The sequence below is a fragment of the Pituophis catenifer genome, unplaced genomic scaffold (genome assembly GCF_029215685.1).
Source record: "Pituophis catenifer annectens isolate HBS135680 unplaced genomic scaffold, rPitCat1.0.hap2 SCAF_2, whole genome shotgun sequence".
NCBI classification, from domain to species: Eukaryota; Metazoa; Chordata; class Lepidosauria; order Squamata; family Colubridae; genus Pituophis; species Pituophis catenifer.
Genome location: NW_027256882.1, coordinates 279,025,802 through 279,097,890, shown reverse-complemented (window position 1 = coordinate 279,097,890; position 72,089 = coordinate 279,025,802). Strand labels below are relative to the sequence as shown.

General features: G+C 41.0%; 1 protein-coding gene across 1 annotated transcript; it reads right to left on the bottom strand.

The window, feature by feature from the left end:
- Window positions 1–29,861: 29,861 nt before the first annotated feature.
- ALPK2 (alpha kinase 2) lies at window positions 29,862–69,531 on the bottom strand. The gene is made up of 9 exons (XM_070935972.1): window positions 67,846–69,531; window positions 66,175–66,322; window positions 64,605–64,732; window positions 64,472–64,507; window positions 57,894–58,168; window positions 54,906–54,994; window positions 50,711–50,928; window positions 43,810–43,858; window positions 29,862–31,037 (listed from the first exon to the last, which is right to left on the bottom strand). Exons 1-9 carry the CDS (start codon window positions 69,509–69,511, stop codon window positions 30,821–30,823), a joined length of 2,826 nt encoding a protein of 941 aa, XP_070792073.1. The 5' UTR covers window positions 69,512–69,531; the 3' UTR covers window positions 29,862–30,820.
- Between the last annotated feature and the right edge of the window lie 2,558 nt (window positions 69,532–72,089).

Here is a 72,089-nt window from a genome sequence, read left to right as displayed (position 1 = left end):
CGGGGCAAACCAGTTGAAACCCACCACTGGCATCGGTACTGGCCCGCCACTTGCAGAAGGACTGTCCCTCGCACAGACCAGTTCTCCTTTCTCCCCTGCCAGGCCACCAAGCCATAAAGGTTGGAGACGGCTGATTTAGGAATGGCACAGAATAGCAGCAAGACTACTGTGTGCATTTTAACAAGTCAACTATTAAGACTGCTGTTCCTTGTTGTTTGCCTTGTGTTCTGTAAGAGTTGTATGGGATATGTTAGCAATCTTGTTGACCTTTATGGTGATCTGTGGGTCTATGTACAGGCAGTCCTTGACCTATTCATTTAGTGACTGTTCGAAGTTGCAAGGACATTAAAAAATGGGACTTATGACCATTTTCCCCCCTTACGACCATTGCCGCATCCCCATGGTCCTGTGATCAAAATTCGGGACATGGAAACTGGAGTGAATTTATGACAGTTGCATTGTCCCGGAGTCATGTGATTTCTAACTATCCCATCTGGTTTCCAATAAAGCAAAGTCAAAGGGGGAAGCCACATTTGCTTAACAACTGCATGATTCACTTAATAACTGTCACAAAAATGTCGTAAAATACTAGAATTTAAACTATGGGAAATCATTCTAAGAAGAAGACTAGACCTGGCAATGACTTACATCTTCTGAAAATCATCGGGTGATGTTTTTTTTAAAAAAATGCTTTATGTATATTCTATATTTTTTTTCAGCAAAGGAATAAGAATAATAGGGCTCTTTTCTACTGTTGGGGAAAAGGTTGCCAGGATGGCTAGAAGTAAGATTTTTGCTCTAATATAGGGGTCTCCAACCTTGGCAACTTCCCAGAGTTGAAGTCCACAAGTCTTAAAGTTGCCAAGGTTAGAGACCCCTGCTCTAATACACCTGAAGGATACCACTAATCTTCTCATCTTCCATATCAGAACATAAAACACCTGCAATTGTTACCTTTTACAGGGTTTTATGTACAGGTATTTGAAGACTCAGGTTACCTTGCTTGGAAGTACTTATGTATTGCCTCGCTTTATCTTTTATTTTTTATTTCTTCCCTCAAGTTATTCCCTCAAGACATAAACTGTTTCAACTCCTATCCTCAAAACGACACTATAGAGCACTGCACACCAGAACAACTAGACACAAGAACAGTTTTTTCCCCAAACGCCATCACTCTGCTAAACAAATAATTCCCTCAACACTGTCAAACTAGTTACTAAATCTGCATTACTATTAATCTTCTCATCGTTCCTATCACCCATCTCCTCCCACTTATGACTGTATGACTGTAACCTTGTTGCTGATATCCTTAAGATTTATATTGAATGTTTCCCTATGACTATCATTAAGTATTGTACTTTATGATTCTTTATGAATGTATATTTTCTTTTATGTACACTGAGAGCATATGCACCAAGACAAATTCCTTGTGTGTCCAATCACACTTGGCTAATAAAGAATTCTATTCTAAATCTGTCCTAAGTAAAGAGAGGGAATATTATTGTTACTGTTGTTCTCATTGCTTGTGTCTAACTAGCAGTCCTCATTTATGTAGAGAACCGAGAACCATCCCACAAGGATCAATATTTTAATGTGACTTATCAGAGTGGTTTGTTTATTTAAAAGCCCAGGATCCCATAAAGGCCAGGCAGAGTGAGTTTTTAGAAACAGACACTCTGAACTCCTACCCTAATACTGTAAATGTACAGCCACGTACATGAGATACAGACGCTCACTGGGTTTTGGAGAGAACCTTTAACAATGGATGAAAATCATAAGATCGTACAGCGTTGTGGGGAATGGTGAGTGATTTCTATGAGTATGTTTCCTTAAAAATGACTTGTAGGCAAAACAACTTGCTCTTCAAGAAAACTTCTGTTAGTGAAGAGTAGCAAAATAATATTGAGATATTTATCGAATTGTCCTATATGGTTTTATAAGGTTGTTTATTGTCCTGACACCAATTGCTTTAGAGGTTACACAAACAAGTAGTAGAGGAAGGAAGGAAGGAAGGAAGGAAGGAAGGAAGGAAGGAAGGAAGGAAGGAAGGAAGGAAGGAAGGAAGGAAGGAAGGAAGGAAGGAAGGAAATATTCTCAGCCCAATTTTTCAATGGACCTTTTGTCAAAGAATGGGTGATTAAAGAGAGAAACAAAATTAATTCCTTAGACCAGATATCAGGGATGTGAACCCTTGCGAGATAACAGATCTCAAGTTGGAATTTTCCGTGTATGAACGAAAAAGGAGAATTTTGTATGAAGTCCCAGCAACTGTTCCCTCTCTTCCTGCTGGCTGCCGGTGTTATGGTAGAACTAAACCCTGAATGCCTCATTTCTTGCTATAGGGAAAAAAAAACAATAGTGCTATTAACAAGCAATTCAACTGATTGGTCATTGTCAGAATTAAAGGGATGATTATAATAGGCATATTTTCATTGCGGTCTACAGTATAAATGACAACAAGAAGCTTTTTGAAATATTTTCTTCTGTGCAGTCCAATCAATTTTGTCTCCAATGGATTGAGCAGAAAATTCCATTCTGCATTCACATCATTCTTTCAAGCAAAATTCCACCAGAGGGAAATAAAGAACTTGATGAAAAGATTCCTTTGATGTCCACAAATGACCAGCAATAATTTGCAGACTTCTACTTTATACTTATATATATAGTCCTTTCTCCAGCCACACATCTTGAAACCACACAATTCTGAAATAACGATAAATCATGTTTTATCCTTCATTTAATAACTGATGCACAACAATGGGGCCGTGATTTCCACAGCAGCGGGAAAGAATTGAGAAATTCTCAATTTTTAAAGCTTAGTTTCATTGCTGGTTCAGCCTTCTACCCCCGCCATCCCCATACTAAAATACTAAAAAAGTTTAGTATTTTCATTGAGATACTTTGCTATGATATACTAGCAACAAGGTGTAGTTCAGTTTAGTTCATTTTATTAATTTAACAGGGGAATGAACAATGTATTTTCTCACTGCACTATCGCTGATTAATGTATATTCTTCCTATTTTCCTTAATCCAAAATACCTGAGGACAGCAGGCTTCAGCAAATGGATCTAATCCCTGAAGTGGATTCTGTATTTCTTGATCTTAATTTGTACATTTCTTTAGACCTCTATTAAATCCACGTTGTTGCTTATTGAAGAAATATTTTCTGATAGCCATTTAATTGGTTCTTTTTTTAGTCTCAAAAAAGAACCAATTAAATGGCTATCAGAAAATATTTCTTCAATAAGCGACAAAGTGGATGCACACCGATATTAAATAGAGCTGATACATTTCACTTTAGCTATCCTCTATCTAAATTATCTAAACGGGACACGGTGGCTCAGTGGCTAAGATACTGAGCTTGTCGATCGAAAGGTCGGCAGTTCAGTGGTTTGAATTCCTAGTGCTGTGTAATGGGATGAGCTCCCGTTACTTATCCCAGCTTCTGCCAACCTAGCAGTTCGAAAGCACGTAAAAAATGCAAGTAGAAAAATAGGGACCACCTTTGGTGGGAAGATAACAGCGTTCCATGAGCCTTTGGCGTTTAGTCATGCCAGCCACATGACCACGGAGACGTCTTCGGACAGTGCTGGCTCTTCGGCTTTGAAACAGCGATGAGCACCACCCCCTAGAGTTGGGAACGGCTAGCACATATGTGTGAGGGGAACCTTTACCTTATCTAAACTTGCTAGTCCATCCCTTTCTATAATTTCACATTTTGCAGGTTCTGTTTATGTATTTTTGAGAACACAATGGCTTCTGGGATGGCATCACACTATGAATAACAACATCTTCCGCTCTTGGAGAATCTGCAGGATAGATTATTAGCTATTATTCAACTCGACTCCCCACATACATTTTCTAGTGAAGCATTTTTGAGGGACCATCTTTAATCTTCTGTCTTAAGACCTCTGGGAAACTTGATTCCCAGATTTCATTAAAGGGTACCCAATTTGGAGAATAGTTCTTTGTGAACCTAAAAGGAGTAATTCTGTTTATCTCTTGCGTTCATCTCATAAGAACATAAGGAAAGTGCTGTGAGATCAGGCAAATGGCCAGTCCACAGTGCCAGACTATGGCTAACCAGAGATATATTGTGGATGTTTAAAAACCCAGTGATAGCCATCCTCCAATGAAATGTCCAGCAACTGCCAGTGATTACAGGGGTAGTAAGTAGAAATCAAAGATAGTAGTCATTGGTAGCCAAATCTCCCACTAATTTTTCCAGCCATATTTTGAAAATGGCATAAATAAATAGCATCACCTCCTCTGGTGGCAGCAAATTCTACAGGTTATGTCTGTGCCATTTTTTTCCCGTTACTCCTGTACTTTGTCTTATTCAGACTACCAAGCTAGAACCTCTGCATGCGCTCAGACACAAGCACACGCATACATGATTCCAGTGCATAAATCCTTGTGTTTCGCTACTCTTTGATTCCAAAAGGACTACACAGATACTGTGCCAGCTCAGAGAGACGTGGCAAATGACCCATGGAGAAAAAATTCATATAGTGCTGCAGAATCTGGATTTGATCTTTGCCTAGATAAAAGTCAACTTAACATCCATGCTTGGCAGAAACATTCCTCTCAAAAGCAAAAACTATGCTTGCTATGACCTTCTACCAGCTCACATGCTCCTTTTTATGGTCCAGGATTCTATAGGAGAAAAAGAAGACTCAATGTAGCCTCCTTTTTTAATTTCTTTCTAAACAATTATTGAAACTTGAGCCATTTGCAGCAATAACTACCTAATTCTAGCTTATCTGTTCCAAAAAGAACTTCCTTTCTCAAACCTACTTATCTACCTCTTTTTATGTGAAGAAATTAGACATGTGCATTGGGCAACATATCTAAAAACCAGCCAGGCATTGATCACATGGTTGTAGCTGCTGTTATGTACGTATGTACGTAGGAATTTGCATGACCGCCACGGATTGGATGAGATTCGTGGCGGGGAAAATAAATTGCTGTCAGTGGTCAGCTGGTGAGCCGAACGGCTTTAAAAAACGAGCCGCGGCTGCCGTGCCAGCAGTTCTTATTCTGCAATGATCTGAATAAACTGAGGAAAAAGTTCTGGAGACCCGTCTCTTCCTTTCCCGCGCTTCGAACCTAACACTGGCGACGAGGGTGGGATTTTAGAAAGAAGGAGGACAAAGAACTGACCCTCACCACGTGGCACCGTGGCCATCACACAGCAGGACGCGCTGCCATCTTGGCTTTTTTTGACCCTGAGGCTCCATGGACACTCCTGCTTGTGTGCACAGTGTGCCCTACTTTTCCACAGGTGGAGTATAAAAGATCTGTTGCCTAGCTCAGCACTACTCATATCTTACAAGGATAGTGATTTACTGCTTATCCTCCTTGCTGACTAGACTGCCTGGTAAAATAGATTATCTTTCTTGTACAGGAGATGAGTGGATGGTTTTCCTGCCTGAGCAGAGGGTTGGACTAGAAAATCTCCAAGGTCCCTTCCAAGTCTGTTATTCTATTCTTTAAGAACAAAATTGGATAAGGCCAGTGTTGTGTGATTTGGGGGGGCTCTAGTAATGCTGTAAATTGCAAGTGAGAAAAGAGCCTAATTTCTTACTTATGTAAATACATTTTGTCCATTGAGAATAAGTAAAAGAGAGGCTCCAAAGGCACTGTACAGGTTTTCCATCAGATCCTCCTTAAAAGATTCTTACTAGAAAGAAAAATGCTGAGAAAAAGAAATGGGAGAAAAATTTGAAAGCCAACAGATGGAGAACTTCAAATTTTGATCCTCTGATTAAAAAAAGGAAACCCTGAATATGGCTGGAGTATTGCACTATAACCTTCTTATCTGGAAGCTGATTCTGACAGAAAACAGATTCCACCCCCCCTGTTATTTAATTACGGTAGTACAGCCTTCTTGGATGCTATATTCTCCAATTGCTTTGGGTATAAATTCCAGGAACCAAGAATCTTGTTGATCGGGAATTATGGAGATTGACAGAACTCAACTGAAGGAACTAAGTAGGGGAGATGGAGAAGGCTGGATTGATACACTCTCTTTGCCATTTTTGACCTTCAGGGGTTTAAAAAAGGACAGGAACATGGACTAGTTCTTCACCAAAATTATCAATGTAGGAGGAATCCAGATTACACAAAAAAATCTGGCTGAACATTACATCAGATTTTTCACTGACTTTAACAAGTTAGTTAAAATTAGTTAATGTTAGTTGGCTAATAGAGAAGGATCTTTCTGTTATTTGAACCCATTTCTTTTTACCTGGATATCCTGGGAATTGAATCTGGTGCCTTCGGCATTCAGAGTAAATGCTCTTCCTTTTATTGAGTTTTGTGAATAATTTTATTACAAGCCATTGCTAAGTTTGCAAGCAAAGGACTTGTATGCATGCATGCAACCCAGTGATTGTTTTGGATGAAACATTATCAGGGCATTCTCCTCCGAGTCAGATGAATGTCTTTATTATTTCAGTCTTTGATTCTCAACCAAACTATCTTCAATTACCTTGATTTTTTTCTTTCAGAAGCATTCAATCAAATGTGGCAGGCAGGGAGAAGAAAGGTTTTCCACCTTATTGAAAGCCAAGCTTTCAACAATAGCGAGATAACATTACCTTTCAGTTCCCCGATAAATTCTCTATTTTATTTCTCAAAAGGTTGACAAAACATCCCCTTTCACTGCGTTTTCTTCGTGAAAAGGATAAAAAGTGGACCTTTACTAAAAAGGAAATGCCGATTCCTAGTGAAAACTAATTATTTTCGAAATAGCCTCTTCTCACAATAGCACTTTAATCAGCCTGGTTAAAGACTGTTCTTTATTATTATTATTATTTTTCCCAAAGGACTATTGAAATTCGAATGAAAAGCAAAATAAGTGCTGCAGATGGAAAAAGCAAAAAGAAAACTGCTCGGTCTTTCAAGTGGGATTTTTTTTTAAAGAAAGTAAAAGTAAAAAGGATACTGAAGATTTTATCTTCAGTTTTTAAAACCCTTTTTTCTTTTTCTGTTTGCAGAGCATGTGGGTCAAGAGAATTGAGGATTACCCATTCAAAGCAAAAATCACAGAAGTTTCCTTAAATGCATCTTCGCTTTTATTGATTATATATGCATATATTGTGTTGGTATTAAAGTCAGAGACTAAAGAAAACTCCAAACCAATAAAGAAAGAGAGAAAGAAGGTAATGATAATTAATTAAGTTTTCTGTGTGTGTTTTTGAGTTTAGTGTTTTCACAAGTGGCTTTCCATTTCCTGCTTCCTAGGGCTGAGAGAGAACCTGGCCCAAGAACACCCACCTGACTTCCTACCCAAAGTGGGACTAGAACTCACACTCTCCCAGTTTCTAGTCCAATGCCATAGCCATTGCACCAAACTCATTCTCTAGGTAGTAAATATATACTTTATAAACTGTAATTCTGTTTCCAAAAGCTAAGCTGCCTGGTATTATACATCTCTTCAAACCCAGAAATAGTAGTTAGAGTGGACATTGTTACCCCTGTTTCTTAACCTTGACAACATTAAGAGGTGTGGACTTCAACCCCCAGAATTCCCCAGCCAGCTACGCACATTTTAAAGTTCCGAAGATTGAGAAACACTGTTCGAACATCAGACAATCATCATTAGGTTGATATATAATCACTAAGTAATGGCTAACAATTGGGGAAGGAAAAATAACTATTTTTATAAAAGACTGAAAAGTCTTTATGGACTTTTTTTTTCTGAAAATGGACAAAAATGAATTGGTGCTTTCAGAACTTACTGATTAAAAGAAGTTGTTTGTGGGAAGAAGAAAAGAAGATATATAATTTGGGAGAGTGGAAAGGCTAATAACCATTTTTTGTAACTGCTGCAAAGATCAGAAGCCACTTCTTTAAATATTTCTCTTTTTCTTTCCTTTTCTTTGACTTTGACTTTTTCATTTTTTTTCTTTTTCATACCTTTTCTTACTTCCAATTATCTCTTTATGTTACTATAGCTTTAGTATAAAAATCTTTATCAATAAAAATCGTATGACCCAAGAAGATCCAGTGTTAATAACAGCCAAGATTTTACTTCTCTGACTTGTTAAGTGTAGCTGATTATAAGCACTCCTGCTGAAACACTATTAAGCCACCTCTATTTAATAAGATTTTCCTTTTTTTCTATAGAAGAGCCATTTCTGCACCAGGAATTTACAGATTTTTTTTTTAGTGCTATTGTTATAACAAAACAATCCTTGGCTGATAGTAGGAACATATTACAGGTAGTCCTCAATTTACAACCACAGTTCAACCCCAAATTTCCATTGCTAAGCAAGATAATTGTTAAAATGAATTGCACCCCATTTTACGAGCCTGCAATATAATCTATGTGACTCTGGAGGGTTGAATTAATTTAAATTAATTTAATTTAAATTAGCTGAGTTCACTCTTACCCTGTCCTTGTCTATTCTAATTGCATTTCCCCTGCCAATGGGATAACCATGGCCAACTCCATTTTTCTTCCAACAAATAAAAGTCTCAAAACAGGATTGCCAGTTTCTCCTTCCAGGGCATCTGCAATCATGTTGGTTCCCCTTTTGTTTCTAACATAGCCAAAGAACTCAGTTGGAGTTTTTCTTGGTACCTCTTGCAAGCTTCAAATCATTCTGAATGCTTAGCCTTCTGGCATTGTCCTTACTGTTTCTGGAGTCTCCCTCATATTCTTCTTTGGTTATGTTTTTGTCCTTCCATTTCTTACGTGTCCCTTTTCCACAACAAGATTTAGGGAGTTCTTTATGTATCAAGAAATTTCTTCCATTTTTTCCCTTCTTGTTGGAATTATTTATAATAGCCTCCTCAGTATCGCATTTCATGAGATCTCTGATTCGACTTGGATAGATTTCTCCTTCAAGATTTAAAAACCTTGCATAGACCTCCTTTCCATCAGGGTTCTTCAAAATATCTTGTCTGGCATGTAGCTCCTAATCCTCTTAGAATATAGTGAGTTTTAAGTTGCTATGTTCTAGTAATTTAATAAGTTGAAAAGTGCAATAGAAAAGTTGAAAAAATAGTTGACTAAAGCAGAAATGTTGACAACCATACCATAATTTTCTTCTTCAACAGCTATAAAGTGACTTTGATCAGAATAGTCGCAGAAGCCCGTTCAGTCCCAAGCAAATCTTAAGTCATTGAAGAATTCGTTTGTTTATTTATTTGTTAAATTTATTTGCTGCCTATCTTGCTGTGGGTCTATTCTAGGTGGCTTACAACAATAAAAAAGGAAGAAATGAAAAGAATGTAAACAAAACAGAAGGAAAATAATTTACCAACTTTGCCACTAATGTTAAGTTTAGAATTTATTCTAAACTGCTCCACAGCGATTTCTCTTTTAAAAATCGGTGTCATTTCTGTTGATATTTTTTTCCATTTGTCTTTATTACATTTGTGATAGTTAACCCTTTTTCTCTTTATTGCAGGTCCTTTTGGCTGTTTTCCATAAATCTAGCTAGCATTATGAATATTTCATCCCTCCGAGATTTCTCTCCTGCTGGAGCTTTGGAGTGTGACAATGGTGTTTGTATCCAATCTGTCAAACGCCATTATCACACTAAATAGCTACTGTTAGATAAACCATCAGGTGCAGGAAAAGGAGGAGGAGGAGGAGGTGTTGATGCTAACAGAGGAAGATAAGAATATTTGAGAAATGCATTATCTGGCAGCTATGAGAGAATACCACAATAACATGTCATGACAACTCCGCTTTTCATTGCCAAAATGTCAAACAATAAATAATATATTCTGTTTCTTAAGAATGTATGTGGTGATCCAGCTAGTTTTGCTGAGATGGCATGACTCAAATGTATGTTCATCAATGGTAGGACTGCTCAGGAGCAAATGGTTATGTAAAATAATGAAAACAAACAGCCTACCTACCACTGTCTCTCTTTTTCTTCCCTCCCTCTCCAATCCAAATGACATTATTAAGTATTCATTCCATTTATTAATAAGTTAAGTTATGGCTATTTTAGCCTGAAGCAGAGCTGTATTGTTGCATTGATCTTAGATAAATAAGCTGGATCATGGAAGCATAATTATTTTTGGGACTCAGCTGCAAGCCGCTCGGCTGTGAATACGTTAATCATTTAGCCAAATGTTAAAGAAAATAGCAGCCAAGTTGAGCCAACTTCTCACAGTCTCTGAAATTTGGCAGAAAAGTAGCCAAGATCCATTCCCATAACTGCAAAATAAACATTCCATTATCGGGTGGCCTATTACTTTGAAATAAAATTTGGGCTGCAAGTACAATTAACTGGGCATGTTAATATTCAATCTCTAATTTCCACTGTGGCCTGTACTATTCCAATCTGATTTGGAAATTTCATCAAAAACATCACCATCTCATATACAGGCAAAATGTCTACTAAATATCAAACAATAACTCACTGTACTTTTTATCAATTGGTTGCACTGTAAAGTTTACTCTATCTAATCAAATTTATGTATGTACTTTCTAGGCTTTTATGCTGGTGTAATAATAGCTGTCTCTGAACAATGTTATCAAAATCAGTTTTTTTGTTAATTTATTTTTCTGCTCAAGGCAGGGGGAGTCCAATTCTGGCTAACCAATTTATTTAATTTATAATAAAAGTGTTTATAAATGTGTGTGTACCATATTTGCAGCTTCTACTTTTAAAGGAATTCTACAAACGTCTTAAGCTTGCATTTAAAAATCTATTGTGCAACCTGGACTTCAGATATATATCCATTCATTCATTCATTCATCCATCCAAAATACCTCTCAAGTCTTTGATTTACCCTGCTTACAAACATCATCCTGTACTTTATAGCAAGAAGAACCATTTGGTACCCACAGGGTATATGAGTGAAATCATTTTAATGCAAAGGATCATGATATAGCCAACTTACAAGCATCTTCTAGACAATGATATGCAAGTTCTCTGTTGGAAGAAGAATCTTTCATTTCCGTCTGAGCAAATAATTAAAACATCCCTGTGAATCAACAAAGTTTTTTTTTTTGTCTCTTCCTGCCTCTCTGATCTAGATTAAACCTCTGGATTTCTAAAAAGAATCACATTAGGAGATAACTTATTTCCTAGTTCCGTTCCATAGGACCAGAAAATATCTTCTCAAACTTCTTAATGAGCTAGTTACAGATGGGTCAATGGCTTTCTAGTTTGCTCATAAACAACAATGAAAACAGTAAAAAAAAATGCAGAAATTCCTGGTGCTCCTCAACATAACACTACATATCCACCACCAACTATATTGGGTTCAGCCACACATTACCCAACGCATGGAGGAAAAGCTAAGTCTTCAAGACTTTTTGGAAGGCTAGAAGGATAGGAACCAGCTGGATCTCAGGGAAGAGCAGGGCCAGTTACTGAGAAGATTCTGAGTCATCCCAAAAGTGCTTTTTTCCAAAACTTTCTGGTTTTTCTTTGAAGACATTTCACTTCTCATCCAAGAAGCTTCTTCAGCCTCTTGAAAAAAGCACCTTTGGGACAACCATGACCGGTATGACTGAGAATCTCCATGGACAATCATTCTGAGTTCAATGCATTTTTGGGCTATTCCACAAAATGGCTGCTTTGACAGCTCATCCATCCATTCATAAAATGGCTGCCATGGATTCAGCATGCTTATGTGTTTTTTTGTCTCCAGTCTCTTTTTCTATCCTATAGGATCCTCCCTATCTAAAGGATCTAGCTAGATATCCTGTAGATAAGGGATTAATGGAAGGATAAAGAATATCTAGCCAGATTTTTTGGAAGTAAATAGACCTCCTTCTATAGAATATATTGGGTTAGAGCTGCCAATTTTAATTTTTTTAAAGAAAGCTCAGGGGGCTTATGTGGGAGGAGAGGTTGGAGATTTGAATTCAAGATAAGCCCTTCTTAGAGGATAAATATAAGCAAACTTCCCAAAGCTCTTTGAACAATTAAATAGCAGAACATCCCATTAAAAAGAAACTCTGCTTATGTTTGAGGTTTTAGGATTTGGTTAGTTATCAATGAATGAATGAATGCTAATTTTGTAATGCTAATATAATAAAAGCTTGTGAAGCTTTTGCTATAAAAGCTGAAGAGAACAAAAGAGTCTTACTTATAACTAAACTATATGGTATATTGGAGAGAGGCGGGGTGGACGGCTAGGGGTTTGCATGGGTTTGGGAGAACCTCTAGCTCAGATTCTGTGCAGTTCGGAGAACCCCCAAATCCCATTCCTGGCTGGCCCCACCCATCCTGCCCCTCCCCTCCCAGGAGTCCCCACGCGGCCAGTTTTGGATGCAGGTAAGTGCAGGGCGCATGCAGAGCAGATTTCAAAAAAAATTACTACCAGTTCTGTGGGTACAGCTTGTGGGTGTGGCATGGCATAGTAGGCGTGGCTTGGTGGGCGTGGCAGGGGAAGAATACTGTAACATCTCCATTCCCTTCCTGCTCCAGGGGAAGGTTATTGTAAAATCCCCATTTCCTCCTGAAATGGGACTTGGGAGGCAGAAAATAGATGGGGGCGGGGCCAGCCAGAGATGGTATTTACCGGTTCTCTGAACTACTCAAAATTTCTGCTACCGGTTCTCCAGAACTGATCACAACCTGCTGAAACCCACCTCTGGTTCAGAGGCTCGGGGAGGGGAAAAAACAGGCATACCAGATGTTCGGGCCTGTTTCTGGCCTCCAGAGGGCCTGCAGAGCCTGGGGAGGGCGTTTTCGCCCTCCCAGAGGCTCTAGGAAAACCTCCAGAGCCTGGGGAGGGCAAAAACACCCCCCACACACACACACCATGGTGCAGGAGGTTGACTAGGCCACGCCCACCATGGCCATACCCACCCACCAACCAGGCAGAGAACCCCTTGCTAAAATTTTTGAAGTCCACCCCTGGAGAGAGGTAAATAATAGGGAGGGAGGGAGGGAGGGAGGAAGGGAAGGAAGGAAGGAAGGGAGATTTCTTTGTCTTTTACACATATTGAGTTGTTTTGTCAATAAAAAGGCAGGAGAGGCAGACATAGGAACAACACGTGACGACCCTTCCCCTCATCTATTTTTTGCTATTTGTTTCAGTGGTTCTAGCAGCCCAGAGATGCATCAAGAAGGTGCCATCTCTGGACAGAGGAATTCTAGGAAATAAAGATAAGGCTGGTAAATGGTACTTCACTTTAGATTGCATCCATTTCCTCTTGTTTATTTACTTTTTATTTATTTATTTAAAGGACAGGCGGAGAACATGGTGGGTACTAAGATGGGAGATTTGTTTTTGTGACAAATCAGCCATCAACAGGCATACCCAGATGAATCCCATCTACAGGTAGCCTTCGACCTATAACCATTCATTTAGTGACCACTCAAAATCACAGTGGCACTGAAAAAAGTGACTTATGATCATTTTTCATACTTATGACCATTGTGGCATTCCATTGTGGTTATGTGATCCGGTGGTGGGATTCAAAATTTTTTACTACCAGTTCTGTAGGCGTGGCTTGGTGAGTGTGGCATGGCTTGGTGGGCGTGGCTTGGTGGGCATGGCAGGGGAAGGTCCCCATTTCCTCCCGATTCCCATTTCCTCTTGATCAGCTGGGACTCAGGAAGCAGAGAATAGATGGGGGCGGGACCAGCCAGAGGTGGTATTTACCGGTTCTCTGAACTACTCAAAATTTCCACTACCGGTTCTCCAGAACTGATCAGAATCTGCTGAATACCACCACTAATGTGGTCCAAATTCTGGTGCTTGGCAACTGGCATGTATTTATGATAGTTGCAGTGGCCTGAGGTCATGCGATCACCTTTTGTGACCTTTTGACAAGCAAAGTCAATGGGGAAGTCAGATTCACTTAATAACCATGGCAAGAAATATTGTAAAATGAGGTAAAACTCACTTAACAACTATCTTGCTTAGCAATGGAAATTTTGAGCTCGAGTGTTGTAAATGAAGGAGTACCATATGTCTAATTAAAAGATACAAGCAAAAGCCGAAGAAGGAAACAGAGCACAGGTGTCAAACTCGTGGTGTCACGTTGCCGTCACGTGACATTTCGTGATGTTTTTCCACTTCGCGGAGCTGGGGTGGGCATGGCCTGCATGTGATGCATCTGGCCCATGGGCCACCAATTTGATACCCCTGAAACAGACCAAAACAATCCCCTCCAGCAAACTTTGCTAAATTATAAGGCAAGTACAGCTTTATGAGCCTTCTTAGTGGTTTCTCAAATGATGCCCCATTAGATATTTGGACCATCCCTTCTCTATGATATAATGGAATGCATGGATGACCTTGGGGAATGAAGGGAGGAGATGTTGCCTAGGCAACAATCAGACGAGAAAGGGAAACCTCTCCAGCTTAATGGTCAGAGAAAGAAACTTAGGAAGGACCTGCCCTAATGAATCAAGTGGTTAAAATTGGGGGTGGAAAGTTTGTACTTTCACATTTGCAAGATTCTGTTAAAGTAACCTTACAATAAAGTAGAATTAGCTTGTGAAGTCATGTTTCCTATCTGGTTTACCTGGGACGGCTGACAATATTACGTTTCCCAAGAGAGACATTTAGAGACGCCTAAAGTTTGTGGTTACACATCAGAGTCTTCCAATGATGCTTGTGCTGTTGTGCTTTTTCTCCGGTGAGACTGGTCTATCAGGGCAATCAGGTCTACCCAATTATGGGACGGAGCATACTGCTTCCGTTTTCGCTTTTCAGCCGCAATCCAGGGGCCTTCACAGGCAGTCACTTTTGCAACGAACTATTTTTGTGTTAAATTTATGTTTTACCAACAAAGAAATGAAGGGAGACTAGTGTAGATCTATTTCAAGCTATTTCGCTCTCATCAGCTAGCCTTGCCCTTCTGGGATTCAAACCTAGGCTGCTTGCATATTAGGTAGATGTATTAACCTTAAACCATGGGTTCTCCTCACTTTGCCAGCTATACCAGAGGAGAGATTAAGTGTTTTTAAATATTTCTTTGTTGGTAAAACATAAACTTAACTTATGCTGTTGTCTTTTTATGTTTTGACATAATTATAAGCTGTTTGAAGTCTTGAGAAATGGAGTAGTATATAAACCAAAATAATAATAAAAATAAAAATACACTGACAACACCAAGTTGCATATTATCAAATCAGGTCAGACAAGAAATGCCATATAAGTCTTGAACCGAGGCCAGGAAGTTGTGAGAGACAGGATAGGGAAAAAAAAACAAGCTCAGATAGCTTCTATCAAGACAGACAGGTCTTTGGTTCCAGATAAGGTTACGCTCCTATGAAATGACAGGTTTCTGAGTTGGAAATCCTCCCAGATTTGCAATTTCTGTGGAAAATAAAGTGGGGGCTGTGATCTAGGAAGGTTATTGTTCAGCATCTGGTGGTGTGCCAAATAAGCCCTACCTGGTGTAGGAAGAATAGTGAAGCAAAGTATTTCCACACAGTTACACTACATTAGTGGGAAGATGGCTACCAGAGCAAACCTACCAGACTGGAGTAACATCAAGCACTGTATCAGGGTTCTCTGCCCGGTTGCTGGGTGGGAGTGGCCATGATACGTGTAGCCATGTCAGTCTCCTGCACCACAGCAGGGTGGGGCCGTTTTTGCCCTCCCCAGGCTCCAGAGGCTTTCCTTGAACCTCTGGGAAGGCAAAAATGGCCTCCCCAGGCTCCAGAGGCCCTTCCCGAACTACCAGTAAACCCATTTTTCGCCCTCCCTGAGCCTCCGTACATGCCCTGCACTTACCTGCATCCAAAATGGGCCATGTGGGGACTCCTGGGAGGGGTGGAGTGGATGAGGCCAGCCAGGAGTGCGATTTGGGGGTTCTCCAAACTGCACGGAATCTTAGCTAGAGGTTCTCCCAAACCCTGTGAACCCCCAGCAGCCCACCCCTAGTTCCAAGTAATGTATCTACCAAAAGCAGAACTCCTAGGCAGGCAGATTCCTCAAAGAACTTGTTTATTAGACACACCATGTCAGCACAGCTAGTGAAAACCAACTCTAAAGTTTCCACGATTTTTACCCTAATTAAAAGAGCAAATATTCCCTCCTCAGGTGTCACCAGTCACATTGTCCAATGAAGGTAGCTGGGGGGCTGCTTGGTCACTCCTCTGCCATCTGCTGGGATGACCTTGGTTCCCACAGGAAAGCTTTTTGGTTTGACCAGTAGCCGGTCTATCTGCTTCCCTCCCTCCCCCCTCCCCACTTTCAAAGTTCGTCGCAACTATGAGGCAGGAGAAAAATGGCTTCAGCCAGGCCAGCTTCAGAGTTGACACACTGATTGTCCCTAAGGTTCCAAGTTCAATTCAATGTGCTATCACGATTCTTACAAAAACATGGTACACCATTATATCAGAGATGGCCTTGTCTGATAAGATTTTGCAAGAACTCTATGAACATCTAAGAGGGTCTCCTGAAGTTCCTGCTGCCATGAAAGTGAACAGGGCCTTGTCTAGGAACAGTACTCAGTGAGGGCCCCACTTAAGGGAATAGGCATTCACCCAGAGGTGGGTTTCAGCAGATTCTGACCAGTTCTGGAGAACCGGTAGCATAAATTTTGAGTGGTTCGGAGAACCAGTAAATACCACCTTTGACTGTCCCCGCCCCCATCTATCCTCTGCCTCCCGAGTCCCAGCTGATCGGGAGGAAATGGGGATTTTGGAGTAACTTTCCCTTGGAGTGGGGAGGGAATGGAGATTTTACAGTATCCTTCCCCTGCCACGTCCACCAAACCACACCCACCAAGCCATGCCACGCCCACCAAGCCACACCCACTGAACCGGTAGTAAAAAAATTTGAAACCCACCACTGCATTCACCCCCTGTTGTTTAACCAGGATCAGATCTGGTCATCATATGGATGAAAAACCAACAGGAACTTCTAGGCCATACAATGCAATAGAAAGTTGGGGGTGGTGGTGGAATAAAGGGCTGGTATATCATTGAAGTTTCAGTTTTGGGAAGCTGATTTCAGCCATTCTTGCTCAATTTTTTTTAAAAAAACAACTGTATCCTTGACAATTTTAAAGTGAATTTTTAAATTATTTTGTGTCGTTGTTATTGCCATTCAGTTGGTTTAGTGGTTTTTTTTGTCCCAAAGGACAACATTATGCCAAGTTTACTTCCAGGAGCAAAAGACACTACTGAACACAAGCACCCTATCCAATTCTTGCTCCTCTCCTCTTCAAGCACTACAAACAAATTCCATCCAGTCATCTGTGAGTCACTGAAATTCAGGAATGCATCTCTCTGCTTTACTTCTTACTTGTTTAGAATGGCTAGATCAATGGTGGGTTGCCCCTGGTTCGCACCGATTCTATAGAACAGGTAGTAAAACTGGTGGGAAGCTCCGCCCACTGACCCCGACGTCATCAGAACGCTTCTGTGCATGTGCAGAAGAGCGCGCGCAGCCCCATTGCAAACCGGTAGTAAAGGTAAGTAGAACCCACCCCTGGGCTAGATGATTGACATTCATCCCCAGCTACAGTACTATCTACAAAGAAGTGAGTCCACAATAAATTCTTTATTCAGCAGGTAATAGGAAGATTCACTTAGGTAAAGATTTCCTCTGTCCAGTCGGGTCCAATTCTAAAGTGCAGTGGTCATCTCCATTTCCTAGCCATGAGAGCCAGCATTGTCAGAAGACAATTCCATGGTCACAGAGGTGGGCTGCACTTTCTTTAACAAAGGGTTCACTTCGGTCGCATGCGCCCCTTTGGGAGAGAAACGGAGCTTCAAACAGGCAACTAATCAGCTCAGGCAGCTCCGATGAAAACAGCAGAGGCAGCACGGAATGCAGCTGGGCCAGCCAATGAGCCAGAAAGTAAGTTATAAATGGATAGCATAGAACAGGGGCGGGTGGTCAGCCCAGCCAGTGATCAGAGCTAAGGGTTCGCCCGAACCCTTGCGACCATGCAGCAGCCCACCAGCAGTGCGTGTCATTACTATATACTGAGGTGCATGGACTATTAGCAATAGCACTTAGACTTCACTTCACTGTGCTTTATGGACCCCTCTAAGCGGTTTACAGGGTTAGCATATTGCCTCCAACAATCTGGGTCCTCATTTTACCGAGCTCCGAAAGATGGAAGGCTAAGGCAACCTTGAGCTGGTGAGAATCACAAATAGTTGATCGATTGAATAACAACAGTATGTAACCACAAATAATTGATTGAATAATAACAATATGTAACTACAAATAGTTGATTGATTGAATAACAATATGTACCTACAAATAGTTGATAAATTGAATAACAACAATATGTAACTACAAATAGTTGATTGATTTAATAACAATAATAGATAGCCTTCATCCCCATTCACAAATAGGGAAGCTCCATTCAAACTAATGGAAATTGTTTCTAGATGACGGTGGTACTTAATTTGGCCCATATAGCCTGAGTTCACGTTACATGAAGTTAAAATAGATTCGAAATACCTCATTCGGTGGCCATTTTGGATTAGGACATAATAAACCATAAACCTTAAGCAAAGAGCCACACGCAGCAGTGACTTACACAATAACTAGGCTTTTTTTTAAAACTTTGCAAGTGTACAAATCCAACCATCGGTTTCACACAAAACAGATATATTATGTATTTATATATTTATTAAATTTATATGCTGCCCCTCTCCGGAGACTCAGGGCGGCTCACAATACATTTAAAAAAAAAAAACCATTCTAAAAACATTTAAAAGATTAAAAAACATTAAAAACCTTAGAACGCATTCACACCATTCATGGCCGGATCTCGCCAGATCGCAAAGCAAGATCAACGGCCCCAGGCCTGCCGGAAAAGCCAGGTCTTCACAGCTTTTCGGAAGGCCAGTAAGGTGGGGATGGTCCAGACCTCAGGAGGTAACTGGTTCCAGAGAGCTGGGGCAGCCACCGAGAAGGCCCTCCCCCGCGGGCCCGCCAGTTGGCATTGTTTAGCTGATGGGACCCGGAGGAGACCAACTCTGTGGGATCTTACCGGTCGCTGGGAGCTATGCGGTGAGCCTAGCGTAGGTCTTAGTTACAAAAGATCAATCTCAAACAAGCTGAACTTGCTTGAAACCCAATCACATTGTGGTTTTAATGAGTTTGCAACATCAAAAACCGAATGACAAATTTTAAGCTAGCTAAATATGTAAAAGTGAGGAAGGCCCAGGGAAACGGCTGCTTCTACTTCAAAAGTCAAAGGAAGCTCTTTTGAGAAATTCTCCAGTCAGATGAAAAGAATAGTAAGTAGAGCTGGTTTGCTTTCTTTTGCTAATTGTCCCTCAAGAGGGTCCTTTGCTCTGCCAGTATTGCTCTTAAGACATTTCCATGGGGGATCAAAAGCAAAAAGAATGAAAAAAAAAACATTTTGCATGGCATCCTAAAAGGGATAATTGGTCTTTGTGAACATACACAATTTAGAATTTGAGTTTTAGCTTTGAGAAATTTTGAGGTCAATTGAGGGCGTAGGCTGGAGACTACAAAAATCCATATTAATCAATCATCACATGAAAAAAATACAGCTGAAAATATTTCACATTATATAAGTCAGAAGTAAAATGGTAGGATGTAAATGCATTTAGGATCAGGGGGTCCTGCTGGAGGGGAGGGGGTGAAAATACTAATTATTAGTATTTTCAGTTGCAAAGACTTGTAGCCATTGCAGTTTCTGCAGCAAAGGAGTGACATGACCGTAACAAGATTATCTTATAAGCATGCAGGCCTCTGAGCATTGCATAAATTGACATTTCTAGGTAGTTATCAAGGGCAGCTCCAGGAAGATAAAATTACAGTACCGTATTTTTCGGACTATAAGACGCACCAGACTATAAGACACACCTTAATTTTTGGAGCGGAAAACAAGAAAAAACAATTCTGCCTACCAGCATCAGGATCAACGGCATCCTCACTTCCACTCGGATTTTGATAACGAGTAGCACAGATCTTTTTATCCGTTTAAAACTAACCCTATCACTCTACGTGCATTTAACTGGAGTGGGTGGAGTGGGATGGGGGATGATTTTCATGGGGGCAGAAGAAAGCTTCACTGTCGAGACGCACCGAAGGCTCCACTCTTGAGATGCCCCCATCTTCCTACCTATAGCCGTAGGCGTTGAAAGCTGACTTTCTCGCAGCAAGGCATGATAGAGACGCAGCAATTCAGTCCTCCTAGATGCTGCCATCTCGTAAACACGGTGCCAGGCTTCCCGGCAAGCCCCCTGTGCCTTTGCTGCCTCAGTCGGAGCCTGATTCCGGAAGCTGCCTGGGGAAGCGCGGAGGTCAGGACTCAGTTGGCGAAGAGGGTGCTGCACAGGGGGCCTAAGGCAAGGCGCTGCCACCCGAAAACACTGTTGCCACGATTTCCGCCACCTGGAACCACCTGAAAACGTGATGCTCTTTTTTTTGCCTCCACATGCCCCATTTTTGGAATTGGGGAGGAAAGTGTTTTCAGGTGGCAGTGCCTTGTCTTATGCCCCTTGCGCTGCCGCCCAAAAACATTTTCCTCCCAGATTCCAAAAACGATGTGGAACCGCCAGAAAATGGGATGCATGGAGGCCGACAACATCCAAAGGGTGGGGGCTAGTGGGTGGGTGGGGCTACATTCGGTGTATAAGACGCACCCAAATTTTCACCCACTTTTAGTGGGGGGGAAAGTGCGCCTTATACTCTGAAAAATACAGTAATTCCTGTCGAACAGGGTTTCTCAACCTGGACAACTTTAAAATGTGTGGACTTCAACTCCCAGAATCCCCCAGCCAGCCATGGGGGATTCTGGGAGTTGAAGTCCATACATCTTAAAGTTGTCAAGGCTGAGAAACACTGACATAGAAGATGACACGAATCTGAGAGAATGAACTGAAAAAGAGATGTCATGCTTTCCAGGCTATTGATGAGTTAATACATCCAAGCACTTTGCTGAAAGCACTAAATATGTCTTAGCACTGTGATAGAAAACCATCTTAACATTTAACCATCATTTAAAAGTAAATGCTTTGTTGTTTTTTTCTGAAAGCAAAATGCTGCCTTGCCCCAGACTGTCACAGCATTCCTTCAAACAGTCATCTCAAATCTGTGTTTTTGAACTCAAATAACACCCAAAGTTGACATTTATTAAAAGTTCCTGACAGCTGCAAGGGGTTTTGGATTAAATCTGCAATTTAGACTTCTTTGTTCTTTTTAGTTGCACTTCCAATCAGCCAAGTACATATTTCAAAAGCTAAATGCATTTTTCTTATTACTGTTCTTGCACTATTGAAAATCATGCTGAAACCGCATTTCACATTATTTATGCAATAGGCATCCACATAACATTTTCTACTATGAACATGGAACATGCCAAGCTTTTAAAATGATAAAATAGACAATAATTCAAAGCAATTATTGTATAAAATATATTGAAACTAAATTAAAAATCCAGCTCCACCAAAATTAAAATTAAAAATAGTTAGACAAGGTACCTCCAGGAAAGGAAGGGAGGGACGGAGGGAGGGAGGGAGGGAGGAAGGAAAGAAGGAAGGAAGAAAAGAAAGAAAGGAAGAAAGAAAGAAAGAAAGAAAGAAAGAAAGAAAGAAAGAAAGAAAGAAAGAAAGAAAGAAAAGATTTTTTTTTTTTTTGCAGGACTGTTTGGTGCCAAGTGGATTTAAATTTAACTCTCCAGTTCATGGATCAAGAACTTACTGATTCTACCATTTTTCTTTATTATTATTTAATGGATTATTCTGTACATACACACACATGCATATTAGGACAGTGTTTCTCAAACTTGGCAGTGTTAAGATGTGTGGACTTCAACTCCCACAGTTCCCATCCAACATGCTGAAAAACTCTCCATTAGGATTAGTCTCCTCAGAATTTGAGAAAGCGTTAGCCAACCGTTCCTCTGCTGAAGCATAATAATGGCCCATTCAGAAAAATGTTTCACTAAAGAACGTTCCTAAGAAAATCTTACATCTGCAGTCTGGAGCCAAGGCTGTCTAACTGAATTTAGCTGATCTTTTTTAAAGTAGATCTGATTTTAGGCAACATTTATTTATGAATGTAAAAGTAGTCCTTGAGTTACATCCATAATGGAGTCTGTCCATTTCAGTTATAAATTGTAACGATCATAAAACTGATCAGGTATGTGCCTGATTTTACAATCAGTTTTTTTTTTTTTAGTGGTCGTTAAGTGAACCCATGGTTTGCTCTGGGTGCAATTTTGTACCGAAAACCAGAAGCAACTACCAATTTTCTGCAAAAGTTTAATAAAATGCAGTCATGTCACCATGGAATGCTGCAAATGGTTGTAAATGAAGTCCATTCAAGTGAGTCATTTGACTGCAACCCTCAGAAGTTCAGATCTACTGTAAATTTTGGGATTGATAATAAGTACAATTCAGCAACTAGTCATAAGTCCTTCCTTCCTTCCTTCCTTCCTTCCTTCCTTCCTTCCTTCCTTCCTTCCTTCCTTCCTTCCTTCTTTCCTTCCTACCTTTATGTATTTATAAATACTCCATCAGTGTTCATTTGATGTGTTCATCAGTGTTCATCAGTGTAACTCAGTATCAAAACTCTGAGCCATCAGAAGTTCAGATCTACTATAAATTTTGGGATTGGTAATAAACACAATTCAGCAATTAGTCATAATTCCTTCCTTCCTTCCTTCCTTCTTCCTTCCTTCCTTCCTTCCTTCCTTCCTTCCTTCCTACCTACCTACCTACCCACCTACCTATACCTTTATGTATTTATACCTCTTGTTTCCCTGAAAATAAGACCCTGTCTTATATTTTTTTTGAACCCTGGAATAAGGGCTTGGCCTTATTTTCAGGGAGGTCTTATTATTTTGGGGCACATGGGGCAAGATGGGGCTCCTCTTGCCATCTTACCTGATTTCTAGCTCTGCACTTAAATATTTTCGGGGAGGGCTTATTTTTGGGGGAAGGCTTATGTTAGTGCATGCGCTCAAAAGCCCAATTGGGCTTATTATCAGGGGATGTCTTATTTTCGGGGAAACAGGGTAAGTATTCCATCAGTGTTTCCATAACTCTCAGTATCAAAACTCTGAGCCATGTACTAAAACTCAAATCTCAAACTTACAGTATGAACAAGGACATCAATAAAAACAAGCAGAAGTCATAATAAAGCACAGTTCTCCTAAAGCGTAGTTTTCGTTTCTAAAAATGGTTAATGGCTGGGAGGGTGAGTGATCAAACGTATCTCCAGGGACGCCATCTTCCACAGAGTTAGAACCACAAATGAGGTGACTCATATTCGGTCCCATGTCCCTCTTGCGTTCACATAGGGATGATGACCTCTCTTGATGACCTTGTAAGATCAGCTCTCTCATCTTGGAAAAGGACATCTCTAAGGAAACCTGGCACTGTACTATGTAAAGCTTTAGAGGTAATAAACAGCACTCTGAATAGGGCCTGGAAGTCCAATGTGATTATCAAGAACAGGTGTTTTTCTGCAGGGATGGGATCCACCTATCAACCAATTTACTGTTGCATTCTGAACCAGTTGTTCCTTCTGAGTTACTTTACATATTTCAGTACAGGTTGTCCTCGACTTACAACCACAACTGAGCCCAACATTTCTATTGCTAAGTGAGACATTTGTTAAGTGGCATTTTACAACCTTTCTTGGCAAAGTTGTTAAGTGCATCACTGCAGTTGTTAAATTAGTAACACGGTGGTTAAGGGAATCTGGCTTCCCCATCATTTGTCAGCAAGTCACAAAAGAGGACCACATGACCCTGGGACACTGCAACTGTCATATATATGAATCAGTTGCCAAGCACCTGAATTTTGATCATGCGACCATGAGGATGCTGCAATGGTCGCAAGTACGAAAAACAGTCATACGTCCCTTTTTTCATTGCCGTTGTAAGTTCAGTCACTAAATGAACTGTTGTAAGTTGAGGACTACCTGTAGTCCAGCAGAGTAGTGTTAAGGATGTGACTTTTTATGGCCAACCCTTTCTGGTCCTAGAACAGCCATATTGCTCTCCATTTGCTGGAGGTCAACTTTCATAAAAATAGATGTGTTGATCCATGCATAGCACCAATTTGTGTGAAATTATGTGAATGTTATATTTAAATGCTATAGATGACTTTTCCTATAGCAGTAAGATTGCAGTTATAATTATCCTTAATTCTCAGTAAACATCCAAAGGATTGACCTACAAGAAACGTTTTGGTATGATACATAAAGGGCAGATTTTCCCAGATACTTTTCAAAGCAGCAAGAAGACCACAAAAGAATCTCTTACCGGAGTCATTTTTTTTAAAAAAAACATCTCGTCTCTTTCTGATATGTCATGGTGTTTTTATGAGACTGATGAGCTCCTGCACAGTTTTTTTCATTATTATTCCGTTTAAATAATGGATGCAATGCTACCAATCGTCATGGCAACTGATTGCAGCACTTGTTGATAATGACACTTGTTAAACAGTTGATTAATGAATCAAATGTAGCGACAGCCCATGTTCTGCAAAGAATCTTTTTCCAAAGGAAACTTTCCTTAGTTTTTGGTATCAACAAAGGATCCCAATAAATTCAGGTAGTTAACACTGCGAGGGCTGGATCCTCAACATGGTGTTTACAGGTGCTACCATGCCCAGTATTATTTTCCATGCTCTAGGAGGTTTTTAGGGATGTGGTGGCTCAGTGGCTAAGACTCTGAGCTTCTCGATCAAAAGGTCGGCAGTTCAGCGGTTCGAATCCCTAGTGACGCGTAACAGGGTGAGCTCCCATTACTTGTCCCAGCTTCTACCAACCTAGCAGTTAGAAAGCAGGTAAAAAATGCAAGTAGAAAAATAGGGACCACCTTTTATGGGAAGGTAACAGCGTTCCATGCACCTTTGGTGTTGTCATGCTGGCCACATGACCATGGAGACATCTTTGGACAGCGCTGGCTCTTCAGCTTTGAAACGGAGATGAGCACACCGCCCCCTAGAGTCGGGAATGACTAGCACATATGTGCGAGGGGAACCTTGACCTTTACCTTTAGGAAATTCTAATTAAGTTGGTTCCTTTGAGTCATGCTCAATTCTTGGCAGCTCACTGGACATATCTGTTACTTTCTTTGGCAACAATTCAGAAATAGTTAGTCACTGTCCTCTTCCAGGATTTTCCTGATCTAGTCTACAGCCCAGTTATCATCCAGGCCTGACCTGTTAGGTTCCAGCTCAAACAAGATCAACCCAATATTGCTACTTGCTGTGGGTTCTTTTAATTAAAAAAACAATTTTAATGAAAAAGCCATAAATGGAAAGTTACTGTCCTTCAAAACAAAGTGTTATTGTAATGGTACGCGGGAAAGACCTTGGGAGACAGGGTGAAGAGATGGTGTCTAGGGAACAATCAGATAAGAGACAATGTCGCCCACAGCTGGATAGTGGATAAGGCAAAAGACTGAGAAGAAGTTCTCCCTAGTTTCTTGAGCTGTAAAGGAGATGGTAGGAGAATTGCATTTTCAGACTTATAAGATTCTGTTAATATGGCTTTACATTAAAATAAAAATTAGGCCATCTGATGTTGTTTCATGTCTGGTCTATGTCAACTCGCAAAGCATTCCTGGCCTGCTCTCGAGTTGCCATAGGCCAGAGGGGATGGGAAACTGGCGAAATGCACATTCTATGCTTATCTCCCTCAAGGCTATATCCCAGGGATACCTACAGTAATCAAAGGTGAGTGACCTCTACAACCTGCAAAATTGCTCCATTGGCAAATGTGATTGATGACACACCCTGGGGGGAAGAGGGAAACAGGATCATAATTGGAGCGTAATTTACGTAGGGTCAGAGCTGGCTTCACTTGGGAATGTGCCGACATGAAACTCCTAATAAATGACTGGATTTCTTTTGAAACTTGGCTCAAGACTCATGATTTAATTAGGGCATCTGTCGGAACCCTGACAGTGTACCAGTGTACCTGGTAAGGCTGACAATTATCCTCAAGGATCATCTTTAGCTTCAAAAAGTACCTATGGGATTATTTTTCACCGAAAATTAACTGAAAATGGCTAAGAACCAATTGTAGATGTCATCTAAGGGAAAGACATATATGTCAGCTTAATACTTTATTTGGAATTGTGCCCAACTTTCCAAGAAAAAAAGACAAAACTAAGATGGTATTTTGGGATTGGGGTGGTAACTTCACGTTTTGTGAATAGATACAATCAGAAACATGGCAACGGTTTTGTAAGATGATCATGTCCACATTCTCCGGCTTCCAGTGTGCCATCTCACAAATGTTGGGAACTCTTGATAAACGCGAGACATAGAAGACTGAATGCATTTTTGTGCAAATAACAGTGAATGTAGTAAATGTCATTTAGTTAATTGGTAGGGAAGACATAGCAGCACTCTGAACTCTGCATATTTTTGAAACACAGCAATACAGAGTTGCACCAATGAGACACAATCTGGAAATCTCAGGATGGTAGTATAGATTACAAAACCAAAACCAAAATAAAAATACATCAAGAAGGGGAATATTTAATAACTTTTATATGTTAACAAGAAGAGTACACGGATACAGACATGTAGATATCAAGAGTCAAGCTCGCCTTGAGAAAATCACTATAATTTAAGGGATATTTTAGATACTATGGAGAACTCTTCTTAGTGTGGATAGCAATTATGGAGGATGTATGTGGTTCATATACCTCAATCATTCATCAAATGGAGCAACGTTTTAAATACATGGTTTAAGATTAATCATTATTGGAAATTATATAGTGAACAATATTCAAAGTATCACCATTCCAATTTTTGAAAAGGGTTTGAATTGCTTAGAGTGATTTGGATTAGAAATCTGTCTGTTTAGGTACTCTGCAAATTGCATCAGATGCAGTCAGGAATTATTGTAGATCCAGAGACAATTTCTTCACCAGTATTGTGAATTTCTCCATAACATACAATTGACAGACAGTACCTATTTTAACTGAATCATTTTACTGCAGGCACATTTTTACTCAATCATTACTAGGATCTGTGCTTCAATTGCTTTGATGAATGATTTCTTCTTATTTTCACATTTTTCTATGAATATAAGAAGAAATCATGCTTCTTAATATAAGATTTTGCAACTGAAGTACCCTCATGTGATGCATTTTGAGCACCTTGGTTTTTAATACATGCAATTTGTACATTTTTAAGACTGCCCATTGCATCACAGCATTCAAAAAATATAGAGTATATTTAAACGTCCCAACTAGCTAATTATTTCCTTGCATCTTTTAAATTACTCATAATTACTATCCTCAGACTCTTTATATATTGTGACTTACTTAGATATGCAAAAAGAAAAGGCCCACAAAAACAAACATGTGTCATATATTAATATAATCTAGTCTTACATACATATACTTTTTATAATTGTATAATGACATTATCAACATTTAAATATTTTTTTCTTAACAATAGAAAAATAAATAGATAATTAAATATATAACTTAGTAAATGCAGTGCACATTTCTAAAACTATTCCAATCCGATTGCTGGTCATACAGTATTTGTTCAGGTTTAGAAACAGAAGGGAATTTTGTTAGGTCACTGCTGGGGAGGGAACCAAAAAAATCAAGATGGCAGCTAAATCTCTCCAGTTGAAGCCCTGCCCCTTTTTTATCTGTGATGCATATAAAAAAGGAAAAGGAAAAGGTAAAGGTTCCCCTCGCACATATGTGCTAGTCGTTCCCGACTCTAGAGAGCGGTGCTTATCTCCGTTTCAAAGCTGAAGTGCCAGCACTGTCTGAAGACGTCTCCATGGTCATGTGGCTGGCATGACAACACCAAAGGCGCATGGAACGCTGTTACCTTCCCACCAAAGGTGGTCCCTATTTTTCTACTTGCATTTTTTAGGTGCTTTCGAACTGCTAGGTTGGCAGAAGCTGGGACAAGTAATGGGAGCTCACTCCGTTACGCGGCTCTAGGGATTCGAACCACTGAACTGCCGACCTTTTGATCGACAAGCTCAGAGTCTTAGCCACTGAGCCACCACATCCCTATAAAAAGGGGAAGGGGCTGTAATTACCCAGCCATGGATGCCATTTTAACTTTTTTGATTTCCATCTACAGATGCTCTGAGACATTGCGCTGCCTTTTAGCAATGTTAAGATATGGGGAGTTCAATTCCCAGAATTCCTTAACCCACAGGAAATCACACATTTTAAAGTCATTGAGACTGAGAAACATGGAGCCATTGTACAATGAAGGAGAAGGGGTATTTTTCTAACCCTCTCATATCAACCATTTTGTGTTCATCAAAGCATGCAAGTGTCCGTTATTCGCCTCTCGTTAATTGAAAAGTACATGAGCATCTACAAAAACCAATCAGCCATCCACTAGAAAATTAAAAGGTGCTTCAGATATCTTTTAGCGTGTGCTTTATAATAGCACAGATCAAATAAATCAATGTTGCTTTTAGAACACCATTATATTCAACAATTAGTTTGAACTCATCTGTTTTGTCGTGCACACAAAACTTGTTTAATGTTGAAATAACTATCATTTTAAACCTGCAAAATAGTGACATACAGACATTAAAATAGCTTTCCACTGATATCTTTTTCTCTGTACATCTTTATACTGCTGATTAGCTGATTTAGTACAGTCTAATAATAATTGCTATAGCTGTAGCTACACCTACAGTTGATAATAAGTTGAGATAGGTTTATTACCCTACCTTCATAAATTAAATATTTTACTATGTCTACACTTAAGACTTTTCTGAAACTAATCAATATGATGACTGAATTGTGGTTAATATTTCTTTTACCAGAAGCAACTGCTTTAAAGATCAAAATGACTGACTGGATTTAATAATGAATTTATTATCAAAGGCCATTAATGTATGCAGAAGAAACAGAAAATATTGGTACAGTCTTGCCTCATATAAAGTGAAATCCTAATTAATTGGAGGAAAGAATTTAATTGGGAACATAAGCATAACAGTAACAAGTTTTACTGTGCAAACCATTAAGAAACAACAAAAACAGAGATGGTTAAGATCGAAGATATATTTAACAGATGTGAAATCAATTTAGTCTCTTTTGAGATCTGTGAAGAGTCAAAATAATGCTAGATTTCTACACTATATTTATTATTTATTTATTTATTAGTCATATTTTTATGCCGCCCACTCTCCGAGGACTCTGGGCGGCTTACACCAAAGACAGTATACTAAATAACATATTGCCCCCAACAATCTGGGTCCTCATTTTATGATCATAATTTGCTTTGAACTGGGACTCTCCTTCCCATCCTGAAATATATTAATGGAAACTCCATGTTTTACAGCATGTCTAGCAAGGCAAGGAGGATGTTGATTTCATATATTGGTTGTCAACATCTTAGACATTTCTTGCTTATGGCACAAAACAGGATATCAGATTGAACGGAACTTCTGTTGAATCGAATGGGATCCCAAAGGTGTTTTTTCCCTCAAAAGGCAATTGAATTTTCTTGGTGCTTTGCTTGAAAACATTTCACTTCTCATCCAAGAAGCTTCTTCAGTTCAGATAACTGAAGTTCCAAGATTTCAAAAGAAAACATCAAGAAAGTCCAGTTGTCTTTTGGAAAAACAAACCCCTGGGACAACCATGACCTGGATGATTGAGAATCTCCATAGACAGATCTAATGAGATTTACATTATAGTTACTGCAGATCACGGGTGGGTTCTAAATTTTTTACTACCGGTTCTGTGGGCGTGGCTTAATTTGTGGGTGTGGCTTGGAGGTCATGTGACTAGGTGGGCATGGCTAGCTGATCAGAGTCATTTCTGGAAGGTCCTCGCACTTATGACCAGTCCTCACACTTACGACCCGACTCATTTGTTTGCTTTTAACACTGATCAGCTGTAGGACGGCCCTTTGAAGCCCTGCGGCAAGAGTTTAAACATTTTTTTTCCCTCTAGTCATCAGCTGGGACTCAGGAGGCAGCAATAAATTGGGGGTGGGGCCAAATAAAAGGTAAGAATAACGTGGGGGTGGGGGGGGGTGGCAGAACCGGTTCGGTGACATCATATCATCACCGCTACCGGCTCGGCCAAACCAGACCGAACTGGGAGGAACCCACCACTGCTGCAGATATACCTTCTGCTGTGCAGCTGTTCCTACAGCTGTTCTTCTTTTTCTCTTTTCTTCATTTACATACTTGCCAGCAATGAGACAGGAAGTGTCTGGACCTACTAAGTCTTACTATGCTACATTAAAGTTAGTGGCAGCATCTGCAGGCGCCAGGACTTGTATCCGGGGAAGTTAGCGATATGAGGTTACAAATGACAGATCCTGAACTCAGCAGAGGGTTACACTAGCTGCCATCTGAGGTCACTGCCAACTCTAGGACTCTATAAAATAACATGATCGTGGTCATGAGTTCCATGCAGCTCTCAGATCACCTGAAGGTTACCACTCTTGTGTTCTATAAATACAATTATTACATATTTGACACAGCTCTCAATTCCAAGTAGTGCAAAATAAAACAAAATGCATATGAACTCCAGAGTTATATTCCTCTTCTACGTAACGTTTCTGCCAATCTATTTATGTGACTCGGTGAGGCAAGCATTTAGAAAGACCTAGAAAAAGCAGGACCTGAAGATACAGCAAAACTACAAGAAGAAAAACGTGGAATATGTTTATCACAAGTGTTTTGAAAACACCCTACATGTATGTCTCTGGTTTTGTAGCAGCTGGCTTACATGGAAGGAATCCATTAAATTCAATTTTTGCCAAGAGATGCGGTGTAAATCTTCTCTGGGCTATTTATGCCATCCACCCACATGCTGCCAAGGTTGCTTGGAAGAAGGGCCATCGTTGGCACATGGCAGAAAAATAACAAAACAAAATCAATATACATTTCCAAAGATGTCCTGTGGCAAAGATCGAAGTCATCAATATTTCCTTGGGGAAAAAAACGACAATCTTATGTTTTTTTGGAAGTCTGCGCATTGACCAATCTTTTCTTTGCAACAGTTGGATTGGATGGTGCCTTGATTCTGGCGACCGCAGACTTCTTCTGTTTCAGACCACTGCTTTGAAGGGGTTTCAGTCCTAACATCTCACAGTATTTGTTGCACAGGTGAAGAACCTTAAACTGATCGATAAAAGAGATGGAGCAATTGCCTTTGAAACCTTTGTACCTGCAAAAGGAGAGACAAGAAAAAAATGGATTTAAATCCTCTAGCTTCGTGTATTTAAAAAAAAAAATAATTTCCACTAAAATGTTTAATCTTCCTAGATTGAAATGACAAAAACGTGTGTTCTCTGTATTCACCCATATAAGCCATTGCTGCAGTGGTGGAATTCAAATTTTTTTACTGTGGGCGTGGCTTTGTGGGCATGGCAGGGGAAGGATACTGCAAAATCTCCATTCCCACTCCACTCCTGGGGGAAGGATATTGCAAAATCTCCATTCCCACCCCACTCTGGGGCCAGCCAGAGGTGGTATTTGCCGGTTCTCTGAACTACTCAAAATTTTCGCTACTGGTTCTCCAGAACCTGCTGAATAGCACCCCTGCATTGCTGGTATTATCACCCTAGTGATCATCAACTTTATCCTCAGAAAATTGGGTTGTGTCATTGCAAGTACAATGAGTGTTGTCCTCTTATTGGGGCTAGAACAGGGGTGGGCAATTACTTTTCCCAAGGGGGTCATATGAGAAGCTGGGACTGTTGTGGAAGGCCAAACCAATAGGGCTGTGAAGTTGCAGAGGCCTGCATGAATGCACATACGTAAATTGGGGGAAAAAATAGCATCTGCCTTCAAAATAAAAGCAATTCACATGGACGAGACAGGGACAGTCAAAGGGCAGAATGTGGCCCAGGAGTCATAAAATGCCCAGGTCTGCGCTAGAGCAAAAGAAAAAAATCAGCAATACATTTGATAAAATACAAACTGACTAACTAAAGGCAGTGGTTTCCTATTTTATCATTGTCTACAGCAGGGGTCAGCAACCTGTGGCTCTGGAGCCGCATGTGGCTCTTTCATCCCTCTGCTGCGGCTCCCTGTTGCCGATCGGCTCCACAATTGATAGGGCTTTCAGTTAAGACAGGTAGAGGAAAAATGATGCCACACTAGGAGAAGACTCTATGGTGGGGGAACTGGACTTCCGGTCAGCAGAGGAAAAAGGACACCACGCTAGGAGGACATTCAATGGTGGGGGAACCAGACTTTCGGTTGGCTCTAGAATTGAACGGGGGGCTTCCAGTTTGGACCATTGTGGTGTTCTGTCCCCGTCCCACACGCACACACACCAACAGACGTCCAAGAGTTAAAGACCAAACCAGCCGACAAAATCCTTTTCCTTATGATAATGGAACTTGGCAACAACCTAGTGGCTGCCTGCCAAGAGTTTATTACTTACAAAGAGGAGAGATAACTTCTCCCCACTTCTGGTACATCAAAGGAAACAGCTCAATAATTACAGAGTCAATCAAGTCCAAAGATAATCCAGCAAAGTCTATAGCAAAAATCCGGCAATGCAGAAAGGCGTGGAAGCTTTCAGCTTTATTCGTCACAAGGCTTGACTGGCCACCACGCTCCCTTTTATACCCTGTGAGGTGTGGTCCAGTGACTCAGCCTAATCTCGGGCACGCCTTTTCTTCTGTTGCGCGCGCTTATCTCTGCGACACTGGTGTGGATCCAGCCAAGACTCACCTGTGGCTGCGTGGACGTGCTTGGCCCCGGCCCTATCTCTTGCCCTTTGATGGACACCGAAGGCATTGCCAAAGAGGAGGGTCCTGGAGAGGGAGGCCTTGCCAACTCCTCTCCTTCACTCTCGGAGTCCTCTCCTGCTGATGACACAGGCTCAGGTAACAGAGCCACAACATGTGGCTCTTTGAATGTTTAAGATTGCCAATCCCTGGCCTACAGTAAATGACAATGTGACTAAAATTTGGTTACAGAAAAACCAATCATCGGTAACAAGGTGGGCTTTTTTGGGTGTATGTGTGTATATGGTGTGAGTGTGAGTGTGGTTGTGTGTTATAAGGTCTGCTTTTCATTTCCTTCTTATCCTTGAGATTCCGTAAGTTTTTCCTTCCTTCTATGTATGGCTGCATATAAGCTTGTTGTTCGAAGTTGGCCTGTGATTCATAAAAATGTAAATATTGAAAATATACCAGTCTTTAAAAACTGCAACATCAACCTTTTGGAAGTATTGTTTTCCTTTACAAGTAGTTCTCAACTTACAACAGTTCATTTAGTGACCATTCGAAGTTACAACGGCACTGACAAAAATGACTTATGATCGTTTTTTCACATTATGACCATTGCAGCATTCCCAAGATCATGCGATCAAAATTCAGATGCTTGGCAACTGATTGATATTTATGATGATTGCAGTATTCTAGGGGTTGTGTGATCAGCCTTTTGCGACCTTCCGACAAATAAAGTCAATGGGGAAGCCAGATTCAATTAATATATTATTAATTTAAGAACTTCAGTGATTCACTTAAAAATTGGGGGTGGGGGAGTCGTAAAATGGGACAAAACTCATTTAACAAACGTCTCACTTAGCAACAGAAATTTGGGGCTCAATTTGGTCGTACCTGTATTGCAGGGGTGGATTCTAATTTTTTTTACTACCGGTTCTGTGGGTGTGGCTTATTTTGTGGGCGTGGCTTGATGGTCATGTGACAAGTATTTAGGATTTAGCAGAGGTACTGGTCTACCAGGCTTTTAACTGCTTGCAGAGCTGTACCGGTCTACCCATTTATTTTTGCAGGCACCGGTCTACTCATTTGTTTTCTTTTAACACTGATCAGCTGTAGGGCGGCCCTTTGAAGCCCCGCGGCAAGAGTTTAAATGGTTTTTTTTCCCTCTAGCCATCAGCTGGGACTCAGGAGGCAGCAATAGATTGGGGGTGGAGCCAAATAAAAGGTAAGAATAATGCTGAGGGTGGGTGTGGGGTGTGGGGGGGGGGCGGGGGGCAGAACCGGTTTGGTGACATCATATCGTCACCACTACCAGCTCGGCGGAACCAGGCCGAACTGGGAGGAACCCACCACTGCTGTATTGGTGTAAAATTCCAGAGTTCAGCATTGTTCTTCCAAGCCATACCAACCAGCTTACTTATATAACTAAAGGCCGCGTTTCGTTTTAATCTAGGTTAATTTTTCATTCAACCATTTCCCTTTTCCAAAAGAAGTCTTTATTCAAGCATTGTGGTGACTGTTGCAAACAAACAAACAAACAAAAAAAAAAACCCACCATCCTGGATTTGTAAAGAGGAAATATGGCAGCTCACATTTTTTCTAGCTGAAGCTAAATCATGCTGAAAGTGGAAAATCTTTTTTTTGTTTCCTCTTCCCCCCCCCTTTTTTTTTTTCACACACACTCCAGGAATGGGTGGTGGGTGGTGGAATAACAATTGTTTTGGAAAGGCGACAATAGTAGGAAACCACTTCTTGAAATGTCGTAATTGCATTTACTTTTGAATGAGCTCTGGAACCCTCACTGCATATCGGACATTAATACAATTGAACATGTCCAGAAATATTTCACATGAAGAGTCCTCCACTCCTCCGCTCGCAACAAAATACCTTATGCCACCAGACTTGATATTTTGGGCTTAGAAAACTTAGAACTATGCCGCCTTTGGTATGACCTAAGCGTAGCTCATAAAATCATCTGCTACAATGTCCTACCTGTCAATGACTACTTCAGCTTCAACTACAACAATACACGAGCATGCAATAGATACAAACTTAAAGTGAACCGCTCCAAACTCGATTGCAGAAAATACGACTTCAGCAACAGAGTGGTCAATGCCTGGAATGCACTACCTGACTCTTTGGTTTCATCCCAAAACCCCCAAAATTTTATTTATTTATTTATTTGTTCAACTTGTATGCCGCCTTTCTCCGAAGACTTTTAACCTTAGACTGGCTACTTTTGACCTCACCCCATTCCTAAGAGGTCTGTAAGGGGCATGCATAAGCGCGCCAGCGTACATACCATCCCTGTCCTAATGTTCCCTTTAATTATATTCATTTTATGTATTCAATTCATGCTTATACTTATATATATTATCTAATATGTACTCGACAAATAACTATAATAATAATAATAATAATAATAATAATAATAATAATAATAATAATAATAATATGTCCTCTTTTTCTCTCCATCTCTCATCTGTCAGAGACACACCGCTCTGTGACAAAAACAGACGATGCTGTACAGAAATACAGGGAAAACAAAAGCTACAGATGTGGTCTGATGTTAACAGCTGCAAGAAACCTCCCTCCCCCTGCCTTCTGCCAAGACAAATCTCCTATTAAGAAGATGCCTGTCATTTTGAACAATCTCCTACGAAGGCAGCTCTCCAACGGGGCAGGTGCAATGGAGAAACATCTGTACACTCTGCAGATTCCTGGCACTTCCACAGGCCTAAGGTAAACTATGGCAGTCCTCCTGCCATTATAAAACTAGACCATGCAGGGAGTGTTTAATCAAAGAAAACAAAATTCGAAACAATTCTAATAGCTCAAAGAACGGAGCTGAAAGCCACAGAATGAAATCTAACCAAAAACACGTGCCAGGTTTTTTTTACATAAGAAATATAAATATCTACCCTAATTGGGTAGATAAGGATGTCTATGAAAAGTCCTTGAAATTTAGCTGAGCATTATCTTAACAGGAGCTGGCTATGGTAAGGTAAAGGTAAAGGTTCCCCTCGCACATACGTGCTAGTCACTCCCAACTCTAGGGGGCAGTGCTCATCTCTGTTTCAAAGCAAAGAGCCAGCACTGTCTGAAGACGTCTCCGTGGTCATGTGGCCGGCATGACTAAATGCCAAAGGCTCATGGAACGCTGTTACCTTCCCACCAAAGGTGGTCCCTATTTTTCTACTTGCATTTTTTACCTGCTTTCAAACTGCTAGGTTGGCAGAAGCTGGGACAAGTAATGGGAGATCACCCCGTTACCTGGCACTAGGGATTCGAACCACTGAACTGCCAACCTTTCGATCAACAAGCTCAGCATCTTAGCCGCTGAGCCACCACGTCCCTGTGGCCATGGTATAAGACTGCTAAAAAAGAAGAGTGCTTTTAGAGCACAGTACATCCTGGTCACTATACTTCCTAGTTGGTGGGATGCAGACAACAGTGTGTTGGCTTGCAAGATAGTTCCTATATCAGAGATCCTAGTTTTCAGTGATCAGCATGATCCCATCAGCATGATCACAGCATGATAGCACTGATATTTCCTTACATTAATGTACAAATTTTGCACTGTAATGTGCTAAAATTGGCTGATATTGTTCATGTCACCAGGGCTGACATGAATAGCAGTGTTTCAATATTTGAAGGGCTGCCACAAAGAAGAGGGGAGGGTCAACCTATTCCCCAAAGCACCAGAAATCAAGACAAGAAACAATGAATGGAAGCTAATCAAAGGGAGATCCAATCTAGAACTAAGGAGAAATTTCCTGACAGTGATAACAATCAACCAGTGTAACAGTTTTGCCTTCAGAAGTTGTGAGCGCTCTATCACTGGAGGCTTTTAAGAAGAGACTGGACACCTATCTGAAGTAGTATAGGTTCTCCTGCTTGAGCAGAGGGTTGGACTAGACCTCTAAGCAGTGGTGGGATTCAAATAATTTAACAACTGGTTCTCTGCCCTAATGATTTCTTCCAACAATCAGTTCCCCCAGCTGCTCAGAAAGTTAACAACCGGTTCTCCCGAAGTGGTGCGAACTGGCTGAATCCCACCACTGCCTCTAAGGTCCCTTCCAACTCTGATATTTTAGGTTTGATGTTCTATGTCAGTAACCAAGATTACTGCATGTGGCATAGGTACCACGAAGGCTAGTAACACATACTAACAACATTTGCCTGCAGAGCATGTTTGTGCTCCCCTTTTAAAGGGAAGGGTGAGTTGGATATGTCAAGAGTACCATGAGAAGGGGACATTTTTGAAGCATGTGTAGTAAAATAGGAAGATAAAGGCTCAAGAATAATAATATTAAAGAATGTGAACTGAACATCAAAATGATTGACTGACTAATATAAAAGAAGTGGCTTGATTTGGTTTGGAGAGAATGAAGGGAGTTGACATGAAGGGGAAGATGGAAAAAAGATGATGAAATTTTGGAAAAGAGAGACGTGAGAAATTTAAAGAACAAAAGACAGTGGGAAGTTGTTGGTCATCTATGGAGACAGCTGAAGCAAGACTTTGCAAGGACAGACCATTATAAAGAACTATTACGAAGTCACACATTAGAGGACTCATTCCAGAATACAAGATAAAGAACAATCATCTTAGATTACAGGAAAGCAAACTCTCAATGAGCATGAAGAAAAACCACCCAAACAGTAAATAATTCAATATTGGAACCAGTTCTGCAGAGAGATGGCAGCCTTCCCTTCACTTGATGTATTGGACATTCATCAATCAAGAGCTTCCATTTAGATTTCAGCACTAAGCAGTGAGTTCGATACTGTGATCTACATGAGCTATTTTGAAGTGACCTGTCTCCTATATACTTTCGCATCTGGCCTGTTTTCAGTTGGCCCTTGCAAGAATCCATCCATTTCAACTAAGCAGAGTGATCTTCATTAGTTATTTGGTTAGCAAAAGTTGATTTTCCCAACACTTGGGAACATTTGGTGCTCAGTGTTTTAAGTGCTTTTTGTTAAAAGGGGAGAAAGTATGCCCTCTGCTGAATGGAAAGAAACTTCTGTTTGGCAAGCTGTTAATTTTTCCTGCTATAAAGAGAAAAAGATGCTCTAATTCAGAGGTCTCCAACCTTGGCAACTTTAAGACTTGTGGACTTCAACTCCCAGAATTCCTCAGCCAGCAAAGCTTGTGAACTTTAAGCCTTGTGAACTTCAACTCCCAGAACTCTGGGAGTTGAAGTCCACAAGTCTTAAAGTTGCCAAGGTTGGAGACCCCTGCTCTAATTCTCTGTTCATCAATATTGAATATTTCCAATTGAATTAAATCTTTAACTTTCAGGATCTTCAGCATGACCATGCTAGGGAATTCTGGGAGCCGAAGTCTTCAGATCAGGAAGTTGGCAAACATTCTTCTAAATCCATTTGAGTTCAAAAGATAACATTTGAATGAGGCATTTCCATTTATATTAGAAACATTCCAATAAACTATACCAATCCTCAAAGCAATTTAAAAGAGCGACCACGGATAACAGGTGAAATAGACTAAATCTAAATAGACTAAATCTATATTTAAATTAACGAAAGCAAATCTTTCACTTTCACACCAGCAAATGAATTGCAGCAGTCTATGTGTGTCAACCCAGGAGGAAAGAGAAAAAAAATGTACATAAATGGCATAAAAATAATTGCATTCAACAATCACCAACAAAGAATTGCCAGCTGGCAGTCAATGAATTGTTAATAGGAAGCTTTCCAAGCCCATCTTTTTTCATAACAGTAGGCATTGATTGCATGGAGAAGATACCTACAATGCTTCCAGTTCATCAACTCAGATGCCTTGATTCTCTGAGATAGCCTTCTAAATTTGTTAACTACAAAACCGAATATACCTCCCCATTAGCAATGCTGTCTTTGCTTGATTTGTAGGTCAGCAATGGACAAAGGTTTCCCAACCCCCAGTCCATGGTCCAGAACTGGGTTGCGGCATGCCAGAAAACGGGCCGCACAAGCAAGTGAAGCCACACCTGTGGGATGCAGCCAGCACACCAAATCACGCCCATCTCTTTCTACGGAAGTGATCCCTGGTGCCCAAGAGGTTGGGGGCCACTGCTCTAGATAGTTCTAAAATCAAAGTCCAAATCCTTTTATGTCATTAACAACCATTGCTGGATTAGCACAACATACAAAGACACATCTAAACTCCATTTCCACACCATGCTTAAATGTATTAATAAGCTCAATGTCTATGGAGATTCTCATTCATCCAGGTCTACTTTTCTTGTTCTGTCAGAGCCGAAGAAGCTTCTTGGATGAGAAGCAAAATGTCTTCAAAGAGAAACAAGAAAGTCCAGTTGCCTCTTGAAAAAGCACCTTTGGGACTACAGAATTAATAAGCTCAAAAGTGTTGTGCCCTCATAATGCAAAACCTCTCTTTCTGTATGTGAGTGCAACAGCACCATATAGCAGGGGTGGGCAAATGTGGCAACTTGGCTGTCTCAGGAATTCTGGGAGTTGAAGTCCACAGGTTGTAAAAGGGCCACATTTGCCTGTTGTGGCCCCGCCCTCTGAGCCTATCTCATCGGAGGAAGAAAGCTCCGAACATGAGGAAGAGGAGTCAGCCAGGCCTCCCTCTCCAGGCCCCTCCCCTCTGGCACTGTCTCAGGTGCCGGCCAAGGGAGAGGAGATTAGCCAGGAGCCAGGTGTCTCGGATGAGAGTGAAGGAGAGCCGTCATTCCTGGATGCACGCCAACGAAGGCGTGATAAACGGTTGCAGCAGTTAAGGAGGCATGCTAGGGATTAGAACTGAGTCACTGGACCACACACCAGAGACTATATAAGAGAGGGTGGTGGCTGGTAAAACTCCGTGACGAACAAAAACTAACTTTGGCTAGTCACTTGAACAATGTCTGAAGCTGCCGAAAGGGATATTGTTTTGCTGGACTATTTGCAATGCATATGTAATTTTATGTTATCTGTTGCAGTAAAAGCTCTTGGCAGACGGTGATTATATTGCTGCCAAGTTTGAGATAACGACCTGTGTGCGTGCCAAGTACTTTCTTAACCCTCGGCTGGCTGTGTTTGTGTGTGTGTGTGGACGGGGACAGATAATTTGCCCACCCCTGCCATATAGGATCATGAATTAAGTAAACTATGCCAAGGCATAGAAAGTATGGCTTCCCCCTTCCCTGCACTTAACCAAGGCATCAAAGAAGATTGCCCACCATGGACCCATCAGTCTCCATCATCGCTACCCCAACATGCTTCCCTTATTTCCATCCTCAAGAAGGAAGTCTGGTCTAATAAAATTTTATAAAATAAAATAAAAATAAATAAATAAATAATAGAATATCTATACATTTTACCACCCAAAGATTCTAGTTTCAAATATATGTCCCTTTGGAGGTCTCTACTCTACTTTAACTCTGGAACTCAAAGCTGCAACATCATAATTATGAGTCAGTTGCTAAACTCTCTGAATTCTGATCACATGACCATGTGGATGCCGCAACAGTCATAAGTGTGAAAAATGGTTATAAGTCACTTTTATATAAGTTACAAGTGCCATTGTAACTATGAATGGTCACTAAATGAACTGTTTTAAGTTGAGGACTAAATGCATCATAGATAAATAGACAGATAGAGAGATTAGACAGGATCTCTCTAGGAGCCTGAGTGGCGTAGGAGGCTAATGCCTCCTACTAAGGCAGCATTTAACATCCAGCTGCCTGCAATTACTGCGAGTTCAATTCTCACCAGGCTCAAGGTCAACTCAGCCTTCCATCCTTTCTAAGGTAGGTAAATTGAGGACCCAGTTTGTGGGGGCAATAAACTGACTTTGTAAAAATATACAAAAGTATGAAGGCTATTGCTTAGCGCACTGTAAGCTGCCCTGAGTCTCCGGAGAAGGGCGGCATATAAATCAAAATTTTAAAAAAAAAAAGGATAGATGACGAACAGACAGACAGACGGAAATGAGAGAGAGAAAGATGAGTGTTTGTGTATGAGAGAGAGAGAATGAGAGAGGGAGGGAAGGAGAGAAAGAGAGAGAGAGGGACAGACAGACAGAGACAGAGAGGCAGAGATTTGAAAGTAAAAAAATGAGCCACCAAAAGTTTGCTTCTACAATCACTTTCTACATTCCCAGAATATTCCTGTTTGCTTAGGAAGAGATTAATAGCCTCTGGTTACTTCTGGGAATGACATGCAGAATATTAATTAGAGTAATTCTCTATGATATGCTTATTGGAAATGTATAACATCAGAGAAAGGAAAATAAATATTCATGCATTATTCATAATGCTTTCAGTATGCCTGTGAGTAATGAGTTATGGTAAGATACTATATATAGTACTTTAAAGACACTTTAAGTCACCAGCATGGAAATGAGCCGAGACAGTTCCAGATATCCATGGTGAAATATCACATTATATGGGTTTCAGAGCTGTTGTCAATGTTTCACTGTCTCATTGTGGTTTTCTGAACTCCATCAAGGACACTGGTGATTTATCAGTGTCCCCCAGTGTACTAGGAATGGAGAAGTCATAGAGTTGGAAGGGACTTTGGAGGTCTTCTAGTCCAACCCCCTGCCCAAAGCAGGAATCCTTGTATCGTCTTGGACAAATAGTTGTCCAATTTTTTCTTGAAAATCTCCAATGATGAAACATCCACAAAGCTGCTCCACCGCTTGACCAGATCTGATTTGTTGACAATTTTTGCAGCAGTTGTTAAGCAAAAACTATGGTTGTTACATGAACACGGTGGTCATTAATGTGATCATTGTTAAATGAATCAAGTTTCCTCAATGGGCATTTTTTTTTTTTGCCAAAAACTGGAAGTAAATTGTACAAACCAAACCCCCCCACCACAAATCACACATTACAGTCATGTGACCACAGGTCTGTAAAGGTGAGCCAGTTGCCAAAATGTGATCATGTGATCATGGGTGTGTGTGTGTGTGTGTGTGGCCATTGTAACTTTGAAATGGGTCAGCAGTAGCTCTTGGGGAGGGGTCCAGAGGTGGGATTCATCTGGTTTGGATTGGTTCAGGCAAATCGGATGTTAATTTTTAACTGGTTCGCTGAACCGGTTGTTTCAAGGACTGACTGACCCCGCCTACCCCACCCCTCCCAGGGGTCTCCACGCGGCCTGTTTTGGATGCCAGGTAAGTGTGAGGCACGTGCGGAGGCTCTGGGAGAGCAAAAAATGGGCCTACCGGAAGTCCAGAAACTGGCCTGTTTCCAATCTCCAGAGGGCCTCTGGTGCCCAGGGGAGGCTTTTTTCGCCTTCCTGGAGGCTTGAGGAAAGCCTCTGGAGCCTGGGAAGGGTGAAAAACGGGCCTACTGGAAGTACTGAAAGTCCGGAAACAGGCCCATTTCCGGCCTCCGTAGGGCCTCCGGTGCCTGGGGAGGCCGTTTTCGCCTCCCTGGAGGCTCAAGGAAAGCCTCCGGAGCCTGGGGAGGGTGAAAACGCCCCCCCACCCCCCCACCGGGGTGCAGGAGGCCAAGTAGGCCACGGCCCCATGGCCACGGCCACCCAGCAACTGGGCAGCGAAACAGTTGCTGAAATTTTTCAATCCCACCCCTAGCGGGGTCTATGTAACTTCAAAGGGTCACTAAGCATATTCTTTCAGTTTCCTTCCAGCAATGATCAGTTTCTTGTGACTTCTCTACATCATTTGAATCTTCCTTCTGGTTGTTTGAAAGGCAATATCATTGCCATTACAGATAGTTTCAAAAAATATCCCTAACTCTTAAGTCCCAAAATTAGTTTTGTCCTTTAAATCATCCCTGTTTTCAGTCTGTTAGGCTGCTGCTGAATCTAAAAGTATGCGGTAATGGCAGAGAAACTTGGTGTAAATTTTGTATCTCCAATTGATAAAACAGTTGATGAAACTGTTTAGCAGTACACAAAAACAATCTTTACAGTCAGAGGGAAAAAAATCAACTATTTTTTTCCTATGAACATTTCTGGCTCTTTATCAAAATTGATATCAAGACGCCTGCTTTAATACCCCATTTTTTTTAAAAAAAAATCTGTTTTTCATTACAATTGTCTTTCATCCAACTAACTGAAATGAATCTGAACAGCTGTATAGATGTGGAACGTTGTTTGCTCTGTAAATTCACCCAAAAAATAATGTATAATAAGTATAAGACTTCAGAAACTAAGATTAAATTGAACATTGAATGCATTTTTCCACATCCCCATCATGGTACGTGTTCAGATCTTCAATGCATCAGGAAAACATTGCCACAATTTAAGGTTAGCCACAATTTAGGTATAAATTGATCAAGTGCTAAATATGTAAAGAGCCCATAATCTGATTATCAGAAAGATATTCACTTATTTTCAGTGAATTCCAAAAGTGTTTTGGTGGGTTTAAGTTCAGACTGTTTTGTACATTCATCCCATTACAGCTTATAAACAAGGGTTTGGGTCTGTGCTGGGCCTCAAATTATACATATGATCTTGATTTTTGCATGCTACTAAGCTTTCACTCTTGGATTATAACTTGAGTCAAATAATAAAACTAATTCTTTTGGTTCTCTTTTTCATTGTCTTCCAAGGAGGCCTGCCAATTAAGTTACTTATCATTTCAATTAGCAGAGACATGGATCTATATGATAAATACGCACTCTCTTCGTGATGTGTGTATCATTACCCCCTTCCAGAAGATTTAACTCTCAGCGTCCATCCCATTAACATTTTATCAGCTGGTAGTTGATAGGAAAAGCTGGCTGAGATTTTGCCTGCTTTTAAGAGCTGGGATATGAAATGGATCAGAGGCAGTGGTGGGATTCAACCGATTCGCACCATTTTGGGAGAACCGGTTGTTAACTTCCTGAGCAGTTTGACAAACTGGTTGTTGGAAGAAATCATTAGGGCAGAGAACCGGTTGTTAAATTACTTGAATCCCACCACTGATCAGGGGTGAAATGTACTTACCTTCCTTACTGGTTTGGAAGTGCGTGCGCCCTGCACGCACAGATCTGCACATGCGCAGAAGGTTTTTCGCATGCGCAGAAGGTAAGTAGTTTTAACCAGGAAGTAATGACACCCGGGCGGGTTGGCGGAGCTTTGCTCCACCATCGCTACCAGATTGCCGAACCAACGGCCAAGATCACTACCGGACCGGGCAATCAGGTCTGATCCGGGAGCATTTCACCCCTGAAATGGATGCTTTGTGTAATGTAACCTTTCATTTTGCAGTCTGCACACCATCACAAGACTGATGCCCAACTCACAAAGCAGATCTGGGAGAAATTATATGTTTTTTTTTCCCCCACTCACCCTTTGGCCGGTGTTGCTATGCCAACGTCTGTTAGTTTCATTCCTACACCTGGAAAACCAAACAGCAAGTCAGCGTTACCACAAAGTAGATCAGGTACAGAAACATTTAATACATCAATGTCATTTTTAGTGGTTTTGCTACCGAACCACAGATGCTATCCATCGCTTTTTATATATGATGTATCAGTTGTCACAAATATTTAATTCTTCCAGGGCAAGCAATTTATTTTGCTCTCAGTTTAGCACTTTGCTGGAGGGGAAAAAAAGCATGGAAAATGCATTACTTGGGGGGGGGAAGATGATAAAACAGGAGCCATAAGTTATAGTTTTGCAGACTGATGTACACCTACCTTGTTCTATACATCCTGTCCTGGATTTTATGGAGGTGTTTTATGATTTGTGATGTCTGGATGCACTGAATAGTTTCCTTGCAATCTTATTTATAACTTTGGGAGCGAATCCATGTCTGTTTGAAGACTACTGTCATATTTCATTTACTCAATATCTCTTATTTAAGGTCCTACTGCCTGGAGCTGCTACTGAGCCCAGCTTTCATGCAGTGTTGGCGCTTCTCCTAAAGCTTTGGCATCCGACCATAGCTGCTTCTGGGTGCTAAGCAGGAGCTTGACTAACCTATTACTTTTGCCCAAAATGTATGATAGCTATCTCCACCGCCATTATCTTCATTTTCATGCATATATTGGTTTTCCAATATGTGCTCAAAGTAGCTTAAGACAAGAAAATAATGATAGTGGTTAATCTCAAAAGCACAGCCATGTCACAGTGCCACCGCTATGTCATAAAGTCTCCAAACTAGAATACCAGAAGAAATGACAGAAAGTGTGAGAACACTGCAGACAAGAGAAGCAAGCTTTAAGGTGTTGGTTCTCATCTTTAAAGCGCTCCATGGCTTAGGGCCAGGGTACCTACGAGACTGCCTGCTGCTACCGATAACCTCCCACCGGCCAATACGCTCTCACAGAGAGGGCCTCCTCAGGGTGCCGTCGGTCAAGCAATGTCGGCTGGCGGCTCCCAGGGGGAGAGCCTTCTCTGTACCCGCCCTGTGGAACGAGCTACCTCCTGGAATACGACTGATCCCGGACCTCCGGACCTTCCGTAAGGCCCTGAAGACGTTTTTATTCCATCAAGCCGGCCTAGCCTAAATGGTTTTTAATGGGATTTTTAAAATTTATAGACTTAGGGTTTTAAATTGGGTGGCTGATTGATTTAATCTCTTTTAATTATCTTAACTTTTGTATTGTATGTATTTTAATTTTGGCTGTTTACCGCCCTGAGTCCCTTCTGGGAGAAGGCGGTATATTAAATAAATAAATAAATAAATAAATAAATAAATAAATAAATAAATAAATAAATAAATAAGAAATAGTTGTTTCACAATAGCTAAGGAGGGAATTAGCAAAGGACCATCTTGAATTTAATGTGTTATATTCAGTGATGTCCACTGCCACACTAGGAATTTATCTCAAACTCATTTGCAGAACTTACTTCCATGTAAGCATGTGTAACAGTGCAGCGTGGTTGATTGCACACTATTGCAAGTGTAGGATCCCATTTCTAACAAACAAACAAACAATCGGCACATTTAAACTTGTTAGGTTCTTGGTGTTCTTTGAGCTTAGTTTATTTTTTTTTATTTTATTTATTTTTATTTGATTTATATGCCGCCCTTCTCCGGAGACTCAGGGCGGCTTACAATGCGTTAAGCAATAGCCTTCATACTTTTGTATATTTATACAAAATCAGCTTATTGCCCCCACAAACTGGGTCCTCATTTAACCTACCTTAGAAATGATTGAAGGCTGAGTCAACCTTGAGCCTGGTAAGATTCGAACTTGCAGAAATTGCAGGCAGCTGTGTTAATTACAGGGTGCATTAAACCACTGTACTACCAAGGCTCCTATTCCTGAAGACATTTAACTACCAGGCTAAGTAACATCATCAGTGGATGGAAGAGAGGAATTTACTGGTTGTTTATGAAACCTGGCGGTTTCATTTGGGATGTATGTTTTTTTTTTCTTGATGATTTTATGATCACAACATTGATTCTTCTCCAATTCTTTATTTGATTCTTTCGGTGTTGGTTGCTAGAGAGGATATAGATCTCTAGAGAGATTTATTTACGAGAAATATCTGCAAAAAAACAACTGTCTGGCACAAGGAAGCCAAAAACAACGTGATGAATTACTCAAAGTACTTCCTTTATTGCTGTTTGCCTATAGACAGGAATCTTGCCAGACTGCATAATTGTCCAATAGATGCTGTGAAGAATTAGGAAGGATATTTTCTGGGTCTTTTCCTGCATAACAATGACTCAACATTGATTTGTCTCTTCACTCCTTCATCCTGCAACTCAGCCACGACAAAATAACCCAGCTCAGAGAAGACCAAGTACTCAACATTCAACCCTGAGCTGCACATCTTCTCCGCCATTGAAAACATTTAAACCTCTTGATAGACTTCCCCGCTCATGATAAATGATGCTAGAGTAAACTGAAGACTAATTCCCACATCTCCTAAACCAGGAACATCCAAAGTACAGGGAATGGTGGATGTTGTTTCTCTCCCACTTCAATATATTGGCTACACATAACATGGAAAAAGATGAAGCTAATGGAGTCCCTATGGGTTTTACTCTGTTAGTTGTAGCTAAATTTAAGGGATGGTGCTCATTTCTGTTTCTTTAAGCCACTGAGCCAGCACTGTCTGAAGATGTTTCAACAGTCATATGGCCAGCATGACTTCAGGCCACTGTTGTGGCTCCGTTACCTGAGCCCATGTCATCGGCAGGAGAGGACTCCGAGAGTGAAGGAGAGGAGTTGGCAAGGCCTCCCTCTCCAGGACCCTCCTCTCTGGCAATGCCTTCGGTGTCCGCCGAAGGGCAAGAGATAGGGCCGGGGCCAAGCACGTCCACGCAGCCACAGGTGGACAATGATGAGGGTAATGAGTCTTGGCTGGATCCATGCCAGCGTCGCAAAGATAAGCGCGCACAACAGAAGAAAAGGCGTGCCCGAGATTAGGCTGAGTCACTGGACCACACCCCACAAGGTATAAAAGGGAGCGTGGTGGCCAGTCAAGCCTTGTGACGAACAAAGCTGAAAGCTTCCACGCCATTCTGCATTGCCGGACTTTTGCTATAGACTTTGCTGGATTATCTCTGGACTTGATTGACTCTGTAATTATTGAGCTGTTTCCTTTGATGTACCAGAAGCGGGGAGAAGTTATCTCTCCTCTTCGTAAGTAATAAACTCTTGGCAGGCAGCCACTAAGTTGTTGCCAAGTTCTGTTATCATAAGGAAAAGGATTTTGCCGGCTGGTTTGGTCTTTAACTCTTGAATGTCTGTTGGTGTGTGTGCGTGTGGGACGGGGACAGAACAGCCGCAGTGCAAAATGTACACCGAAACATGGAACACTGTTACCTTCCCATCAAAGTGGTACTCTTTATCTACTTGCATTTACATGTTTTCCAACTGCTAGGTGAGCAGAAACTGGGGCAAGTAACAGGTACTCACTCTGTCACACGGTGCTAGGATTCAAAGTACCAGAGTATATACCTGTGAGCTACAGAGCCTCTCACACATAACATGGAATTGACATTTAAAATTTATAGACGCCAACATTCTGTAACCAGCGACCTTCCATCTCCTCTTGGATTACAGAACATTGATTGTTTTATACACTAATCACTAGCAGATGAAAAATTAGTTGCAATTTATCTCCAATCCATCTTAATTAGAAATGGCCAGAGGGAGGGTGTGATTCAGTCGTAGATTGGTTCCATTTCCTCTTAAAATATGAGCAAAACTCGTATCTCCATAACCGTATTCCCTGATTATTTTAAGGAGTTAACAGAGGAATAACAAGTGAGCTGAAATACACGCTGCATATCTAATAGAGGGACACATTATATTACAGTATTTGATCCTGTTTTCAATCTATGTGTAGCAGGGGCATAATTTAGGAATTGCTGCATTTGTTATATTGGCTCAATGTAGTATCAGTACGAGACTGAATATCTGACACAGCAGGCATCTAATTGATTCCTTTCTGTTGCCAATAATGTAGGCAACACATTCTGAATCTTGTCACAAACAAGAGTGGGTCCAAGTAAAGGAAATACACAACTATCTTGAGGAAGGGTGTCCATTTCTATGTAGGTGGTTTTCTATTTGCAGATCTCAAAGACTGGATAGGCAAATAAAAAGGTAACTTGATGGTAGCCATCAGATTTTCAGATTCTGTTGGCTATTTCAATCAGGCCACATGATGGCATCCAAGCGAAATCAGCCAAGGAGCCTTGTTGCACTAATAGATCAGAACAGGTTGTAGAGGTTGTAGAAAAAATGCTTTTAAAAATAATGAAAAAAAAAAGCCTCTGATGATTGCACGGCTCAACTGGGCAATGGGGGCGGGGGGGCAGGGATTTTTGCTACTGGTTCTCCAAACCACTAGCCTCCATCGCTACCGGATTGGGCGATCCGGTCTGAACCGGGAGCATTTCATCCCTGGGACTGCTGCTTCAAAGGAATTCCCTGTCCTTGTCTTCTATGGCTCTTTTTTTCACATGTTCTTCAGTAGAACAGCTGAAAACTATTTTTAAAGGGTTCTCTGATGAAATGGGTAAATTGAAAAGCTTTCTGCCACTTTCCCTTTATGGGGAGGAAAAAAAATGGTACCCTATGCTGTTGTCTATATTTCCTGACCAGGAGAGCAAGGAATTCACCAATCAGGACTATGATAAATGTGGTCCAACAAACAACTTGACATTCAGAAAAGGATTTCCAGGTGATTTATACATAGGAGACGAGCAACTTAATGGCACATGAAGAAGTCAAATGTCTCATTAGGTGAGAGAACTTAGTTGACCTTGTCTGAGCTGGGAAGCTAAGCAGGCCAATTCTGAATACTACTTGGATGGGATTCCCATGTTTGTAAACTGAGGATGTATTACAAATAAACTCTCTCCATACAATTCTCAAGAAAAGGTCAAGAAAGTCCCTACAGTCATTGGGAATGAAATTCAATGCAAAAGAGTGTTCTTCCATGTTATTACATTGATGATAGCACCTATGTTGCTCACAAGAGCTATTATTTACTTTATTCATTAAACATGAAACTCAGTCAACTGAGCATTCAAAAATGCATCACAAATACCATTGACTGGTGCTAATGGTTGATACGGGTTGCTGCCAGCGTCCTAGGTATCAACCAAGTACCTTCTTAAGATGTGTGATGTTCCAGGTAACACAGTTTTTTGCAGTTCCGCTGGCATTATTGCAGGAAGCTGCAATTTGCTGATGTATCTTATAAAATTCTTGGACATGGTACCAAGTGCCCCGATGACAATGGGTATCACTGTTACATGTTACATCCATAGCCATGTAGTTTCAATGGCCAGGTCACAATATTTCATGATTTTTTCCAGTTCTTTTTCTTCAACTCCTGGTACCGCGATGTCAATAAATTGTATGTTTTGGTTTTCGATAACTGTGATATCTGGTGTGTTGTGTTCCAAGTGACAATCTGTTTGTATTTGAAATTCCCACAAGATCTTCACCTTCTCATTTTCTATAACTTTTTCCACTTTATGTTTCCATGACTTTTTGGATACAGGTAAGTCGTATTTTTTACATAATGACCAGTGGATTAATTTAGCAACTTGGTCATGTCTAGCTTTGTAATCAGTTTGTGCGATTTTGCTGCATTCACATATTAAATGTGAAACAGTTTCAACTTTGCTGTTGCAAAGTTGGCAGTTTGGATTGTCGGTGGATTTTTGTATCTTTGCTTTCATGGCATTAGTTTGTAGTGCTTGTTCTTGAGCAGCCAGTATTAAACCACCTGTTTTTTTCCATCTTAAGCCATGCCCATGTAAAGTTGTCATCACATTTTCCTTCAATGTTTTTCAAGTGCTGTCCATGGTTTTCCATCTATTTAATCTGTCATCCAGCTGTTTTTATTATTATTATTATTATTATTATTATTATTATTATTATTATTATTATTATTATTTTATTCATTAAACATAAAACTCAGTCAATTGAACATTTAAAGACATATCACAAATATTACTGACTGGCACTGATGGTTGATAGGAGTTGCTGCCAGCATCCTAGGTATCAACTAAGTATCTTCTTAAAATTGTTGTTTTTGTTATTGTTTTGTTGTTGTTGTTACCATTACTGTTATTACTATTAAATATTTTGCTTTTATATTGTGATATATATATATATATATATCACAATATAATGTGATATATTATATATCACAATATATATAAGTTCAGCTTCAAAATGTAAAATAAATACGTCATTATTTTTTGTAAAGAAGACTTCAGACATTCCCAAAAAACCTGACTCTGTCTTAGACTTGTGAACGGAATTCTCAACAAGCCTGACAATCATGGAGCATGTTTATATTAAAACCTGAATCCAAAAAATGGAGATTAAGAGAAATGGCATTTTTAAAAGATGCATTGAGGAAGTTCATAATCATGCGAACCACTGAAGGACTAAGGAAAATAGCAGGAACCAGAGGCATTCATGGAGGGTCAGTTTGACAGCCTTGAGCACTGTGTGTATATGACACAGGTGAGCCTTCAATCATATAATTGTGGCTGTCATGTTGACTGTTTTTACCTCTACACCCAATTGACGAATGGCCCTGGTGGGAACTGAATGCCAACTGTCCAGGTTCTATTAAGCAGTCTTTCTCCAACTTGGCAATTTTAAGACATGTGGACTTCAACTCCCAGATCTGCAATCATCGGTTGAGAATCTGGGTACAGCAAGACACACATTATTTCTCTGTGGGCCTGTTTCTGGATATACCAGCCATAATACTACATTTACCACTAACCACTATATAACAGCAAGATTCTCACCTTGCATATCTGTTACAAGCAAGCTGCCGCTGGTTTTTTCATACACCCAGTGCTGAAACGTGCAACATTTCTGGCCAGCTTCCGAGTCTTTTCTCATGAAATTGATTTCCTTCCCATCCTTAACAGAGTATTTCACGAATTCTCCAATGAGTTCCTCTTCCACTGTTGCATAAGGGATGTTATTCTTGGGCCGATGAATAAGGAAAATAGGAATGATTCTGAAAGCAGAGCCAGTAAAAAAACTTACGGTCTCAGGAAAAATTTTAGAAAACATATTTCGAGGACCTATTAAGTTAAAACGTGGAGTATATTCAATGATTTAATGGAGAAAACATCCTTCCCTAACTTCATGTGCCCCATTCAGCATGGCCAGTAGTTAGGGAACAATGAGAAGGACAGTACAAAACAACTGTATAGTGAATACCCCTTTATACTGAATGGTATGCTGGGATTTGTTAAGCGGGGAAGGAAACATTGAGTAGAAGAGGGCATACAAGGAGGAGGAGGAGGAAGAGGAGGAAAAGGAAGAGGAGGAGGGGAAGAGGGAGGAGGAGGGAAGGGGAAGGGGAAGGGAAGGGGATTAGAACTATCTGACACTGAATAATGTACATTTTCACCACATTATATATCCGTGATGGCGAACCTATGGCACACGTGCCACAGGTGGCACGCGGAGCCATATTAGTGGGCACACCAGCTCAGCTCTGGGGTGCATGCGCGCACCGGCCAGCTGATTTTCGGGCCTTCTGGGCTCACCAGAAGTAGGGAAACAGGCTGTTTCCTGCCTCTGGAGGGCCTGGAGGGGGGTGGGGAAGGCCCGTTTTTCTTTCTTACCTGGCTCCAGATCCTCTCTGTGTATCTGGGAACGGCGAAAACAGCCTTTCCCACTCCCTTGGAGGCCCTACGGAGGCTGAAAGGGCCCATTTCCCCACTCCCGGTGGGACAGGAAGTGACGTTTTTTCCTGTCCCCAGCCTCCAGAGACTCCTAGAGAGGCTCCTACAGACTCCTAGAGAGGCTCCTACAGACTCCTAGAGAGGTTCTGGAGGCTGGGGACAGCAAAAAATGTCACTTCCTGTCCCACCGGGAGTTGGGAAATGGGCCCTTTCAGCTTCCATAGGGCCTCCAAGGGAGTGGGAAAGGCTGTTTTCGCCGTTCCCAGATACACAGAGAGGTTCTGGAACCAGGTACGAAAGAAAAACGGGCCTACCAGGCCATCCTGTGCCAGGAGCGGGGGGGAGGGGGTTGCGCACACATGCGCTTGGGCACGTGCGTGCGTGACCCTCCCCCGCCCCCCGCCCTCCTGGCACGCGATGGCAAAAAGGTTAGCCATCACTGCTATATATCAATGGTTTCTTCTGGATGGTGTGAGATGTTGAGCATTAGGATCTTGGCAAGCTGTGCCTTATACTTGAAAGGTATTAATTTATTTATGAGAAAAGTGGAAAAGGATTACAGCACAGGTAGGCCTCAAGGAGCCAACATTGTAAAAAATGCGTTATCCGTAACAAATTTTGCTAGCCCTTGTATGTTGTGTGTTCATATAACAAATACTTCACATCAGGGGTGGGATTTAAAAAGTTTAGCAACTGGTTCTCTGCCCGGTTGCTGGGTGGGTGTGGGCATGGTGGGCATGGCCCACTTGGTCTCCTGCACCACGGTGGGGGAGGGCATTTTCACCCTCCCCAGGCTCCGGAGGCTTTCCTCGAGCCTCTGGGAGGGCAAAAATGGCCTCCCCTGGGCTCCGAAGGCCCTCCAGAGGCAGGAGATGGGTCTGTTTCCAGACTGCCGGTAGGCTCATTTTTCACCATCCCAGAGCGTCCGCGTGGGCCCTGCACTTACCTGGCATCCAAAACGGGCTGCGTGGAGACTCCTGGGAGGGGAGGGGAGGGGGGAGGAGCCAGCCAGTCTTTGCAACTACTGATTCAGCGAACCAGATGTAGAATTAGCATCTGGTTCACCCGAACTGGTCTGAACTGGTTGAATCCCACCCCTGCTTCACATGTATAAGTGAAATTACAATGATGTGTACACACTGTAAGACTCCTAGGACAATTCCATCATTAGTCCCACAATGTGTTTTCATGAGCTGCTTACATTTTTCTTTAAATTTTTCCAATATACAGTATTGATTCTGTTTTTAACTCCACATTTTCAGTTTGTTTGAACTATTTTTTTTTAAACTGCATCTTTACAGCCCAAAGAGACTTAATCAATCGAAGTAGTCTGGTTTATCAAAGATTTTTTTTAAAAGTATGCTTTGGATTTTAAAATAAAACAGCCTAGTTTGCAAAAATTGAACTAACATACAAATCAAAACACAATTATCCTTTAGCTCTCCATCATCTTATAGGTTTCTGTGTGTGTGATGATAAATTGAAAGAAAGAGTATTCATTTTTTTTTTCAAAAAATAGATATCCCAAAAGGCCTATATTAAAACAAATTACTTTTAAAATATACACATTGGAAGAAAATATGTATGTGTATCTTAAAAACTTAGAGAAATGCACTTGGCTTTCTTTTCTTTTTTTTAATCAAATGGCCAAGAAATAAACTTGTGTGTTAAAAACTGTGGATGCTAATGAAAATGAATGAGGAAGCTTAACCATTCCCAAGGTTTCTCCTTTTTTTAAAGTAGTGTTTTATGGAACAAGAGCAGTCAAAGTGAAAGGCATGGGCATAATTGTAGAGCAATAACAGAGTGAATGGCGTCCCTGAATCACAGAGGGATCTGGAAAACCAGGGTCTCTACCCACCATCCAGTCAGAACTGAAGAAGCTCCTTGGACGAGAAGCAAAACATCTTCAAAGAAAAACCAGAAAGTCCAGTTGCCTCTTGAAGGAAAGAGGAGGGTGGGGAAAAAAAAGAAAGGTTTTCCCCCTCCTGTCAGACCTGGAAGCCATCTTTTATATTGGGCCTTCAGACCTGCCACATTTTCTACTGTGGGAAAATGGGAGGGGGGATTATATGGAGTATGGGAGATATATAGTCAAAATAACATTCCTTTCTCAGAGAGTCAAGGACATCTTGCCCTAGCACCTAGAGTTGGGTGACTGGGAAGCCTCTCCAGTTGGGACAGCGCCTGATTAGGCCATGTGATGGACATGGGTGCTGGTCAGGGACCTGAACTTTCCTTTGGGTGGGAAAACCTGGAAATTTTCAGATTTGGGTTTTCCCAAATGTGCCAATATGATATCTCTAATAAAATGGAACTTTGAGGAATCTCGAGTCTCGGAGTTTTCTTTCTTTGGGGGTGTTACTTGGAACCCTGACACCTTCCTCTTTTTTTTTCAGTAAGGCCAAAGAATTTGAAATAATACAATACATTTTGTAAATAAAAATGGTGCCAAATAGAAATACACATTATTTCCATAGCAAGGAAGATAAAGCAGGAACGGTTAAATTGATTACTTTATTTAAAGAGGAAAATATGTTCTTATTTGGATGTCCCTTCTGGAATTCATGCTTGTGAAGAAAAAAAATGAAATTTTGATCTTGGTTTTGTGGATTAGAAATATTTGGTGTTATAGGAATGGCTAGTTATATATTAATGTGTGAAAGCAAAAAGTTGAGGTTGGAGTGTGTTTATCTTATACTGTGCTAGGAAGAGTTGGAAGTCAATGCCCCCTTTTCTTTCTTTTTCTCTTCCCTCTATTCCCTCCCTTAATTTCCTATTTTCTTTTCTTCTTTGTACTTTATATAATAAAAATAAAAATGACAAAGTTAAAAAAAAGGACCTTCGGGACAACTACAACCTGGATAACTGAGAATCTCCATAGACACCCGGATCTCTAGACTGGTTTCCTTGCCAAATGTTCTAAAAATTCTATTTCTTGATTTAAGTTGCAGGGCTCAAAAATTAGGAAGTTTAGGAAGTGAAAGGCCCTTTGTATTTTTTGAATTCACCAAACATGAATACGCCACCAAAAATAAAAATAAAAAAAAAACACCAATTTGTCCAATCAAGGCTGTTGATAGAGGGAGGAATAAATTGTGCATGTATAAATCTTCCCAACTTTTACCAATAAATTCTCCATAATAACTGTTTAGGAATAAAAACGAGATCATTGCGGAGAGAAGCTGACACATGTTAGTTTTAGCGTCCTTCCTTATCAAACAGCAGAGCTTCTTCTAAATGACATCCATCATGCAATGATTCTATTTATTTTTCCAGGAAGTTGTAAAAGTCTACTCACTCAGGTACCTCTCCAAAGCCTTCGAGAGGTTGTGTTTCGGCAGCATAGATCTTGGCGTATTCTCTTGCGGTGTTCTGAACATAACATTCCTAGGTGGAAGAAAATCCATTGAAAAAAATGACTTTATTTTTATTTTATTTTATTTTTTAAATTTGTATGCCAGCCATCTTTCTATCAAGCGACTCTGAATGGCTTACTATAAATACCAGAATACCATAAATAACATACCATAATACCATAAATAACAGAATAAAGCAATGATAGGATTAAAACATTAAGACATCAAACGTTTAAAGCTAAAACATTAGAATTACTATTAACAGATAACAGATTAACAGAGTTGGAAGGCACCTTGTAGGTCATCTAGTCCAACCCCCCCACCCAAGCAGGAGACCCTACACCAGTGATGGCTAACCTTTTTGCCATCGCGTGCCAAAAGCATGGAGAGCGTGGGTGGGTCATGTGCGTGTGTGCCCATATCCATAATTCAATGTACCCCGCCCCCCGCGCATGTACGAGCGACCCCCCTCCCCGCACTCCCGCTTTTGGCACATGATGGCACGGTAGGCCCTGTAGGCTCATTTTTCGCCCTTCCCAGGCTCCAAGAAAGCCCCTAAAGGCCAGAAACGGCCCGTTTGCTGACTTCCAGTCGGACTGGAGGTCCTGTTTTTCATCCTCCCCAGGCTCCAGAGGCTTTCTAGGCGCCTGGGGAGGGCGAAAACGGGCCTTCCCCACCCCTCCAGAGGCCCTCCGGAGGCCGGAAATGGCCCATTTGCCGACTTCCGATGGGTCTGGAAGGCCTGAAAATCAGATGCGCACGCCGGAGCTGAGCTAAGGCAACGCTCGCGTGCCCACTGATATGGCTCCGTGTGCCACCTGTGGCATGCGTGCCATAGGTTCGCCATCACGGCCCTACATCATTTCTGACAGGTGGCAATCCAGTCTCTTCTTGAAAGCCTCCAGTGACGAAGCTCCCACAACTTCTGAAGGCAAGCTGTTCCATTGGTTGATTGCTCTCACTGTTATGTCCTTATAAGGACACCCGTCTGGATTGGCTGCCAGCCATCGGGCGGGAAGTTTGAATAGCTGTCTAGGGGCGGTGCGTCTGCCGGAGTGAATATAAGGAGAGCTCCGGCAGCGCACAGTGAGTCTTGTTACTGTTGCAATAAAGTTGCTTAATGTATCAAGCTGGTCACGTCTTCATTTCCTGCGCCTGATCTAACACTCACTGTCAGAAAATTTCTCCTTATTTCCAGGTTGAATCTCTCCTTGTTCAGTTTCCATTCATTATTCCTTGTCTGGTCTTCAGGTGCCTTGGAAAATAGCTTGACCCCTTCCTCTCTGTGGCAGCCCCTCAAATATTGGAACTCTGCTATCATGTCTCCCCTGGTCCTTCTCTTCACTAGACTAGCCATGTCCAGTTCCTGTAATCGTTCATTGTATGTTTTAGCTTCCAGTCCCCTAATCATCTTGGTCTCCACTCTTTCTAGAGTTTCAATATCTAATAGATAAAAAGCCAATGTGCAGACAAGGTGGAGGTGAGATCTTTAACAGCCACCTCCAAAATCTTAAAGGAAGTCAACCCTGACTGCTCTTTGGAAGGGTAGATACTGAAGCTGAAGCTCCAGCACTTTGGCCACCTAACGAGAAGACTCGTTGGAAAAGACCCAGATGTTGAGGAAGATGGAAGGCAAAAAGAGAAGGAGACGGCAGAGGATGAGATAGTTAGATATCCTAAAGGTCCTTTTTTTTTCAAGAGGCCACTGGACTTTCTGGTTTGTCTTTGAAAGCATTTCGCTTCTCATCCAAGAAGCTTCTTCAGCTCTGACTGGAAGAAGTCTGAGCTGAAGAAACTTCTTAGATGAGAAGGGAAACGTCTTCAAAGACAAACCAGAAAGTCCAGTTGCCTCTTGAAGAAAAAGGTTGTCCTTTGGGACAACCATGACCTGGATGACTGAGAATCTCCATAGACAGATGGTTAGATAGTATCATCAAGGCAGTGGGTTTGAAGGCAGTGGAGAGTGGAGAGGGGGGGCTGTTCCATGGTCCATGGGGTTGTGAAGAGTCAGACATGACTTAGTGACTGAACAACAACACCTCCAAAATCAGAGGCTTCCATTGGACCCCCAGGTAAGAGCAAAGAGTTAATTAGGTTCATGTATATTTGAACATCAGCTTGTTTTTTGGAGTGCCGCTATCCACAGAGAGGGTCAAAACAGGCAAGATGGAGGCCACACCATAAGTGAATCCCCACCTCTTTGTTCATATATGAGGGAAATATGTACAAAGGGGCGCAGCTTCTATCACAATGTTGTGACCACCAATTACTACCAACCTGCCTTCCATTGAGGATCTGTATACTGCACGAGTCAAAAAGAGGGCTGTGAAAATATTTACAGACCCCTCACATCCTGGACATAAACTTTTCAACTCCTACCCTCAAAATGACGCTATAGAGCACTGCACACCAGAACAACTGCACACCAGAACAACTAGACACAAGGACAGTTTTTTCCCAAACACCGTCACTCTGTTAAACAAATAATTCCTCAGCATTGTCAAACAATTCACTAAGTCTGCATTACTATTAATCTTCTCATCGTTCCTATCACCCATCTCCTCCCACTTATGACTGTATGATTATAACATTGTTGCTGGTATCCTTATGATTTATATTGTCTGTTTCCTAATATGATTTTATAGCTTATTAGTAACCTTGACTATCACTAAGTGTTGTATCTTTTTATTCTTGATGAACGTATTTTATTCTCCTTATGTACAGTGATATACATGCACCAAAGTATATGTACCAAAGACAAATTCTTGTCTTGTACATGTACCAGTATATGCACCAAACACAAATTCCTTGTGTGTCCAATCACACTTGGCTAATAAAGAATTGTATTGTATTGCCTGTTTGATCTCTCTCTCCCACAGATATCAATATTGCGATCATCTCAGTTATGAGGGGCTCCTGCATGCACTTACCTGTAGCGCCAATTTGTAATTCTTTTCCATAAGCTCATCATTATTCTTGGTCCCATACACAATGGTATTGTGCACTTTCAAAACACAAGGGTCACCTGGGCTGAGCGGAGGCACCAACCCTTGCAACACCTTGCTTCGGAAAGCTTTTCGATGTACCCCTTCCCCGAAATGTAATTCTTCCGTGGTAATCCTTCCGTGCAGACTTTTACTCAAGTAACTGTCACAGATGAAGTCTTCTTTGAACATCAGCTGTAAGAATTCTATCTCTTCCAAGCCTGTGAAATGAGTAAATGCATGTATGAATCCAAAGAAAGGAAAGGTAGCGTGTTTGTATGGATTGCAACATGAAGGCAAATGAAGGAGGACAAAAAGATTGTCATACATTCTTTCTGTTGTGGGTGTCTACATTTTTATCTTTTTATCTTAGCACTAAAACATACTTATAACAAACTAGAATGATCTGTATTGGCTTTGTTGCTATCACCAAACCTTCTGTTTCATCTCTGTCTGAATACAGAATACAGAATAGAGAATACAGAATAACAGAGTTAGAAGGACCTTGGAGGTCTTCTAGTCCAACCCCCTACTCAGGCAGGAAACCCTATTCCAGTTCATAAGGAGACCTTATACCATTTCAGACAAATGGTAGTCCAATCTCTTCTTAAAAGCCTCCAATGGGGAGCACCCACAACTTCTAGAGGCAAGTTGTTCTACTGATTAATTGTTCTAACTCTCAGGAAATTTCCCCTTATTTCTAGATTGGTTCTCTCCTTGAATAGTTACCATCCATTGCTTCTTGTCCTGCCTTCAGGTGCTTTGGAGAAGAGCTTGACTCTGTCTTCTTAGTGGCAACCCTTTAGCTGTTGGAACACTGCTATCATATCAACCCTGGTCCTTCTTTTCATTTCTTCTCTCTCACCCTCTCCCTCTCTCTCTCTCTCTCTCTCTCTCTCTCTCTCTCTCTCTCTCCTCCCTCCCTCTCACTCTCCCTCCCCCCTCCCTCCCTCCCTCCCCCCCCCCTCTCTCATGTTCCTTTAATATTGCAATGTAGGTCAGAGCTACCCATCCTTGCCTTCCCTGGCACTAAGTATATAGAGACAGTACTCATGTAGTGACTGCTTTCTTTAGCAATCATTCACAGTTGCGATGTTGGTGAAAAGGTAACTTTAAGAGCTCTCCTTGTATTTACTTCAGCTTCAGGGGTCAATGAAGTAAATGAAACATCCAGTAAGATCATAAGCACAGTTGCAGTTTTATTTAGAAATTAGTCTTAATAGTGAAGTGGCCAGTCCCAATTGTGGTCACTAAACAAGTACTACCTGTATAAATAAATCTGTCACTCTGTTAGATGACTGAGGATTCTAACCTTCCTTCATAGCTGTCTTTCCATACAGTTCTCCAAATCCTTTTCTTCCTTCTCAGTCTCCCTGCCCTCTAGAGTTCAGTATAAACTGGAGTAGGGGACTTTTATTAACAGTCTAAGGCCCAAACACTACAAAATGTCAAGCAACCAATCCAGAAGATAAAATAAAAGGGAAAATACATCCCTTACCCTTCTCCAACTGGATGTTGGATTTCAACTCCCATGTCCCCAAGTACCATAATAAATGGTCCTATTGGAGGAAGTGCCGAGAATTGTAATCCACTCTATCAGAAGGCCATGTGGGTGGGATGCAGACATGGAAAGATCATAAGAAGAACTTGGTTTCCATTTCTATTCCTGCATGAAAATCACATCTTTCATGCATCCTAAGAAACCAACTAGTTATTAATTACATTGCTGTTCTGGTCAACAGTTATAGCTTTCTGGACAGTTTGTAGATAAATGAATTCACCAAATAAATGTGTGGAAACATTTATTATATTAAGAAGAATACCAATTTCTAGTTTCTCAAATGCTATGATACCTCCTCTTATAGAGGTACTTAGAGAGATACTAATACCACTCTATAAAGCTTTAGTAAAACCACACCTAGAATACTGCATCCAGTTTTGGTCACCACACTATAAAAAAGATGTTGAAACTCTAGTGTTCCAATATTTGAGAGGCTGCCACAGCGAGGAAGGGGTCAAGCTATTTTCCAAAGCACCTGAAGGCCAGACAAGGAATAATGGATGGAAACTGACCAAGGAGAGATTCAACCTAGAAATGAGGAGGAATTTTCTGACAGTGAGAACAATCAACCAATGGAACAGCTTGCCTATGGAAGTGGTGGGAGCTTCATCACTTGAGACTTTTAAGAAAAGATTGGACTGCCATTTGTCAGAAATGGTGTAGGGTCTCCTGCTTGAGCGGGGGGTTGGTACTAGATGACCTATAACCGTGATGGCGAACCTATGGCATGCGTGCCACAGGTGGCACATGTAGCCATATCAGTTGGCACGCGAGCTCAGCTCTGGCACACATGTGTGCAGCGGCCAGCTGATTTTTGGGCCTTCTGGGCCCCCTGGAAGTTGGCAAACAGGCCATTTCCGGCTTCCGCAGGGCCTCCAGGGAGGTGGAGAAGGCCATTTTCGCCCTCCCCAGCTCCTAGAAAGGCTCTGGAGCCTGAGGAGGGCAAAAAACGGGCCTACTGGGCCCACCATACCATCACATGCCAAAAATGAGGGAAGCGCAGGGGGGGTCACACACACATGCGTGGGGGCAGGGCACATAGAATTATGGGTCTGGGCACAGTCGCGCACAACCCCCCTGTGCTCTCCCAGCTTTTGGCACGTGATGGAAAAAAGGTTAGCCATCACTGACCTATAAAGTCCCTTCCAACTCTGTTAATCTAAAGTTATATATCCATGGGCTATCAACCTGCTTAGCTCTGTTTTGAGAGACCCAGAATCCCCTCTGAACATCCCTCTGAAATGTGATAGGGCACTGGCCAAAATTCCTCATATTTTGAGTCAAGGACAACTAGAAAGTTGTAGAATAAGTCTTCTCCAAAAGACATGCCATTTCTACCCCCTATGACTCCTTGCTTCTAAGAATTTAAGAGGAACCACAATCAACGGTGATTATTACTTGCAACTATCTCGTTGTGCTAAAAGAGTTATCCTCTCTTTAACTTACACACTATTGCTACACCAAATTCCCTTTTAAGAGCACTTAACATGGATCACATCTCAAGACTGAATGTACACAAGGAAACATTTGCAGTTAGTAATGAAAAGTCATGCACCTGTTTTAAAAGGAATGGAACAATTAATCCTGCTTCTTAAGGAGTCAGGACAAGTCACCATTTGGTTGATTGAATGAGCAAAAGTTGAGTAACACGTTATGTACGGCATTGACAAAACCTTTTGGCCAAAGCGTTATCTATGTTTAGCACAGACACTGTAGTCCACATACTGATGTGATTAAAAAATCAGGAACATATGAGGAAAACTTTTCATAACATAATTCTTTGCTTTTTTTCTTTGGACAGACAGAAAGTCTGTAGAGATTCTTAGTCATCCAGGTCATGGTTGTTCAAAAGGGGCTTTTTCAGGAGGCAACTGGACATTCTTATTTTTTTTCTTTTGAAGAGGTTTCGCTTCTCATCCAAGAAGTTTCTTCAGTTCTGACAGGATAGTGGGAAACCTCCTAGTGCTTCAATGACCCTCTAAATTAAGGATGCAAAATTGCAAATGACCAGCTGTCTGCAAGGAATATAAATCCTTCCATTCTCCACTATCCTGTCAGAGCTGAAGAAACTTCTTGTTGTGGCCCGCCAGTGGCCTGCACAGATCGTGGCTGATCCCGATAACGAGGAGGCTGGTGTGGGGTTGCGCCAGCAGCCGGCGCAGCCGGCGCTCGTGTCGGACAGCGAGGAGGCTGAAGAGGATGTGGTGCCAGAGGCAGAGACTCAGCCTGGGCCTTCAGAACCTCCAGAGGCTCCTTCAAGTGGAGAGAGCAAAGTGGAGGAGCCTCTCCTCAATGCTCGAGCACGCAGGGTTGCCACAAGGCAGGAGTGGCTACTCAGGAGGAGGAGGTCTCCTCGAGAGTAAGGTTTGACGATAATTGGTCACTCCCTTAGCCTATTTAAGTCGCACACAGTAATTTCTTGCTGGAAGCAACGTGTAATTATTACAGAGCATATTGGAGAGAGAGTGTCTTATCATATTTTGTTTTCTGGGCTAGTTGCCAACCTTTGCCGGACTTCATTTATTCTTGGTATGAGTTCAATTCTCACCAGGCTCAAGGTCGACTCAGCCTTCCATCCTTTCTAAGGTGGTTAAAATGAGGACCCGGTTTGTGGGGGCAATAAGCTGACTTATATATACAAAAGTATGAAGGCTATTGCTTAATGCATTGTAAGCCGCCCTGAGTCTCCGGGAGTCATCCACTGAATCATCCACTGAGTCATCCACTTCTTGGATGAGAAGTGAAACGTCTTCAAAAGAAAAAACAAGAAAGTCCAGTTGCCTCCTGAAAAACCACCTTTGGGACAGACAGAAAGATTAAAATACAATCCATCAGTTTTTGAACTAGTGGCACATTTTAACTATATTTTGTGGAACCCCCCCCCCCCCAGAACTCAAAAGTTGGTGGGTAAAGAGCTATCTTTGCCACCCCTGCTACTGTAGGAAGACATGGCTGTTTGCTCACCGGATCTGTAACCATAGGGATCAAGCCAAAATGTATAAATGTAAAGTAACTAGATTCCTATGGGGATGATCACATTGCTGGAAAACCCACAATTTAGTTTGGAAGAGAGTCACTACACTCAAATCAGTAAGTACAAAATTTTCTCTTTTATTTCAGGAGCAGTTGAACAGAGAAGCTAAATTGTAACACACTTAGATCTTTTCTCAGCTTCCTCCTGATCATGGAATTATTTTTCAAAGAAAAATAACCTTTGGGAGATGTTTCTTCTTCCCTCTGGAGCTCCATAGGTGAGACTTCAACAAATTCTTCAAAACCAGCAACTTCCAGAGACTAGAGAGATGGAGTCTCCCCACAGCAGTTTAAAATGGTCAATAGAATAATATAATATTAAATTTGGAAGGGACCATTGGAGCCATCTAGGCCAGGGCTGTCAAACTCCCGGCTGGATGCGTCACACGCTGGCCACACCCACGCCCATTTTAGTAAAGGAGGGAAAAGTCCCGATAGGTCACATGACGATGCCGTGATGGCGTGAGTTTGATATCCTTGGTCTAGGCCAATTTCCAATTTGGATATAGGAAAATTGGCGCATCTACTTCTGTCCTCACCAGCAACCACATCGAGACCACTACTTTAAAAATAGAATACAAATAATCTTTCTTTATCTTTATTTGATTTGTATACCGCCCTACTCCCGAAGGACTCAGGGCGGTCAACAGCCAAACAGTAAAATACATAAATACAAAATTTAAAAACAGGATAAAATCGAATTAAACAATTTGGCCCAGACAAATTAAAACACCCCAATCATTTAAAAACACAGATTAAAATTTGCATATTAAAAAGAAAAGAGGGAAAAGATTAGGCCAGGCCTGCCTGGGGAAATAAAAAGGTCTTCAAAGCGTGGCGGAAGGTGCGCAGATCCGGGATCCTCCATATCTCCGGGGGGAGCTCATTCCAGATAGTAGGTGCCCCCACAGAGAAGGCTCTCCCCCTAGGGGCCGCAAGTCGACATTGTTTGGCTGACGGCACCCGGAGGAGCCCCTCTCTATGAGAGTGGGAGTGGGAGGCTATTGGTGGTAGTAGGCGGTCCCATAGGTAACCAGGTCCTAAGCCATGGAGCGCTTTAAAGCTGGTAACCAAAACCTTGAAGCGCACCCGGAAAACCATAATATTTTTTAGGCCGCTCTCCTGAGGCTAGGGAGAAGATGAAGCAGGTGTGTCTTTAGGGTTTGGTAAAAAAAAAAAAAAAAATCAAGATGGTGACTGCAATGGGGCAATCAGAACTTTTTTTTATGTGGGTAACCCACATGATACACGTTGAAAACAGATGGAGCTTTGTACCATCATGGTTACCATGCTGACTTTTTTGACTTTTTTGCCCTGAGGATACCTTTGAGAAGACAATGACATGGAGATGGGATTTTAAAAAATGGTTCCTGAGATATATTCATGTTCTATTTTCGAGAACATGAACCTGAGCCCATAATGTTGCATTAGCACTGATGTTTGAAAAGGACAGATGTTCAAGTAGTAAGAAAGCTATTACCAAAGTTCAGATCCTTTTATTCAATGAAGTGTCTAAAAGGCTCTTCATTCATGTTCATGGTAAAAAGAGATTTCTGACCTTGTAAGCTAAACTAACAGCTGATTTCAAGTGAGTGAGGCATCACCCTTTAGTCTTAATTATGAAAAATCTTAGGCGCTTTTTTTCTTTTTAAGAATGAAGTCAAACCGTAAGATTAGAGATCTCATCTTTAGAATCAGTTGTCTCAGTGTTAACAGGCAGATCCTCAGCAAATGCTCACGTAGAGCATTAACTTATTCCATACCATTTTTCTTGTTCCAGAATGGAAACAATTATCTCATATATTTTGGAGTGAAACCTTGATGCATCCTAGGTTCAATTTGTCAAGATTTACACAAAATAAACATCTTGAATATAATTTTGCATAACTCTGCAAGAGTTTGTATAGGGGGAAAAAACCCCCAGTTTTACCTTCAACATCCTGAAGTCTTGACAGATGTTCCAAAACTGTAGAAAGATGAAAAGAAATATATTCTGAATGTAGGCTACACATTGCTAATTACAGTTGTGTTTTGTGTTTAAGGAAGAATTCGTCATATGTTACCTTCAGAGGTCAGGTTAAATTCTGAAACGGCTTTTCCATATATATTCTTCAAGCAGCAATGATACAGGCCTTGGCCTTTTTTCCCAGCTTGAACTATTGCCAGAGACACTGGAAGGTCATCTCTTGCACTAGAAAATACATCAACATTGGAAAATTCATATAAAAAAACCCAAATCCACAACTTTCTTAATTTTTCAGAGGTGCGTGTCTTTTAGATCAGTGGTCCCCAACCTTTGTGGTTGGGCAATCAGGCTGGGGGGGAGAGAGGGGAACTGGGGTGTGTGTGCTTGCACAGCGCTTTATTTATTTATTTATTTTATTAGTCATATTTCTATGCCGCCCACTCTCCGAGGACTCTGGGCGGCTTACACCAAAGACAGTATACTAAATAGCATATTGCCCCCTAACAATCTGGGTCCTCATTTTACCCACCTCGGAAGGATGGAAGGCTGAGTCAACCTTGAGCCGGTGAGATTTGATCCGCTGATCTGCTGAACTAGCAGTCAACTGAAGTAGCTGCAGTACTGCACTCTAAACACTGCGCCACCGCGGCTCTTGTGCAAGTGGTGGGCTTGTGCGAGTGGTGGGCTGGGGCGCGCGCACACACAGTGCTTGCATGTCAGTTAGTTTTCTAAAAACCATTCTATTAGCTACATTTTTCTATTTTCCTACAGTTCAGGTATTCTATGAAGAACAGTTTCAGGAGATGGATGTGTCTAGTCTAAAGAAGAGAAGGACTAGGGGTGACATGATTGCAGTCTTCCAATATCTAAGGAGCTGCCACAGAGAAGAGGGGGTCAGGCTATTCTCCAAAGCACCTGAAGGCAGGACAAGAAGCAATGGATGGAAACCAATTAAGAAGAAATCCAATTTCCTGATAGAACAATTACGGCTTGCCTTCAGAAATTGTGGGCGCTCCATCACTGGAAGTTTTTAAGAAGAGGTTAGACTAGAAGACCTCCAAGGTCCCTTACAACTCTATTATTCTATTCTGTTCTATAAACCATAACATGATTATTAACTTGTTTTGAATTAAATATTATCTTCCTATGGAAAACCAATTTGAGTCCTAAAAATATCGTATGAATGAACAGATGTTCATTGGTAATATGGTTGGCATTAGAATTCGTAAATACTAAATCAGGTATACTTAGATTAATAAATATTGAAAATATAAGGCAGTGTGCCTAATATCTTCTTGTCCTAACATTCTGCAATTTATAATCTGCAACCACAAACGTCCCTATCTGCTAGTGGTTTAACAAGAGAAAAGCAACTATCTTTACAACCTCAACATACATAAGAATTATAAATAAACTATATACCAGTGGTGGGTTGCCCCCGGTTCAGACCGGTTCTATAGAACCGGTAGTAAAACTGGCAGGAAGCTCCACCCACCAACCCTGGTGTCATCAGAACGCTTCCGCACATGTGCAGAAGACCGTACGCACATACGTGGCCCCATTGCAAACTGATAGTAAAGGTAAGTAGAATCCACCTATATACCTATATACCCCTCCTGCATCCTTTCTTTCCCAAAGGCTTTGCAAAGCGTGTTAATATGTCTTACCTTCTGTGAACTCGAGCAAGAAGCTTAGAATCTTTTGTCCAGGTAATGGTGGAATCTGAATGAATTTCTCCAAACTGACAACATAATTTGACATTTCCAGAGAAATCAGGAAACAATTCTGCGTGGATTTTCCTCAGCAGTTTGGGTGCTGAATTTTTTTAAAAAAATTAATGATGAGTTATTGGGGATGAACATATGTACAGTAGCATTTGAGGGTTAATTTGCATATTATATATAGATCAGTCCTTGAGTCATTTCAATTGACTATTGCTTTGGGTATATATATTTATTCCTTAACAATATACTGAATCTAGAGACAACATCAATGTTTTAGAGTGTTCTTTTTAATTCAGAAGAAATAAAATCTGGCATGTCACCTTTGAGCAATCTTGTCAATTCTCTTGAGGTCCAAATTATAACTCGTGAAGTATGACAGGAATTGTGTCCAATACAGCTAGAGGATACCACGTTGTGAAGAAGATTGACCTAGACCAATATTTCTCAAATTGTGAACTTTAAGGGGTTTGGGCTTGAATTGCCAGAATTCTGGGAGGTTGGCTGCCATAGTTGGCTGGGGAATTTTGGGAGTTGAAGTCCACACATTTTAAAGTTCATAAGGTTGGGAAACACTTACCTAGGTTATAGATAAAACTGCTAAAATTGTTCCCTTTAAGACTGTTAAGGTTCACAGACAGAAGATTAAGTTCAAAATGCAATGAAGCTGTGGCCCTTACAGACTAAGGAACCTAACACTTTCATTAAGTCAATTTAGATCTCATTTAACTCTGAACCCCATACTTATATTTTTTAATCAAAAAAGAGCCTGTTTATACAACTAGGTGGAGACTCTAGTTACTGCATAACTGATCTGTGGAGAACTGTTTTGCTGAGATAATGAAAGCATACTTGGGATAGTTGATCAACCAATCGGAACTCATACATCAAAGGTGACCCACAGATTTTTTTAAGGATAGATCCTAGAGCACCTCCACAAATACCCACTGAGTTGTAATTTTAAACATGACAAATGGAAGGAGGCATTAAATACAAAGGAACAAAAGTGTATAAATGTGTTCCGAATTCCAAATTTCTAATTTAAAATGCCCATTATGAGTTTAAATTAGTTCTCCACATGCTCAACAGCTATTTTAATTATTTGGGGAGTATTCCGATCTCGAAGCAAAGCATTCCAAACTAGTAAAAAAAAGCTGTTTTAAATTCAAATCACTTCCACAACTAGGCTATTTTGCCCTTGAAACAACTTTTTTTCAAATTTCAGACAAGGTGTGCTGAATTTAAAATGCTTTGCATTCCACTAATGAGGACAAGCCATATTAACTGAGGTAATAAATTCGAGTTAATTAGTTTAAAAAAACCAGCTCATTTTGGAATGCAGCTTATGATCCACTGCTAAAAGGCCCTTGGTGCCCCAAAAATTGCATCTCAGTGTCTCACTGATTAAATAATTTGGGATTTGGAACAGTTCATACCTTAGAGAGTAGAGTATAGAATACCAAGGAGACAAACTCAGAATCTGTATTTGGCATCTTTACTTACAAATATCTTCAGGAAGCAACAACCTCTGCTAGATATCTAAAGCAATTGCCACTGTTGATAAAAAGATTACTGACAAAAAACAAACAAACAACCCAGCTCACTTTCTACACATACCTCTGTTATCCTTTTGTCGTAGTATTTTCTGTTCTTCTCTCTTCTCTTCCCTTGAAGTTAAATCAGCCTCTTTTCTCCAGCTGGCATCATTACAGATACTTTCTTTTGTTTCAAGACATGGTTTCTTGGCCACCTTAGGTATCATGTTTGTTATTTCATGCCCGTTCTTCATGGCATCAGCACTTTTGTGAGGTGATAATGGCTTGGAGATTTCAGAAGCTCCTAGTGATATTGTCCTCTCATTTTCTAATGCAGAAATATCTCCCTCATTTGTTCCTAATGTGCATGGCTGAGTTTGAGCCAGTGGTAATGCTTTTTCAGAATGACGGTTGTCCTCAGAAGCACAAGGCAAGGGCCTCTCTGAAATCCCCATTCCACGCCCAGATGAATTTTGTCTCTCACCATCTGTGAAGGCTCTGCTTTGATTGGGGTCAGTGGTTGTAACTGTACATCCACTCTTTAATCTTCCTACCAGAACAGCATCTTGCTCATTGCAAAATTCCATGAATGGAGGCATACTGTCTGGGTATTCGTGCCAAGAGTACATTGGTTCTGAATCAAGGAGCGCCCTCATGTAAGGCTCCACTTCAACTTCCTCCAGGTCATCTTCAACCAGCTTTTCGGTTTCCTTGGTGTCCATTTCATCTGGCATAATTTTGCTCTGACTTTGTCTTTCCATCTTTTGATACTCACCATGACTCACCATAACAGGATGCCCCTGTTCTGAATCAAGTAGGGCTCTCATATAGGGCTCTATTTCAGCTTCCTCAGAATCAGATGCCACAAGCATGTCATTTTCTTTCTCGGATTGCATTATTCCTTCATTTTGGTTTTCTTCTGTCCCTTTGTACTTATCTTGCTGTGATGTCATTGCCTTTGCATCCATGCTTCTGTCCATTTGGGACTGGATGGACTCCGTTTGCCCAACATGTTCAGATAGCACCAGTATATCTGTATTGCAACTTTCTGATGCTCTTTTTAGGTCCTGACCATGCACTGTAAAATTGCCTGTCCTGCCATTCTGAGTCTTTTGACCTATGCTATAATTCTCATTGCTGGTAATAGTTGAAGACTGCACAGTGTTTGAACCCGCTGATGTATTCATTTCAAATGGAGAGCACGTTGGATCCAAGCCTAAATTTTTCATGCTCTCATCCAAATGTTTTGCAGGAGCAGAATTGTTCTCCAATACTAATTGTTGGGAATTGTGTGGTGGCAACTTTGAAACTCCAGGTAGGGACTCCAGGGGAGTTGGTTTCAGACTTGCAACACAGTCTGTGCACTTTTGGCTGGCATTGGTTTTAACATTTTTGTTAATTTCTAACAGCACCTCAGTGAAAAATCTAACTTTGTATGATGCTGTGAATATGGGTCTCAATGCATCTCTTTCTATACTGTTTTCTTGGCTTGTTGTCTCTAATGCTTGCCGATCGTTTTTAGGCTCAGTAGCCATTAGTGAATTAGACTCCGGAATGTGGTAGATGTGATTCTGTGCATCAGATACAGCCTTAAAATCTCTATTGTTACTTTTATTGTGATAGATACCACAACTCCTGTTTCTTTTTGCATTCAGTTCTGACTTACTTTCTTGTCCCTGATTTTCTTGCTTGGCACTTCTATTGATTGCCATAACAGAAGTTTGTTTTCTACTTATTAATGGAGCCATAATTTTCCCGCAGAAATTTCTAGATGAATCCTCTTTCAATGGACAATCGTTTATTCTTGACCGATTTACAGGACTTCGGTGTTCTTTCAAAGGTATCTCGTTAGCTTGCTTTGTTATGTGGCCACTTTCCCAAATAACATTCTGTTCAGTATAAGAGAACTGGCAGAGATTATTAGGAAGCTGTTTTAATAAAAATTCTTGGCTTGGTTCTAAAGGATCATCTGGAACGTCTACAAATCTATATGTAGGTTCTTGTTCACAACACGGGAAAGCCTTTTCAGCCAAAACTGTGTCTTCGTGATAAACAGACTTCTGGATGGATCCATGATGATCATGCTGGCCTTCACACTGCTTATTTGGATATTTTCTCTTTTGGAGATTGTTCCTTATAAAGTAAACAGATGGCTTTTCTCTTTTATGTTGAAAAACAGAGCACAGATCTATGGAATCTGGTTCCACCGGTAGCATCATGGAATTGACCTTGGATGTATGGCTATATGTTTCATCTGTTTTTACCAAACTAAAATCAGTAAGGTTTTGCATCTCTGTTGTCAATTCTGAGACATGCTGATTATCTTCTGTTAAATTTTCTGGCACACGCTGCCCACCACTTACATCTGCACTAATGTTCAATCCCCTGACCTCCTTGGCACTAGCAGTCTCAGCTGCTACCCTCTTAACCTCCCTGCTGGTGCAACTGAAGTCATCATCCCAGTCATCATTCTCATAAAGTAGTCTCTGGGAAAGTTCACACATTGTTGATAAGCCAGCATCTCTGTCCTTAATTTCTGTAGATTTCTGGATGCTCTGGAAATTTTCTTCAGATGGATTTTGAGTCCTAGGAATGTCACGGAGTATTTTTATTCTGTTGAGCTCATGGGCTTTTCCTGCATGTGTCTCTTCCATTTGTACATCAAACATGGACCCAGGAATATCACATAAGGCATCAGGACCATCAGAGCTTGCCCTGTTATCCACCATTGGGAAATGAGGAGTTTGATTCCATCCTGGCTTCTGCTCTTTAGCCTCATGAGTTCCCCTTCCATCGAGAGCTACAGAGTTTTCCAAAGTGATGTCATCTGTCTGAAATCCAGTTTTCCCATGGACCTTTGGCAAAGCAGAATTTTCAGCAGCCCCATGAGAAGGTGCGAGAACAATCCTCTCATCCACTGTAGGATCTGTTGTAAATAGTTCCTGATCATTGCTGATTGACGCTGATGTTTCAGCATTGATTTCTCGTTGCTCTGTCTAGAAAAAAAACACAGAGTAAAAACAAAGAATGAAGGAGGCACATAAAACATTCAGTATTAGGCTAACTAACAAGAAAGCTGATAACAGAAAAAAAATTATAATACTGAATCATAAAGGTACATTGCTCTACTTACCTTCAGGGATGATCCACCAGTTTGTTGTATAAGAATATTCTTATAATAATTGTTAGGTAAGGCATTAAGGCTTGGTGCAAAAACCTTTCAAAATTTAACAGCGTTTATCTTATACTCTGTTGTATTGAAACTCTGCAACTTTTTAGCACGTTCAAATAAAAGTTAAGCACTTTAGCAATCTTTTCCAAGTAGAATAAATTTAATCCCGTGAAGCAGCTTTTCTTTACAATCAATAGGACTATGAGCATGTTTAACTCTGATTAACCCATTCCCAGATTTCTATTATTTTAGTCCAAGCCATGCTGAATGTAAGAAATATTTTGATTATACAGTAATATTGAAGCAAAAAAGGGTGAATCTTTTTTGAATAATTATTGCCTCTGCATGCACATAAGAACCTGTGGAGCAGTAAATAGATTCATTCGATCTAGTCTAGCCAGCCTTGGCTGATCTTGAAAAAATAAGTAGAGTTGGAATCAATGAAGAATTCATCAAAAAGTATTAGGGCTGTAGATTAAAATTAGAAAGTTGAGGAACCATCTCAAGAGAAGAGAATCGCAAATGATGCTATTGTAGCTAAGAAAACTATATGAACGTGTCTAGGAAGTCAATGGGCCACTTGAGTTCCACTTAAAGAAGTCTTCTTGTCCAGAAGTTGAGCACACACAACAGGATACTTTATTTAATTAGCATTTCATTTTCAAGGCTAACCTATTCCAGAGCAACTCTGGGCAGCCTTCAGATAATAAAATATATAAAGTAAACCAAAGGAACTCAACCATCACTCTAGCTTAGGGTATGGGAGGATAACTAGGTCTCAGTTTGGGAAAAGTCAAAAGGGTGGGAGCAGTATGAATTTCTAGGGGTATATTATTCTATGGGGCAGGAGGTCTCATTGAAATGGCACATTTCCTAGATCCCACAAGATGACCCTGCTCCATTGATAGGACCCGATACGTACCCACTCTAGCTGATCTCACCCAATAGGCCTAAAGGCAGGGAGACAGATGGTCCCTCACAAATCCAGCCCCTATGCCATGAAGGTCTTTAGTTGCCAACATTTTGAAAGCCAGTTGGCAACCAGTGCAGCTCATGAAACAGTGAGAACACATGCATACTGTGATGCACCCATCAATGCCTATGGTACTTCATTTTAGGCCAGTTGTAGCTTTGTAGTAGTCTCTATAGCAACT

Bases quoted from the DNA above. Each gene is read 5' to 3' on its own strand.
- ALPK2 (XM_070935972.1), bottom strand. From the start codon at position 69,511: ATGGCTCCATTAATAAGTAGAAAACAAACTTCTGTTATGGCAATCAAT. The intron at 66,323-67,845 runs GTATGTGTAGAA...AAAAAAATTCAG, and splicing joins ACGACAAAAGGATAACAGAG to CACCCAAACTGCTGAGGAAA. The intron at 50,929-54,905 runs GTGAGTAGACTT...CTCTGCTTTCAG, and splicing joins GGCTTTGGAGAGGTACCTGA to AATCATTCCTATTTTCCTTA.